Source organism: Ictalurus furcatus, chromosome 20, assembly GCF_023375685.1.
Source record: "Ictalurus furcatus strain D&B chromosome 20, Billie_1.0, whole genome shotgun sequence".
NCBI lineage: Eukaryota > Metazoa > Chordata > Actinopteri > Siluriformes > Ictaluridae > Ictalurus > Ictalurus furcatus.
In genome coordinates this window covers 15,166,635-15,238,723 of record NC_071274.1, presented here as the reverse complement: position 1 = coordinate 15,238,723, position 72,089 = coordinate 15,166,635, and the positions used below count along the sequence as shown (strand labels likewise).

Below are 72,089 nucleotides of genomic sequence, written 5' to 3'. Positions count from 1 at the left end.
GAAAATAGCAAAAGCATTGAAAATGCCCATTTCCACCATCAGGGCAATAATTAATGAGTTCCAGTTAACTGGAAATGTTATGAATCAACCTGGAATTGGACATGTCTATTGTCTGAATGCACTGTGAAGAGGATGGTTTGAGTGGGCGAAAAATCTCCAAGGACCACAGCTGGAGAATTGCAGAAATTAGTTGTGTCTTGGGGTGAGAAAGTCTCCAAAACTACAATCTGAATTAACCTACATCACCACAAGTTGTTTGGAAGGGTTTCAAGAAAAAAGCCTCTACTCTCATCCAAAAACAAACTCAAGCATCTTCAGTTTGCCAGACACTACTGGAACTTCAAATGGGATCGGGTTCTATGGTCAGATGAAACCAAAATAGAGCTTTTTGGCAATAAACACCAGAGGTGGTTTTGGCACACAGAGAAGTAGCCATATGGAAAAGTACCTCATGCATGGGGACATTTTGTTAGGATACATGGCATCATGGACTCCATCAAATATCAACAGATATTAAATGAAAACCTGACTGCCTCTGCCAGAAAGCTTCAAATGGGCTGTGGTTGGATCTTCTAGCAGGACAATGATCCAAAACATACATCAAAATCAACATAAAAATGGTTTCTGACCACAAAATTAAGGTCCTGCCATGGCCATCCCAGTCTCCTGACTTAAAACCCATAGAAAACCTGTGGGGTGAACTGAAGTTGACCTCGAAATTTGAAGGATCTGGAGAGATTGTGTATGGAGGAATGGTCTCAGATCCCTTGCCATGTATTCTCCAACCTCATCAGGCATTATAGGAGAAGACTCAGAGCTGTTATCTTGGCAAAGGGAGGTAGCACAAAGTATTGACTAAAAGCGTGCCAGTAACTGTGGCACACATAATTAACAAAGATTCATGAGAGAAAAGCATTTTTTTAAACAAAAAATCAAAAGATTAAACAATAAAGACAAATTTTCACAGCCAACTTTCCTCACATTTACCAAGGGTGCCAATATTAGTGGAGGGCAGTGCAGTTAACACCTTTCTAAAAATGCAAATTATAAGATCAGTCTTGAGATTAGACTTGTGCTATAATGGCTAACAACTAAAGCGGTCTCAAGTCACATATTTGAATACAAGTCTAGATCAATTTGGAGTTAATATCCCGAAACTGCCAGATAAAGGGCCTCATTTACCAAACTGGGTATGAAAGAATTTATTCGTAAATTATTATCAGGAGTATTTACTCAAGAATTGTAGGAGTGATTCAATCCAGTTTGTTTGCTCATATCCTATGAAAGCTCCTGAGTTTGTGAAACTTTGTTTCGGTTTGGTCTGCGAAAACATTTACATTTACTGATTTACTAAAAGATCGATAAAGAAGGCCCATTATCTAGACATTTCATCACTGAGAAACACAAACAAATGTAGTATAGTAGAAAAACATGCCTTCTGTCTTGGTCTCAAAACTTGTTAATAAACTGTATATTAAAATGACAATAAAATGTCGGATAGCGCTGGACACAATCGTGCAGTATTGCTCCTATGAGATGCATTTATAATGTCATTCTCCTTATGCACCTATGGTTAGTTTAACTTGCATATGCAAACATACTTCAGAGAACGAAATGTTCTAGATTAGCAAACATTAAATACCTTTATGTATTTGGTCATAGTCATGTGGTTTGTGTCACAGAGGATTTTACTAACCACTCACAGTAGCAATGTGCTCCAACCATCTACTGACTTCCCTTTGTGACTCAAACGTTTGCATCAACTTACCACTTGCAGAAAAAAAGTATAACAAATAGTGTTTTTTTTTCATATGATATGTCAAAGCAATATCCTTGGATCTCATTGTCTTGCTACTACACTAGTGTACTAACTGATTAGCTAACTAGAAAAATCTAATTAAAAAAACAAGTTTGTGAAAGAATGAAAGCAAGTTCTCTGGTGATTTCAATAGTTTTTTTTTTTTAATATCCTGTATTTTATTGGTTCTGTTTATATTAATAAACAGCTTTATCCACAATTTATGCTGTTTTGAAAAGTAAATGACCACAGACTACGATGCCATCTGGACAAATTCTGGTTAACTCAATCCCTCAGACTGTAAAAAGGCCAACAAGGCCCTTATGATGGCGACGGAAATTCCTCCCATTTGGAGTTTGGGAGGGCAAGTCAATAAGGGCACAGATTTTGCAACAGATTTTTCATTATTTATAATTTGGATAAACTACCCATTTTAGTACCTTTCTCAGTGGTGCGTTGGCGTTATCTGGTGGGTTATGTGGTGGTATTTTGGGGTCTACATTGTAAAAATGTATAATAAAATATCAAAAATAATGTAATAAAAATAAAACCATTGTTCACAGACATCAGGCACTCACGTGCCTAGACACACAATAAAGAGGTCGTAGCATGTCATAAGGCCAATCTTATTCGCCATATTATTCAGTGCAGTGACCGGCCTTTCCTATTGCTACAAATTTAAATAAACAAACGACAAATACCCATATAACTAAATCATAGAGTTAAATCTACAGTAAATGAGTCCATCCCACTGCTTCATCCTTGTATGTAAGACACTACTGATGCACTTCTGTGGCTTTGAAAAGTCTAATTCAGTGGTGTTTAGTGCAGACGAGACATTCATGAAGGAAAGTAATGTAAAACGACAACATCAGCCTGGACTCAAGAAGCTTTTTAACACAGGAATGCTGAGCTGGGACCAGATTGTGGCTGCTCCACATGACTAATACATTTTTCCTGTGTCTAAGAAGATAAATGGATCCAGGAACAGCACTCCTATGCTGCGATTTGGGAACACGGCCCAGTGACATTCACTTTGAGATACCCAGCGATGATTTTGTGTACTCGTACACTACATAGCTGATGCTGACGGCTGGAATGACCTTCATGAAGTTGGGTAGGATCCCCCGATAGAGACCGAAAAAGCCTTCCTTCGCCACAATGCTCTTAATCAGTGACCGCATAGAGGGCTGCTCCGAGTTTTCGAGTGACGCTGAAACCACAACACAGATTATGCAATTATTACCACATTATTTTATAATGTTGTATTGAATTGAATTGGATTTACTAAAAGCACTTTGCAAAAAAATGTGCTTGGTTCTCGTGGTTTCTATACACGAATGTGAACACAGTCCTACACGAGGCTTAATTATTTCTAACCCTTAAGCCATCAAGGACTTTTGTAACCAATGTGCCCCTTTGCTTACTGGCAAGTACCAGCTCTCTAAATGCCTCCTAAAATGCCAGCCATCTCTGTATTCTCTTCAGCTCTCCCTTACGCACAAACAGCATGGTGACACATCTGTCGTCCATCAAGCATTCAAGAGTGGCTCTCTGAGCTCTTTGGGGCTTTTAAATGCACACAGTACCTACCTTGTGCCTGCATACGAGTGCGTACCAGGGCCAGAGGGTAGCTGGCCAGCTGCCCACATGTGCTGGAGACAGTACCACAGCCAAGCAGGATCAGAACACCGGGGTTGGCTGTGTCTCTGGCATAATGTGCAAGCCAGGCATTCTTTAGGCTCTAGAAGTGACAGAACGCAAGAACATTATAAATATATGTAAATTAAAAAAAACTTAAAGCTACAGGATGCATGATTTTGGAATTTCCTAAGCCACATAATAAGTAGTAATGTAGTAATCAATAGTGTTATAACATACTATCTAGAACAATAGTATGCAGTTTGGGATGCTGCCCAAGTGTTTGTGACTCTGAGGATATAATTAAATGCTGCCATTTCAGAATTATAGAAGCATTATTAAAATAAAAACAAAATAGATCACAGTTAGTGAGTACCAGGTTAAAGAGTAAAACCTCTTCGTAATCTCACAGTGCACTGCTGTGCTAGCTCGTGTCTATCTGCAACAAAGATGGCTCCGTGTGTGACATGACCGATGGAATCGTGATGATGCATCTGCAAGACTGACTAGCCTACTAACTCTTGACAGCTAGATTAAATACCATGAATGTAATAATCTGAGGATTTGTGTAAAACGTATTTCATATTTTAAACGAATGTGTAAATAGGCTATCACGGTCATTTGCCTGTAACTGACGTACTTCTCTACATTGACATCATTTGCAAATTAAAGTTAGATTTACCCTAGATTATAAGCAAGGTTTGTCACATTTCAATGGAATGGAGGCTACTAAAGACCAAGTATCATATCATAGCAGATTCAGTAATGTCATCCAATAATGATTCGATGGCTTATAAATTGAAATTGTATTATATCATATTATAGCAGCTTCAGTGGTACTGTCAAATATCGAATTGCCTTAAGAATCGAAAACGTATCATATCATGTGGAAGCCTGAGGTTTGTACACCTATTAAATGCACTGCAGAGTTCAAACCTATAACTTCTGTTCACTTGTGTGTCTTTTCTCTGTATTTTACTATACAATCTCTGTATTTTGTTCTCCAGTCTGTCAAAAATAGTAGTCATGTTTTCCATACCTCAAGTATGGGAATGAGGTTGTGTATGTCTGTTTCCCAGAATATTGGTTAGTATATCATATCAGGAGTTTAAAATATGGTATGTTGGACATCATGACATAAATTTGTACCATTGTACTGCTATAGAATTAAAAGAGGTGGCCTTGGTCAATGGGACATACATACTAATTGTCGTGTGTACAGTATCTGGAGCTTGCCTACACTTCCCAGTAGTCATTGTGGACCACCAGAGGACGTCTTCTGGTTCATCAGCACTAATATTTAACTTACGTTTTGCACCGCTCATGCTTGTCTTGCTTTTGTCATGCTTTGCTTTCGTTTCGTTGTCTTGTTTATGTTTTTCTCTATGCTTCATATTTATAGCTCATGTGTTTGGTATTTCTGGTGTTTGTTTCTTTTTATTAAAGTTTATCTGCACTTGCTTCCATGTCCTCATACTTGACCTGACACTAAGTAGTGAACGTAATAGGATGTGTGTAACACACACCCACGACATTACACATCCATGCCAGCAGAGGTCCCTCTCCCCTAAGGACTCTTCTTCCACACTCACAACTTCCTGCAAGCTTCCAAGTCTAGCTCTTTGTGAATTCTTGCCAACTACCTAGTTCTTAGACTTGTTATTTTTTTTGACTGCTTTACTGTGCCCTTGACCTTTGCCTTTGTATTTAGATTATTATTTGGATTACAGTTTTAACCTTGTTGCATTGAATGAAGGTTTGTCTTGGACTCTTGACTGTTTTTTGACTTTGGATTGCATTTTGGAATTTTTAATAAACCTCATGGACTTGGATCATCAGCATGCTCCCAAGTCCTGTCAATTACAATATGGCATTCTTGAAATTTATTTTCAAAAAGTTATGAAAACAAACAGTGCAAAGAATATTTTTTTTTTTTACAATCTGAATCACATCTGGAGTGAAGCATTTGCAAAAAAAAGTCAATTAAAAGATACTTGTATTTTAATTGTTATTACTACAAACCTTTAATTTAGCGATTTTGTCAACATGAAATTGAATATGTTACAGGCAAGATTAGACCTTACAGGGTTCTGTGACACTCTGCTTTATCCATCCATCCATCCATCTTCTATACCGCTTATCCTTCCTTCAGGGTCACGGGGAAACCTGGAGCCTATCCCAGGGAGCATCGGGCACAAGGCGGGGTACACCCTGGACAGGGTGCCAATCCATCGCAGGGCACACTCACATACACATTCACACACCCATTCATACACTACGGACACTTTGGACATGCCAATCAGCCTACCATGCATGTCTTTGGACTGGGGGAGGAAACCGGAGTACGCGGAGGAAACCCCCACAGCACATGGAGAACATGCAAACTCCGCACACACAGGGCCACGGTGGGAATCGAACCCCCGACCCTGGAGGTGTGAGGCGACACTCTGCTTCAGTGCATATAATTGAAATGATAAACAAACAGCACAAGTACAGGACACAACATCCTGAAATCGATTATCAGAGTGTTCCAAGGATAAAATAACAATCCTACTGTATTCAAAGTTAATACACTCTAAAATGGCAATCAGTGTGTGGCTGTAACGGCTTGTACCTCATAAACAGCGAGGTCGATGCCAGCGTAAGGGATGATGCCCAGCATGTTGGGGACATAACCTTTATAGAAAGCCTTAATGCCCTCTCTTTTCAGAATTGACCTGGCACAGTCGATCATCCCGGAATACTGTCCGGTACTCCTCAGGGTCAATCTAGTCTTCACTACCTGGTGAAAAAGAAAATAGTATATATTTCTATATTTCTACATACTAATTTGTGATGACTGTGCAGAAATTATGCGAACAATAGTGAATATAGTTCAGGAAGGCCCGAGTCCAATGTGATCTTTTAGGAAACTACTAACTAAACTATGGTATAGTTCAACGTTATTGCTCAAGAAACTAAAAATAAATTAACTGACGAGGTCATCAACGTCATTACATCCTGAGATGTATGCCTCAAAGTGGAAAAAGTACAGAAGATCAATAAATATTTGAAATGCTCACCTCCATAGGGTAAATGGAAGTCTGTGCTGTGGCACCAGCTAAAGAACCAGCCATAAATCTCTGTGCTGTCTCTATTTTATCACCATCAGATGACAGATACTTCTTATACTGAAAGGAAAATTTATTGTCAATGAGCACGGATGGGTACACAGAATATACAAGTGGTTGCTGTAAAAGTTCAATTGCACAGTGAATAAAGATATTCCACGATCCTGGCTCATAGTCTTTCAGTCATGTAATCATGGAAAATACAAAACCTTCAATACAGCAATATAACATAAACCGTGTCTACATATGGCAAAGCTTTTCATATAAAAATACGGCTACTGTTATAATTATACAACATTTTACTTAATTGATAGAGTGTTAATCATAACTTACTCCACGTTCACAATTCTTAGTTTGAAATTCATGCTGGACAGGATTTTAGTTTGTTTGAAAGGAATAAGACTTTGTGTTTTATATTTCTTCATTCTGCCACCTAAGAGCATGACAACCTTTTATGGCTTATTTAACGGGCTTGCTTATTTAAAATATGGTGCATAGCACAGTTATACTTCCTTTTGTTCTGGACAGAGTGGTTCCTTCTGAACTGGTATCGCCGTTTGCTCATTTCCGTGCTGAATACCAATAGAAAAGGCTTCACCTTGTACCCATGACTCCAGTTGAGTAGCCTATAAAAGGTCCCTACTACATCACATTCATCCTCTTTTGCGTTCGCATTTAGTCGAGGAAGTGGATTAAAGATGCTGACTATAGCACTCTAAAAGTGTGAATTTTTGTTAATCTTACCATGGGAGAAGGTTGTGCTAATATTACGATTTTCACCATTATCGACTGTATTGCTGAACACAATGGGCTATTGTTTCAGTCAGCATGTAATAGCTTGGGCACTTCTTGTGAAGCTCTTTTGTATGTCAGAGCAAGATGGTGAGTTGTTTGTTCTGCCAGACCCAGAGGGAATTGGATTTGATCAATGCCTAATTTGTTTGGGATCTGAACATGTAGAATATGAAGTGCAACAAGCACTTACAGAGCCCTGCCCAAACTGCAGCATAATGCTGTTAGTGACGCAGGAAGCAAGCCTCCCAGGTTATGGGAATACTGCCTCACTTACTGCTGTGCACAGCAGTGAAGAGAACAGCAGATTAACTACAGAGCCTCTTGCATTCACTGAACTGACTCAAAAAAAACAAAAACCAAGTTGTTAGCAAATATCTAGCCATCCCACTACTATGCATATCAGATGTAATGTGAGTGGTGAACAAACATGATTATTTGCGACTATTGATATGAAAAGTCCACATTTCCACATTTCAGTTGCTGTGGCATACAGGAAATTTCTCCACTTCACACAGGCGAACGTTTAGCTATGTCACCCACTGTGTTCAAGTGTATGTGAGCTAGACAAAACTGTCTCAACAGCATGTGTTCAGCCAGACAAATGTCCTCGCATGTGGATGCACTAGTACTAAGAATCAGTCACCAAGTGTCACTTAAATCCTTCTCAATCTGCTCAGTGGCATGAAGCTAGACTCATCTCATATGCAAGCCTTCTTGACAGAGGATAGAGGTGTCTCGGTTATTGATGTAGTCATGAAATTGAAGGGCCATACATCACCCATATGCAGATGTTCTTTGTCCAACTGGGATGCTATTACTGGCAATTCCAGTATTGAAACTGGGTATGTTGTGGATGAAAACTGAATGGAAAAACTTGAAGATGAAAGAAAGGTGTAAAAAAAACGAGTCTCAATGTCAGCATATTAACCTCCTCAAAATGAAATCTATGTTCCTTTCAGAAACCCCTAACTGGGTCACATATACTAGTACTACATGTTTTACATCAACCACCAAGGGAACAGAAAATCACAAGTGATGGTGAGGTTGGGCAAGCAAGCTCAGGAAGTAGACAAATGAACACTTGTCTTAAGAGCTGCCTGCCTATTAGGCCAATTCAATCAGATATTGAACATGCTCTATTACAGCATTCTGTGCCAAGGAGATTGGCATTTTACATGGCAATTTACTCTCTAAAGTGGCTCACAGGTAAGGAACTCACAAAAGCTTTAGGTCAAGGTGCATCTACAGCTGCATGAATTTCAAATGCTACCACTCCTGTGTATGACGCTGCAGAGCATTTCACACACTATATAACGAGTGTGTTGATAGCCTCATTCTGCCAGAACAGACCATTATTCTGTCTGTTGTTAATGTTACTGATGGGACCTCCCTACTCACCAGACCAGACATGCCATCTGAGATAAATTGCTCAATGTGGCACAACAGAAAGCAGAGTAGACTAGTTGTATCTCTTCCTGGATCTACCCAAAAGTGTACATTCAATTCAATTCAACTCAATTTTATTTGTATAGTGCTTTTTACAATGGACATTGTCTCAAAGCAGCTTTACAGAAACATATAAACACAGGATACAGACTTGAAGTGTGTGGATTAATCCATATTGAGCAAGCCGGTGGTGACGGTGGCAAGGGAAAACTCCCTAAGATGGCACATAGAAGCACCGATGGCTTGCCACTGGGAGTGCAGAAAGTAGTCAAAATTTCCCCAAGAGGTGCACAATATCTCTGATGTTCATGCAAAACTATGACCCCACGGTGGGAACTGGCCTTGGTGCAAATCAGTTTGTGCAGCTTGATCTGGCAGAAGATAATATATCCAAGGCAGCCTTCTGTCAAATGAGGGCTCAAGTCAAAGTTATAACAGTGTCCTGACTTGAAACCCATAGAAAACCTGTGGGATGAACTGAAGAGGAGAGACCACCAGCATGGACCTCGAAATTTGAAATATCTGGAGAGATTCTGTATGGAGGAATGGATTCGGATCCCTTGCCATCTACTCTCCAACCTCATCAGGCATTATAGGAGAAGACTCAGAGCTGTTATCCTAGCAAAGGGAGGTTGCACAAAGTATTGACTAAAAGGGTGCCAATAATTGTTGCACACCTATATTTAACAAAGATTTTTTTTTTGATAAACCTGTGTTTTGTTTGCAATTGCTTGATATCCATGAGAGCAGAGTGTTTTTGTGATTTTTTTGTCTGGGGACATGCGCCATCAGGATGTGTTATGAACCTCACAACGACTATGATTCCTGACTTTCACAGAAAGAAGAGTTGATGAGAATGGGCAGAGGCAAGTTGTGGGGACCATTTATAGTCTACCCACATAAAGTCACGAAGGTAAACCTCATGATCCTGAGATGACGATTTATTGCTACTGGTATTCAGCATGGAAACAAGTGAATGGGAAAACACCACTAGTTTGGAAGTACCTGCCCTGGCAGCTTCCACTCAGTCATAGAACCAAAACTGTTATGATGTCTAGATGGCATATTCAGTCTATACAATGCAGCACTGGTATGTTTTTACTTCATATACTGAATTAAAACATGAACACACACCTGATGCAAACATTGTTATTTGCAAATGGTAGTTAGCATAATTTTAAAAACATTGAAGTAATGGTGTGAGCCTCTGGCCACTGAAAGAAGAGAAAGTAAGGCCACTAAAACAAAGAAAGTTGAATTGGACGACAATGTAATACAAAGTACCAATAGGCATTATTATATAAACTGTTAAATTCACAAAGTTTTTTTTTTCCATTCCCAGATAATTAATCTCATTAAGAACTATGTAATTTGCTAAGGAGTTTAATTGGGTAGTGTAGTGCTTGGGAAATACAGGGTCAAAGACAGCCAACCTGTTCATAGGCCATGAATTTGATAGCGGTCTCAGGGGCGATTTTTAACACATTGAGGCCATTTCCCCGCCATAGAGATGCCACTCCTCCTTCATTAAGCATCCGTTTGAACCCTCCCACCAGACTGATCTGGTTTGACATGGATGCATGAACCTAAAACAAGAAACACCAAGACATGACTCATAGCAATATATTGGTATCTACCGTACTCTTCTAGAATGAACTCCTACAGTGTTAATTTTTTGACTACTCTGTACATTATAAGTGGTAAAATAAAAAAAGTAATATTAAAATGTTCAATCTTGCTAATTTTCTATACAGAAAGTACATGTTCAGGAAATACTGAAAATCCATTATCATTTAGTTTGATTTGATACATTAAAACTGCATAACGTAAACTACATATGAAAAAATTGAACTGTGCATACCTGCATAAAAACCTTTATTCTATCCAAAGGTGCAGTGCCTGTTCGAGAAACTGCCCCTGCTGTTGCCCCGGCAACTAGCTGTCTCCACCAAACACCGGAGATCTTCTCCTCATTGGTGAACTCATAGGAATTGACGTGATTATCACCAATGTCCAGCTGCTAACTTGAAGAGGCATAGAGTATAATGCTAATAATATGATAACTGGCATTTGGGTTACCTTTTTAGGGAAAAGGGGAGGCGCTGGTGGAGACTATTTAAGGATTGGATGCCTGAACTTAAAAGACTAGTAAGATTTAGTGCATGGTAGTATTGTGAATCAAGTTTTTAAAACCTTTAGCTGTCATATACTCAATGCTCGAAATCCTGTGGGAGTAAAATGTGGCATATGGGACAACACAACAGAGTCATAGTTATACAATCATGGAAAATTAAAAGAAAGGAGGATCCCATGATATTGCTATTCGTGCTATTCTTTTACTATTTGCAGGATCTACTGTATGGTACGACAAAAATGGTCCATATTGTAAAACTATATACTATGAATATATCAGGAAAGGTCATTTGATTAGCACTTCTTTTCATGCTCCATTTGAAAATGTATGCTATAAATGAATTTATGGTGCCAAGTAACTAAATAATTCTGAAAAAAGGTGATAACTTAAATAAAAAAAAAAGACTTCTAATTAAAGATGTGGCACACAGCACCATAAAACCAAGCAAGAAATTGATATTGCCTAGAGAAATGGTCTATGTAAAATCTAGCAGTATTGCTGAGTGGGCTATTTCTGCTGCTGATACACCAGCTTCAGCTCATACTATTAACTTAACGATAACAATCTCTACAGAAAGAAAAAAAAAACATTTTAAATGAAGATAAATCACTTGAAAGCAATTCAGTTACTTTTAACTTTCACTTACAACCGAACAACTTTCCTCTGGTCCCTATTAAAATTGTTTCAGTGTATTTTAACACTACAACAGCACAGAAAGTGAATTTGCACTAGAACAATATCTGACCGAGGAGTGCTTCCAGTATCTAATTATTTCTTCCAGGTCAGTTGTAGGCTTGAACATGAAGTGCTCCTTCCACTCGTTCCAGTCCACGGTCATGGTGCCGTCAATGTCAATGCTGCAGAACATATCCAAATCGTGTAAGGATCATATTCTGAAATATTTACTATATAAAAAACAAAGAAAGAGCCTGGATCCAGAACGTGATTCGCAATACACGTGATTCGTGAAGACTGCTTTGTGCAGTTTTAGTATTTTCACTGTTCTAAGACACCTAAATAATCAAAAGCTAGTGTAATAGTACACTGGAGATCTTTAGTGTATCAGATACTTGATTAATGAAGAGATAGAAAGTTAGACATATAGACCATTAACTGATTACCTGCATCCACCCATCTAATGGATGTTATATACAGATGCCATGTACTGTATTGTTTCACCTTTATTTAAATAATCAGTCTGTACAGGATTTCACAGAGTTTCTTTGTGATTGTTGCTGCCAAAAATGCTTGATTTTGCAGAATTTTTTTAAATGTGCAATGCAAAGTGCAGAGTTGTTTGTGCTTTTTTTTTTTTGCAGGATTAGTGAAATTGCAATTGCATGAAATTGTTTTGTCTTTCACAGTGATACTTGTTGGTAAATGAGGCCTTTTAGTAGTACTCATGTTCAGCGCACGTGAATCGAAGATTCATCTTTGGCTGAACGCGCGTTGTGACGACGTCACATGACACGTCTTGGCCAAAATCTGTGGAAAATCTACTGTAATTTCTGCAATCGCAAAATCACAAAATCCTGGAGGGACTGAATAATAAGCATTGTGTATTTGGCGTGTGTGTATAGGGCAACTATTTGATGGGCAAGATATCAGCGTTATGCATGGCCATTTTTAGATTTGCAGTGTTAAACATACTAGTCAATTAAGATACCTATGCAATTATGGAGGTACAATATAACAACACAGCAGTAACTTGTAATCTACACACATAATTATAATGTAGTTATAATGGGTTGCGTGATATGATGATAATATTGATATTGTGATAAACTGCACCAGATTTACTTTGCAGAGTATTGTGGTAACAAAAGTACTTTAATAAATTCATTGTTACTTACTGACTAATTGGATGTTAAATCAAATTTTGCACTGAATGGTTCTTTGTAACTTCTTTTTCATGTTAAATATCATGTAACTCTGTTTTCTTAGCTTCATCTCAAATTCAGCATCACAGTTTGTGGCATTTTGTTAAACATGCCTAGAAAAAAAATGTAATCTAGAATCATTAAAAGTGTATTGTTTTGTACACAAATACATGCACTATGTATAACCCTACCAAATAGTGCTTCCATTTCAGAGGGGAGGTCAAGTAAACTCTTTTAGATAACAAAGAATGCTCTAAACTATCCGAAGAACCCTTGAGGAAACCTTTTTATTACGAGGGAATGTTGCTTCAAGTAACATCATGCCATTTTTACCATCTTGCACCCCTATAGTTATGTGATGAAAGCAAATCAATATGGCATAAAGTGTGCCTTCTATATAATATAGATATACAATGCACTTTACTATGATAAACATCATTTACTGGCAAAAATAGAAAGGCTTTGTTTATTATACGTTTAAAACACTATACAGCCAGGGTTTTCATTTTGTTCTCATTTTGCAGAGAAAAAACCGACCACTAAATGTGTTCCCAGAGAACACACGTAACATCTTCACGTATTTATTACAATACTAGAGAGCTTGAATATCTGACCTCTGTAGGATTTTCAGTGCTGCCTCTGTGGATATGTCCATTCCCAGTTCAGCCAGAGACTGTTTGATCTCACAGGCATCCAGACGACCTTACGGCAGATAAAGAGAATTACACCAGCTCCAAACCCTTCAGTAATGCACTCTAATTAAGAGTTGCAGGGCCTAATGCAATAAAACACTGTAGAGCAATAAACACATGGGCCTAATCCAACTATGACTTCATCTATCTGTTATATTATTGTTTGTAAACACAGATACTGTGTGGTTGCAGTCTGATGTCATTTGTACTGTACCAAGTTTCTGTGTATTTTATTTCCAATTCACTGGTCAGTAAATAGGCAACAATGAGCATATATAATATAATTTGATTTGTGTCATTCCAATGACACCAAGGTGCTGCATTAACTCTCTATTATGACCATGCATTATTTAGCATTACTGTAAGCATGAGCAATGTCAAACCTATTACCATCATTATTCTTGTCCAAGCTCTTGAACGTGAGCCACAGTTTCTTCTCATGCTCTTTGAGATATCTGGCAAACTCTGGGAAGTCAAGCACACCGTCCCTGTTCTTGTCACCGGTGGCCACTATTTTCTGTCAAGACATGCAGATGGTTAAAGCCACACACTGGGTGAAGGACAGTTGTCAAGCATGGGACATAAAATCATAACTGGCCTTATATGCCACTGGAAACACTTTAAAACAGCCATGATCGATTAAACATGGTTCTAAAATGCCTAGATATTGTTAGACACTAAACAGAATATCTTGTATAGCCTAGCAAACAGCAGGCTAAGAGCTGAAACAAGATTTTTCCAACAGGCAGTGCAGGGAGCAAGGCCAGTACCAATAGGCCCTACTAGCCCTACTGCAAAGGCATTAGTGAGAGAAGCCACGTAACGCCAAGGGTAACTCTGAAGAAAGATCCACATCTCAGATGGGAGAAGCTGTTCATAGGACAACCACAATCCAGACAGTCCACAAAGCTGGGCTATATGGAAGAGTGCAAGCCATATGGGATCTTTTTTAGACATGTTGGAGACAAACATGGTTAAAAAAAAAAAAAAAAATTACAGAAGCTTTGTTGCTCTGAATACACCAAAATGGAACTTTTTTTGGCCTTGGTGAAAAGCAATACCCAATGTATTGGGTAAAATTGGGTGTAAATCCAACATCACCCTGAAAACAACATTCCCACAGTGAAGCTTGATGGTGGTAGTAGCGGGTAGAGAGTTACTCTTGGCCTATTGGTTGCTTCTGAGTAATCCCCTCTTTACATAATTACTGAGTTTGATAGACAGTCTTCTCTAGGCAAAGTTTGGTTGTGTTATATGTTTTCCTTTTTTTTGAAAAAAAATGGATTGAATTGTGTTCTGCTGGATGTTCACAAATTGGGATAATTATTTTATAACCAAACCATGATGGAAAGTTTTAGAACTTAGTTCCAGACTGTTTTGATAGATCCTTGGTCTTCATGATGCTGTTTGTTTATGTATGTTCTCCAACCTCCAGGAACAGGAGTATTTATAGTGACATCACGTGCACACAGGTGGACTCCATTCAGTTAATTATGAGTTGAGGCTGACCTGCCTGTGACTAATTATTTGAATAATTTAGGGGTTTCACACCAACAGTGTGAATACTTATGCAATCACATTTTTTTTAAATTGATTTTTTTTTTTTTTACAGCCAATATTATGGGCTATGTGCTCTTTTGTGTAGATTCATGACATATAATCCCAATTCAGTAAACTGCAGTTGCAGGTTCTAAAGGCGTAAAATGTGGAATAGTTCATGGGTTGTGAATACTTATGCAAGCCAATGTATGCTTGTGCTCTTAAATATGTTTACTGCATTGATTATTAACTATGAGAATGTAAAACATTCACTTATCTGTGCATACATTACACAAAGTTACCAATGATCAATAAACAAAAATTCTCACTATTAATTATTACATTCAAGTGCACTAAGGTATGAAATTATGGTTTCTACACCCTACACAGTTTACTATATGTCAAGAATGCAGCCTTTTGGGATTAATCTATCATTAACAGCTATGGCTTGAATGAGGTTTTAAAAATGTACCCTGCATAAAATGAAGTAAAATCGATTTTATAATAATAATTAATATATAACTTATATTTTTAATATGAACAAAGTAAAACATAGTGTTTGTTTTATTAAAAAATACTAATAAAAATATCTTTGCACACCAAAATATTGATCAAAACCTTGACTGACAGTTTTATGTCCTACTGGTGGGAGGGGGGAATATCTGACCACGCCCACCCGCATCCGCAACCGCATACTACATACTAAGCCAAAATGGTTTCTATATACAGTGGGCATTTTATGGAGATGGAAAGACTGGAATCCATTAAACCACCCATCAAACGGTAGCAGGCTCTGCGGACGATGGTAGACTCATGCGGTTTGCAGCAGATTTAAGAAAAAAATGAGAATATGATCATCTAGGTTACACGAAGCGTAAAATCATGGTGCCTTCACGATTCCAAAGCTGCACAAACGTTCCCGACCTTTGATATATTAGTCGTTTTAAATGTGAATAGTACGCAGTTCTTTTTTTCCCTATTATAAAACACTGAATGATAGGCAGATACCGTGATATTATATATGTGTGTGTATATATATATATATATATATATATATATATATGTATGTATATATATATATATATATATATATATATATATATATATATATATATATATATATTAGCTATGCACTTCAACGGACCTGCGTACATCCGAGGAGCACGTGAAGGCAGCATCACACTATATTCTAGCGGGAGGTTGGTTATCACAGCTAGGATTACAGCGGCTCAGGCGGTAATGCATTCTGGGTGTTTTTTTTTTTTTTTATCTACCTGAGCTTCTCCAGTACGCAAGGCTATCCCCATCGCTATGAGACCTGCCCGAAGCTCCGCCACGTCAACTTTCCCATCATTATTGGCGTCTAGTTTTTCAAACAGCTCCTCGTAGTTTTTGCTGCTGGCCGCATCCCAGCACCGGCAGTCCTTCATGACACATCCTCGCAGAAGCGCAAGCATCCCTGCTGTCTGCTCGACAGTTTCTGCAAAGCCTGGTCAGGTTTAAGGAGGGTATGGACATGTATTTACAAAAGTAATGTGCACAGCGCCGTTTCTAAAATACAACGAGCAATAAAACGGTTAGCAATACAACCGTTTGATGCTAGGGACGTAAATACGAAGGCAGAGTGGGACCACTATGCGTAGGGGCGGGGCGACGAGTTAACCACGCCCACTTCATGCATGCCAATATAGAGTAGTGATGGGAAGTTCGGTTCATTATTCTGATTCGGTTCTTTGAATCTCGTTCAGCAAAATGAACGAATCTTTTTACGAGATTCATTTCGTTCATTTCAGCAGAATATAATTACATTTTTACATGTTAAATTCCCCCACACATATAGTACTTACCCAAAAACTAAGCCATAGGCTAATGCAGCCAAGCGCAAATGAACAGAAATGATTAATTAATAGCTTAGCTGGGTCTTCAGGTTTTGCAGTCTGTTAGTTCATCTCACATCCCGATCCGAGTCGTTTTTGTCACGTCACATTTGTCACGTCTGTTCCCCTGAAGCAGAAATAATTTTTTGCGTTCGAGTCATTCGTTCATTCCGTGACCGCCCCATAGACTGCATGCAGTGTGGCTGTAACGTGATGAACGAACGACTCGCACCCGAACACTCGAGAGATGAACTAATCATTTCTGTTTCCGGTACTGCATGGTGCATTGTCTATGGGGCGGTTACCGGAAGAACGAACAACTCGAACCTGAAGACTTGAGAGATGAACTAATCATTTCTGTTTCCGGTGCTGCATGGTGCATTGCCTATGGGGCGGTCACCGGAAGAACGAACAACTCGAACCCGAACCCTCAAGAGATTAACTAATCGTTTCTGTTTCCAGTATTGCATGGTGCACTGTCTATGGAGCGGTGCACGGTCAAAAATGAACGAACTCGTTCAAAAATGAGACAACTTGTTGATTCTGTGTCATATTAAAGATTTGTTCAAAATTATCGAATTGTTTATAAATGGCACATCACTAATATAGATGGAACCACGTTGCCGCGTTTATGGACAACACCGAATTTCATGGGGGGAAAAAATCTCTTTTTCTTATTTTGATAATTTCTGGCTAAATAATAAAGTAATGTCCCGTAACTAGTGTATTTTACAAAAAAGTTGGCGGTTGGAAAAATTTCTTTGATCAGACTATGATTTAAATATGTTTATTATGTAATCCATCAGGTCCAGTCAGAAGTTGAAATAATCAAAGTGATAAGAAATGTTTTAACCCATCAAAGGCCTAATAATGACTTTGAAATGTATTTCAATCATAAAGAGTGAGTGACTTGATGTTAAATCAGCATTTAAACATGATTATGTTGTAATAGTACATGGATTATTTTATGAATGAGAAAATAATAGGTGAATATTAATGTAGGTGAAAGTAGGACAGACTGGTGGGACTCCAGCTTGTGGGAAATCACTGAGCACATCTGTTTTGCTCTGTTTTCCGTGTTGTCCTTTTGTGTTAAGGATATCGGTCTCGTGGTGCTTGATACTGCTGAAGTGTGGTGCACAGTGCGCTGGAGTTCTTTCAGTTGTGTGATTGGGAGCGTGTAGGTTAAGTGTCCTTGCTTGACTGGTTCCACTTGGCAGGGAGCGACTTATCTGGAGCCTAACATAGGGATTCTTTAGTGTTTAGCTCCCTACATAACGAGAGAAAGTGTGAATGATGAGCTCCAAAAATTAGTTTTGGAGACAGTATAAATGTGAATGAGCTCCATACATAAGGAGACGAAGTGTGATTGATGAGCTCTAAAAAATTAGTTTTGGAGACACTGTAAATGTTGCATGAGCAAGTGTGTGTGTGTGTCCTTATCTGTGCCTGTGTGTGTGTGTGTGTGTGTGGAATGGAGAGAGAGAGATGCTGATGTGTGTGTGTGTGTGTGTGTGTGTGTGTGTGTGAGTATATGAATGTGCCTGTGTGTGACCTTGAGTCTGTGATAAGAAGAGAAAGAGAGAGAGAGACGCTGGTGTGAGCATGTGTGCATGCTCCTGTGTGTGTCTGTGTGCATCTTGATGAGTGCATGTGAGTGTGTGTGTATATGCGAATGAGGGATTAAAGTTTGAATGCGTTTTAGATAAAAGTGAAAATGATTTATGGAAAGCTGGAAAAGTGTTATTCCTGTGAGTAATACTAGAACAGATTGTTTGGTCATTCTCCTGGTTGTCGTCGTTGTGATCCAGGAAGGGAGACTAAGCCTTTGTTGAGAAATTAATGAACCAGGCTTTCAGAGCGTTGAAAAGGGAGTCCATTGGACCTTTCACCTATATCCCATAAATTAAGTGATAATAAAGAGGTTTTTCTTTTCATGCCTCGTAAGCACAGAGATAAAAAGAAACAAAACCTAGATCAACTAAAGAAGAGCAGTTAACATCTTTGTTTAATATTTTTCATACAAGGAGCCCAGATTATAGAATATATGGTCATTTGACCTCATATAGAGAATTTACACATCCTTTTGGTGTAGTGGTAATTAGAGCTAAAGTTCGTGCGGTAGTAAAATAATGAAGTAATAAGCCCAGTACATCAGTTTGTGTTGATGCTCCCAAAAGGGACACGCTCTTAGAGGAGCTTGACTTAATTTACTTTATATGAAATTATATGTAGTATATAAGGGAGGAGATCCATTTAAACCTATTTTTATCCTACCAATAGTAGGAGAAGTTTCGTATAGCATGCCTTATATTGAACATTGGGCTGAAGGTCTGATAAGGGAAACATTAAAAAAACACACTGAGTGTGCAGCAGAGTGCATTAGCTGACTCAGAAGAGCAGATAACTGCACTCAAAAATAACTCATTGGATGAACACAATTTAATTGAGGGCAGGATTTCCATCCAATAAATATGTATTGCCCCAACTTATAAAAAACTGATACATGCAATGAAACATAATTGAGTTGGTAATTGGTTTAATGCTTGTAGTAAATGGCGCTCCCCAAATTAAACTAACTTGAAATAAATCTCATAGATAGTACATTTTATATTAGACTAGTTAAATATACATATGTATTACTCCTAATTAGATTATACAGGTGCATCTCAAAAAATTAGAATATCGTGGAAAAGTTATAATATAAAGTATATTCTGGGGTTAAGGTTAGGGTTAGATAATGATTATCATCATGATGATTACGGCTTACAGCTCATGGAAATCAAAAATACAGTATCTCAAAATATAAGAATAAAGAATTTATAATACAGAAATGTTGACCTGATATGAGTTCTAATGAGCTAATTAACTCAAAACACATGCAAAGATTTCCTGAGCCTTTAATCTCTCAGTTTGGTTCAGTACACACAACCACAATCACGGGGAAGATGAAAGTAAATTTTGCATTTTATTTGGAAATCAAGGTCCCAGAGTCTGGAGGAAGAGTGGAGAGGCACAGAATCCAAGCTGCTTGAAGTCCAGTGTGAAATTTCCACAGTCAGTGATGATTTGGGGTGCCATGTCATCTGCTGGTGTTGGTCCACTGTGTTTTCTAAAGTCGAGAGTCAATGCAGCGTCTACCAGGAGATTTTAGAGCTGACAAGTTTTATACTGACTTCCTTTTCCAGCAGGACTTGGCACCTGTCCACAGTGCCAAAACTACTAGTAACTGGTTTGCTGAGCATGGTATTACTGTACTTGATTGGCCAGCCAACTCGCCTGACCTGAACCCCATAGAGAATCTATGAGAGACACCAGACCCAACAATAAAGCTGAGCTGAAGGCCGCTATCAAAGCAACCTGGGCTTCCATAACACCTCAGCAGTGCCACAGGCTGATTGCCTCCATGCCACGCCACATTGATGCAGTAATTAGTGCAAAAGGATTAAAGCCCCAACCAAGTACTGAGCACATAAATTAACATACTTTTCAGATGGTCCACATTTCTGTATTATAAATTCTTTATTCTAATATTTTGAGATACTGAATTTTTTATTTCCATGAGCTGTAAGCCGTAATCATCAAGATTAAAACAAAAAAAGGCTTTAAATATTTCACTTTATGTGTAATAAATGTAGAATATATGAAAGTTCCACTTTTTGAATTAAATTACAGAAAAAAAAAAACTTTTCCACAATATTCTAATTTTTTGAGAGGCGTCTGTATTTAAAGAAAGTGAACAAAATTTAAATGGGTCATATCTATGAAGGCCCTGAGTAATTTTTTTGAGTGTGGTACAGGTGGCTAAGAGTAACACAATATATGTTAATAAGGGAAAAAGGGTGGAAAAGAGTGAGTCGTATGCACTTCTACCATTTAAACTAAACAGTATTGTTGTACACAGTAAAAAAAACATAAATTCAATAGATTGTTTTGAATAAAAGTTAGTTAAATAAGACTAAATCTCAACCTCATATACTCTATTTTTTAGTTCTGTATTATTGGAATTATCAATCGTTAGCACAGATGGGATTTGAACATATTAGGTTAGTGTACACCACAAATAGCCCTAGAGTTGCTAGAGTGATACTGAAATGGAAAAGTTGTTAAATGACACCAAAGGACAAAAAGTCCTTTTGGTGTCACAGCATATAGCCAGTTGATAACTGTGATTTCATTGACAAATGGTTTCAGGTCCCAAATCCAGTTCCGCATGTAACCCTTTATGTGAACAATGGATGGGAGTCAAAAGACTAAGAACAAATGATGAAAAAAGCAGAAAAAGGTGAGTGGAAGGCCACAGAGCATCCTTTAATTTTCCATTCAGCAGACAAATTGTACATTAAGATTATAGTAAAGCCGGCTGACATGTTTCCCCTGGTGCATGAAGGGCAACCACATGACTGTATAGCAAACTCATTAGCTGTTACCAGACTTCGACCAGACTTAGAGTACACACCTATTGCAGATGCAGATGTTGACTACTTTGTAGATGGATCATGTTTTAGAGATCACTTAAGTAATCAAGCAAGGTACTCAGTAGTAAAAAGACAGAAGGAGGATTTTTTTTACTGTACTTTCACAGCATTGTAAACAACCATGCTCTGCTCAATTAGCTGAATTAAAAGTTCTCACCACAGTGTGTCAGTTAGCTAAGGATCAGACTGCAAACTTATGTACTGTCTCTGCTTATGCCCATGAAGTGTGCCACCTGTTTGGGGCTGTCTGGAAACAAAGAGACTTTAGAAAAAGTGATGATCCAACATGCTGAAAAAAAAACAACTGTTCGGTTGATTTCTGCTATGATGCATCCTAGGCACCTAGCAATTATTAAATGTCAGGCACACAAAAAGGGCAATGAATTTGTCATTAAGGGCAATAATTCTGCAGATAAGAACTTATAAGATATTGTCCGTGTCCAGGATCAGGCAGTTCCCTATGAACAAACAGTGTGGCTACAGAGAGGTGCCACTAGAGATGAAAATGGCATTTAGCATTCACATGAAGGACATATGTTTGCACCTACCACCCGTCTCAATATTCTTATCTTGGATGCGCATGGTTTTGACCATTGCGCAAGGGGGGTGGTGATAAGAAAAATAAAACAACGAGGATACTGGTCTCTGTATTTGCAAGTGTGAAGTTTGTGCTCAAAATGATGCCAAGACAGGGCATATAGGACACAAGCAGCAATAGGACACATACCGTTACCAGAAGGACCATTCAAATTATGTGGACATGGTGAAAAGTGTGGGAGGAAAAAGATAAGCTAATGATAATAGACTAATTCAGTAGATGGGTTGAAGCAGTACCAACAAAAGATCAGGCTGCAGGAAGAGTGATTAAATTTTTGACGAGAGAGGTAATTCCTAGATTTGGTATACCAACAGAAATCAGTTCTCATAATGCCTCAGCATTTGTTCAGAAAACAGTAAAACAAGTACCACAACAACTAAGAATAAAACATACTAGGGGGTTTTTTATCACCCTCAATTGCAAGGGATGCTGGAAAGGGTGAATAGTCTTTTTAAGTCTAAGCTTAATAAGATTTGTTCTGACACTAAACTTAACTGGGTTGATGCCTCACCTCTTGCACTAATGAGCTATCGCAGGCAGACTAAAAGAACTATGCATCTAACACTGCATGAAATGCTTACGGGTCGACCCATGCATGTGCCATATTGGAGTGGCCCCTACGAAGGACCGTCTCAAGAATAATTGCAAATGGAACTTAAGACTTATATGCAACAACTAACTGTTATACATGAAGCTATCTGTTTACAGGAAAAGAGTAAGGAAACACGCGAGGAATCAGAAGCACCCTGACTAGTTTTTGCTGGAGATGAAACAAGATGTGCCAAAAGAGGACCTAAATGACATTTGGCTCAATTTGGCTGCTGAGTCATCAGAGGAAAAAGATACAAGCTCCTCAAGCGAGGATGAAGAAGAAGAGCAATGAGCCATGCCCTGGGTGTACGTGCTGGCCTAACCTCTCCCCAAGGGTGATCCTCTATGATACGCAGAGTATCTTGGTTGAAGATTAACATCATTGTGAGAGAAAGAGACTTTATGTTACTACTTTTAAGTTTTATTATATTCTGCTTTGACATAATCACTGTTGTATTTGATTTTGATTGATATGTTTTAAGTTAATCATTGGTGTACATAACCACAGGCAAGCGCTGAACTAAATGCACGCTCATGCTTATGACATGTTTTATTCTTCTGAGTGTAGGGATTAGGGAGACAGGATCTTTTACTCCTTCCTAGTCAAGCATGGAAGGAGATGTTTGGTCCTATACTCCATAGTAGAACAGTTTCAGGATTTGGTTGCTGGTAAAAGGTTAGAGTGATCTGGAATTGATCACTATTTTGTGCTAATTGAAAGGACTGAATGAAAGGACTGAAAGACCGCTGTCTTGAGGTTGGTGGGACTTAGTGAGTCCCAAAGGAGGGAAATATATAGAGGAATTTCTTTAATCAGACTATGATTTAAATATGTTTATTATGTAATCCATCAGGTCCAATCAGAAGTTAAAATAGTCAAAATGATTAAAAAAAATGTTTTAAGGCCTAATAATGACTTTGAAATGTATTTCAATCATGAAGAGAGAGTGACTTAATGTTAAATCAGCATTTAAACATGATTATGTTGCAATAGTACATGGTATATTTTATTAATCAGAAAATAATAAGTGAATATTCATGTAGGTGAAATTAGGACAAATTGATGTAACTCCATCAATACTTGTACAAGTTAGAAAAACATAGGATATGCACACACTGATAAGGCCACCTGTATTAGAGAAGATGCACCAATGTTCAAAGACGTGTGGGAGTTAGTTTGCAAAAAGACCTCCTTTATACTATTATCAAAACAGATGGATGGGCTGTAGAGAGTCTTGGTTTTGGTGGGGTTTAAAATAGTGTGTCGAGATGGGGGCAGGGAGTTACTTTGCAAACCAACTGGGCTCTTGTTACTATTGAAATAAAAGTCTAATTTCTTTTTGCCATTAAAAACCTCGAGCCTCAGAAGTCTTTATTTTTACTGAAGAAGATTCCACGACATCACCGGCTTGTCTAAGGAGCATGGCTTATTCATTCCCATGCTGTCAAAACACGCCTTTACTGCTCTACAAGGTACAAAAAAGCTGATCAACTACACATTGGTGAGAAATCACCAAAATCAGGTCTCATGAATGTACATAAATTTTAGGTGGTAGTGAGAGGTTTATCGGTACATTATAAATGAGAACCCTGAGAAAATTGTGGGTTTAAATCCCATTTACGCCATCCATCCATCCGTTTTCTGTTCATTATCCTACACAGGGTCGTGGGGAAGCCTGGAGCCTATCCTGGGGAACTCGGGGCACAAGGTGGGGGACACCCTGGAGGGGGTACCAACCTATTGCAGGGCACAACTGCACACACATTCACACACTACAGACAATTTGGAAATGCCAATCAGCCTACAACGTAGGTCTTTGGACTGGGGAGGAAACCCCCTAAGCAAAGGGAGAACATAAAACCTCTGGGCACACAGGACAGAGGCAGGATTCAAACTCCCAACCCTGCGAGGCAAACGTGCTAACCACTAAGCCACCATGCCCCCCACCCGTTTATACTAGTGTAATAAACAAAAATCCTACAACTGATGCATTTATCTTAAAATATAACTTGGTCTAGCAGCAGGTAGTGTTGCTGCCTCATGTCTTCAGGGTCCCCAGTTTGATCCTCAGCTCAGATTACTGTATAAGCATGTTCTCCCTGTATCCACATAGGTTTCCTCTGGGTTCTTTGGTTTCCTCCCACTTCCCAAATACATGGAGCCATAATTTAAATATTGTGCAGCTCAAGTGATTCAGTTCACATTGCCCATGACTCATTCACTCCATTCACACTGGCTTGTACACCATTCGTTCAATGGATTTTAAACTGAGCGTTTAGTAAATTACACCAATTACCATGCTTTAGTAAGCTTTTAACCTTTGACTTCTCTTCAGCGCACCATCGCCTCTCATTTAAATCCATGCAGAGAGAAAACAAAGATGTGATAGACAGCACAGCCTGTGTTATAAAGAACAACCAAAGACTTTCAGCTGTTAAGTTTGTCAATGGCACAAACTCAGCGGACTTTATATAAGATCATGATCAGCTCAGAAATGTACGGACTCACTCATTTTGTGCTTTGAAAATGACATCTCCATCTTCAAATATACCTCCTCTATATATACAGACTACATATACATACTATATATATATATATATATATATATATATATACAGTATCCACAAAAGTGAGTACACCCCTCACATTTTTGTAAACATTTGATTATATCTTTTCATGTGACAACACTGAAGAAATGACACTTTGCTACAGTGTAAAGTAGTGAGTGTACAGCTTGTATAACAGTGTAAATTTGCTGTCCCCTCAAAATAACCCAACACACAGCCATTACTGTCTAAACCACTGGCAACAAAAGTGAGTAAACCCCTAAGTGAAAATGTCCAAATTGGGTCCAAAGTGTCAATATTTTGTGTGGCCACCATTATTTTCCAGCACTGCCTTAACCCTCTTGGGCATGGCGTTCACCAGAGCTTCAAGGTTGCCACTGGAGTCCTCTTCCACTCCTCCATGACGACATCATGGAGCTGGTGGATGTTAGAGACCTTGTGCTCGTCCACCTTCCGTTTGAGGGTGCCCCACAGATGCTCAATAGGGTTTAGGTCTGGAGACATGCTTGGCCAGTCCATCACCTTCACCCTCAGCTTCTTTAGCAAGGCAGTGGTCGTCTTGCAGGTGTGTTTGGGGTCGTTATCATGCTGGAATACTGCCCTGGGGATCATGCTCTGCTTCAGTATGTCACACTACATGTTGGCATTCATGGTTCCCTCAGTGAACTGTAGCTTCCCAGTGCCGGCAGCATTCATGCAGCCCGAGACCATGACACTCCCACCACCATGCTTGACTGTAGGCAAGACACACTTGTGTTTGTACTCCTCACCTGGTTGCCACCACACACCACAGGACATGGTTCCAGTAATCCATGTCCTTAGTCTGCTTGTCTTCAGCAAACTGTTTGTGGGCTTTCTTGTGCATCATCTTTAGAAGAGGCTTCCTTCTGGGACGACAGCCATGCAGACCAATTTGATGCAGTGTGCGGCGTATGGTCTGAGCACTGACAGGCTGACCCCCCACCCCTTCAACCTCTGCAGCAATGCTGGCAGCACTCATACGTCTATTTCCCAAAGACAACCTCTGGATATGATGCTGAGCATGTGCACTCAACTTCTTTGGTCGACCATGGCGAGGCCTATTCTGAGTGGAACCTGTCCTGTTAAACCACTGTATGGTCTTGGCCACCGTGCTGCAGCTCAGTGTCAATGTCTTGGCAATCTTCTTATTGCCTAGGCCATCTTTATGTAGAGCAACAATTCTTTTTTTCAGATCCTCGGAGAGTTCTTTGCCATGAGGTGCCATGTTGAACTTCCATTGACCAGTATGAGGGAGTGTGAGAGCAATAACACCAAATTTAACACACCTGCTCCTGATTCACACCTGAGACCTTGTAACACTAACAAGTCACATGACACCGGGGAGGGAAAATGGCTAATTGGGCCATTTTGGACATTTTCACTTAGGGGTGTACTAAGTTTTGTTGCCAGTGGTTTAGACATTAATGGCTGTGTGTTGAGTTATTTTGAGGGGACAGCAAATTTACACTGTTACACAAGCTGTACACTCACTACTTTACATTGTAGCAAAGTGTCATTTCTTCAGTGTTGTCACATGAAAAGATATAATCAAATATTTACAAAAATGTGAGGGGTGTACTCACTTTTGTGAGATACTGTATACACACACACACACACACACACACACACACACACATTATATATATATATATATATATATATATATATATATATATATATATACTGTATATATATATGTATATATATATATATAATATACTCTATATATATATATATATATATATATATATATATATATATATATATACTGTATATACAGTCCTCTCTGAAAGTATTGAAATGACAAGGCCAATTCTATATTTTTTTCTCTATACATAGAGGACATTTGGATTTGAGATCAAACGATGAATATGAGAGGACAGGTCAGAATTTCAGCTTTCATTTCCTCATATTTACATCTTAGATGTGTTAAACAACTTACAACATGGCACCTTTTGACTGACAGGTGTTTCTTGCTGCCCAGGTGCACCATGTTAAATTGATTGTTTAAAGAATTAATAGCTCTGAATGTCTACTCTTGGTCGAGCCCGTGGTTTCACCTGTGAAGACTGCATTTGTTGTTTAAAAAAAAAGAGAAAGAAACCACTGGTGTACTAACAACCAGACATGGAACGGGTCTGCCAAGGAAAACAACAGCAGCTGATGGCAGAAACATTGAGAGAGCTGTGAAGAAAAACCCAAAAACAACACTTAGTGACATCACCAACAAGGTGAAGGTATCACTATCCACCATTCAAAGAAGACTTCAAGTGCAGAAATCTAGAGAAATATAGAGGCCATACCACATGACGCAAACCACTCATCAGCAGTAAGAATCAGAAGGCCATTGGAAGATTGGAATTCCCAAAGAAATACAAAGATGAGCCAGAAAGGTTCTGGAACCAATATTAACCTTTACCAAAGTGATGGAAAAGCCAAAGTGTGGAGAAAGAATGGATCTGCTCATGATCCAAAACATAGAAGCTCATCAGTCAAGCATGGGGGAAGTAGTGTCATGGCTTGGGCTTGCATGGCTGCTTCTGGAATGGGCTAATCTTTATTGATGATGTAACTCGTGGTGGTAGCAGCAGAATGTATTCAGAAGTCTACAGAAACAATCTGTCTTTCACTTCACAGACAAATACATCCAATGTAATTGGGAGGAACACCATTATGCAGCAAGACAATGACCAAAAAAAGCGCTGCCAACACAACTTCACTGAGGGGAAAATTGTACGTTTTTAGACTGTTCAAGTCAATCACCAGACCTTAATCACCAGTTGAGCATGCATTTCACCTCCTGAAGAGGAAAGCACATTACTTTTGCCAGGAGAGGGCAAAATGTTATCCAGAAATAATAATCACCTAATTTAAAATTAAAGTAAAAAAGCAGAGTGGCAAAAACATGAAGGGAGATGGCCAAACAGAAGAGCTAAAGAAAATGAAGATTAAGTTTAAAAAGAAGCTTCAACACTTTTTTTTTGTTGATTAGGTTGACTACCTTGTCACTGCTGTACTGAGTATGATCCACCATGCAAATAATATATCTAGTTAGTGGTGGTCCTTTTCTGTTGATGGACAGTGTATTTGTTTGTGTTTGGTTGTGTGTGTGTGTGTGTGTGTGTGTGTGTGTGTGTGTTTTTGTATATGGAGGGTTAGCTACTATACCAATATGATCTAGTTGGTAGGTTTGCCTCTCTTCTAGCCTAACCAGCTAGAACAAACCTGTAAATTTAATTAGTCATTTAAAACCAGACGATCAAACCAGACCATTCCAACCAGCTAGAACCAGTCTGGCAAGCTAGAACCAGCTTTACCAACCAGGCTAGTCAACACAATCAGTTAGAACCAGGCTGTAATTGTCTAAATCTCATTTAAAAGCATCAAACCAAACCAGTTTGACAGCTAGATTGACTCCAATCAGTTAGAACCAACCTGTAAGCATCCACAAAACAATTATCACTGAAAAAAAACCCAACCTAAAACCATCAAAACATACCAAGTGGACTAGCTAGTACCAGCATGTAAGTGGCCAAAACCCCTTGAAAACCATCAAACCAAACCAAATGGATTAGATAGAACCAGTATGTACATAAGCATAAAACCTCTCTAAACCCATCAAACCAAGCCAGCCTGTATCAGCAAGAACCAGCCTGACTATCTATAACCAGTCTGACCTCCCTGATGAAAAGAAAAACAAAAAACAATAGAAACCCCCATATAATTTGTAATGGATTTAATGGTTATAATGAGAATTGTATTGCTTTTAATGGAAACTGTAATGGTCCTTGTGGGTCTCTACTGGTAATTTGTTTCCTTCTATTGGTGACATGCTGTGTCTAGTGGATACCATTAAGGTGCAATAATGGTAATAGTTTTAATGGTTAGCTGATATTTGTAATGGTATTTGTAGTGGAAACCAATAGAATTTCTGTAATGGCTTTTATTGGTTGTTTTTTCCACAGGGCTACCTTTGGCCAAACCCCTCTAGAACCAGCATACTTAACCAACTTGGCCAGCTGAGACTGGTTACCAGTTAAAACCACCCAACCGTCACCGGCTGCTTTAAGGTGCGAGTCTATCTAAAACGTAGGTAAAGTGTATAGAAGCTAGTCCTACTTGACTGAAATTTATTTGTTGGGTTTTGCTACAATTGGTCAAAATACACAGCAAAAAATGAAGTCAGAATACTGTTACCTACTATCTGAATAAGCTGTTTCATAAATCTCTTTGGGAGGACTTAACTTGTTATTTATCTTCATTTATAAAATATGATTTAAAATTTTAGTTGAAAGATATATTTCTGAATTTTTCTGGCAGTGACCATGTTATTGATCTTGTTGTTAATTTCTTTGTGAAGCATTGTAAATATTTTTTTTATTCACAAAAACAAATTTCTCAGGATTTTGCCTAGACTTGATGTCTTTCTGGCTGAGATTCCCCATATTGTAAAATCTCTTAAATTCATTGATAACAATAAAAATAAGACGTTTCTGAAGAATTATGATCACATTGAGGAGCAATCGTTTTCTTTTTCTTTTTACCCTCTTCCTTATTCTTTTATGTTATTGTATTTCAATGCAGTGCTGTTTTCTTTTCTTGCAATAAAAAAAAAACCCATATCCAAGCTGAATAAATAAATAAATAATAATAAAAAAATAGAAGCTGTTTCAACCAGTAATCAATAATAATAGATGGTTACTCTGGTAGCTAAACCGGATAGAGTTTAATTTGTAAAACACTAGGTGCGTCCCAATTCGCCTACTTATGCACTATTCTATACCGTTTTGTAGTATAAAATTCCAAATAAGAAAAGTACACTTTGGACACTTCATGCACTCAGCTGTCGCAGCTTTAATTACGTAGCGGAGGGGGAGGGGCTACCAGACTCCGATGTTGAATGAAAAAATAGCCTTATAAAATTCATACACGGTTGAGTACATAGTGTATAAGTGCATAGTGTATAAGTGCGTCATTTAGGACACAACTACTGCCTCCCTCCTGCTTCGCTTCTGTTCTGTTCCTCGCGCGTCGCCGCTGATCATCACCTGCGCAGATGCTCGCGCTGCTCAGTCGTGCTCGAGCCTTTCAGATGTTCGCCGGCGTGTACAGATCCGCCTCCATTTTAACAGCGTACCGGCGAAAACACACGGATTAAGAAAATTCGTCTGGCTTCCGAGATTAGATTCAATTCGCGTCGTTTTCCCCCCTTTCCCCTCGTTGGACAAGCAAGACGCTTTTGTTTCCTGGAGGACAAACCGGCAGCAACATCCGCGATATAACTGCTGTATACCACCCCCAACAAAAAATGTCTACGCTTAGGCTCTTCAAATGACAAAATGTAATGAAAAATTCAAAACATAATTCAAATCCAAACGTCATTCGGGTACAGCGTAATATCCTGGCGAAGTTAGCGACTGCAGGAAGCCTGCGAGCAGGTAAGGATTAAGATGTGTCTTCTCTAAAGGAGGTCTGGGTTGTCATTGTTTCGTTTTTCTGACTAGATTCAGGAGAAAACAACTCTGTTGTGAGATAGGTACATGAGATATAATCATGTTTGGAGGCTGAGCTGGCCTTTTGTTTGTGATGTGTTGATTGCGTGTGCTCACAGGTGACAGGTTTCCTGCCTGCACCACTGCTCTTTCAGATAAACCGACGAATTATTGCGTCATTACGTGCGTATCTGCATATTATTACGTCATTACGTTTTAAAAGCCAGTAACAAAGAATCGCTGTTACACATAGGTAATAATCTGATGTTTATCACCTGTTCTTGCTATGTGTGAAAGGATTCCATTTGTTTGCTTTAGCAGAAAAATCCACCCTGAACAATGTGCATATTTATCTTTATAATTAACAAGCTTAAAAAAATTATAACAATTTAATGTTAAGTGTCGCACTCATTCCCATGTGTTTAATGATGACCAAGATTTATTTTGTGATGAAATTCTGAGTTGACTAGGTTAATTGAAACTTCTTACACTGGAATGTTGTTCGATTTGATTAATGGTTCTGCTTATAGTAACCTGCAGATAGTGGCAAATTAGCTCTCACATAATCTCTACAATCCTTTAGTCGGTCCAGCTCTTTCGCCTCCCCATCTGTATTCCCTGCCTCAAACAGATCGGGTTTCATTGCTTCAACTTTCATGCTGGCAGTGAGAACTGCTCCTTATCTCTTAAAGATTATGTGAAGTGGACTAGAAACGTGACTTCAGCACAGCGGACAACTGCTAAGTTGGTAAGTGTTGTGTCGTTGCCAGTTTTTTGTACTGGTTGCACAGGAAGTATACGCTCATGCACAGATTATTTCCTGATGACTGAATGCAGGTATGCTCAATAAAGAGTCCAAAACCAGGACTGAACTAAACTACAGCTGTAAGGTATTAATCAACAAGCAGTGTTAACATTGATTTGTGATTTGGTGCTGAGCAGAAAAAGAAGTGATCAAATGGGTGGAAAGCCGAGTCTAAGCCTAGAAAATTTTAACAAGGAGAAATTGCAGTTAGAGTATATGGCAGTCAGAGGAGTGAAGAAATGAAGAGAGAGCAGGTCATGAAGGACAAATAGATTGCTGGGAGAAAGACTATAAGTGAGGACAGCAATTTTGTCAGAAAGAGCAAGCTCCTCAGATTAAAGCAGAAATGACATTTGAGAATGTCGTGCAAAGACGTTTGAGAGAGGCTGGGATGATCCGTTGCATAAAAACAAGCTTACAAAATTCAACACAAAAAAAAAGCAAGAAAAAAGATTTTGACTTTGCTGGAGCGTCGAAGGTGATGTTGAGTGATGCGTCCAGGTTTCTTCTCCAGAGAAGTGATAGACGATTCTGTGTGAGGAAGATGCTTGGAGAAGTGTTTAAAGCAGCTGTTGGGCCATGAAGTATTTCAGTGCACCAGGCCTGAAAAAAATGCTTTTAAAAAATGTTTTTAAAAATGGCCATAGTTCAGCAAATCTAAACATAAATCAGTGTAATGTCTGCATCAGGCCAGAGACTTCACATTTATTGTTTATAATCATAAAATAATACTTACTGGTTAAGCATTAAAATGTAACTGTTATCAGCATTCAATGATGGTAGTTGCTTATCCCGGCCAAAGGCTAAAAAATGGAATGTTAGTTGAATACTCCTAGTTTAAACATATGTGCACTTAGCTAACTGTAAAGCATGGTCATGTTGGGATTATGCTTTGGGGATGCATCATAGCAAGGTGATGGATTAAAAAAAAAATATATATATATATATTTTTTTATACAAAAGTGGATACTTGAATGGTGATGTTTGCATGGACTTACTGGTGGACTCTCTGATCCCAGCTGTGTGCCGTAATTCAATGACTACAGTGATTGATCCAACAAGACAGTGCAAGGTGCCAAAGTGGGAATGGTTTGCGGAGGTGAACATTTAGTTCAAGTTCAAAGTTCATTTAGGTATTGAAATGGCCAGGTCAGTCCCCTGACTTAAATCCTACTGGGAATTTGTGGGCTTACATTATTCAGAAGCAAATTCAAACACTATGGTTAGTCTGTTGAGAGTAGTGCAGATTGCATGGGAAGCTTTTAGATCGCTTAAAAAAACCCCCAATGTATTAGTCATTGTGACAGAAATGTGTTGCACCATTCTTTTTGACTGCCAGTGTATATTAAACCGCTTTTTATAAATTAAACATGATGATGCAAATAAATTTGAAAAATAGGCAAAATGCTTTCTCCCTCTTCTTACACACACTTCCATATTTTTTAGTTTTTTTCACAGACCTATGTGTTAGACAATTACCCTGATGGCAATTATACACATACTATATATGTGTGTGTATATTACACACACTCTCTCAGCAAAAAAAAAGAAATGCCCCTTTTTCAGGAGACTGTATTTTAAAGATAATTTTGTAAAATCCAAATAAGCTTTACAGATCTTTATCAGAAAGGGTTTAAACAATGTTTTTCCTGCTTATTCAATGACCCATATACAATTATTGCACATGCACCTGTGGAACAGTCCTTAAGACACTAACAGTTTACAGGTGGTAGGCAATTAAGGTCACAGTTACTATAGCTAAGGACACTAAAGAGACCTTTCTACTGACTCTGAAAAACAGCAGAAGAAATATGCCTAGGGTTCCTGCTCACCTGTGTGAACATGCCATAGGCCTGCTGCAGGGAGGCATGAGGACTGCAGATGTGGCCAGAGCAATAAACTGCAATGTCTGTAATGTAAGACGCCTAAGACAGTGCTACAGGGAGACAGGAAGGATAGTCCTTGCAGTGGAAAATTACATGTAACCATGTGTCCCCCCAGACATAATCGAGAACTTGAAAATGCCTTGGTGGAAGAGTGGAGAAACATCTCACAGCAAGAACTGACAAATCTGGTGCAGTCCATGAGGATGAGATGCACTGTAGTACTTAAAGCAGCTGGTGGCCACCAGATACTGACTGTTACTTTTGATCTCAACCTTTGTTCAGGGAGTCATTATTCCATTTCTGTTCATCAAATGTCTGTGAAACTTGTTCAGTTTATATCTCAGTTGTTGAATCTTTTTATGTTAATACAAATATTTACACATTTGCTGGAAATAAAAGCAGTTGAATGTGAGAGGACATTTCTTTTTTTGCTGAGTGTATGTTTGTGTGTGTGTATATATAAGATAGATAGATAGATAGATAGATAGATAGATAGATAGATATTATATTACACATTATACTTTTGGTTCCCATAAAGAGGTACAAACATGCTTCCACCGCACACATATAGCCCAAAGGCCATTTCTTTTATGTATGTGTGTGTGTAACATTGCAGTTTGTCCCGAAATGTCAGTGTGTATTTGCATCCTTGTGTGAATTTGACATTCTCGCCTCTCAGAGGGCCACATTTAGAGAGCACATGACCCTTTCTGCTCATAAACATGCACACACACGCGTACAGACACACACATACACTCACACAATTACCAGAATTGTCTAACCCTGATACTTTAATTGGAGCAGGTCTAATTTGGCCCATTTAAAAATATTCCACATTCAGAATCTCTCAGTGATGAGATTTGTGTGTGTGTGTGTGTGTGTGTGTGTGTGTGTGTGTGTGTGTGGGCACACACATGCATATGTTCATCAGTTGATGACCCAAAATTAGAAAAAGCCAGAGGGGAGTTTGCATTCTCATCCCAACGTCTGCAGCCTCTGCTTATTATTTTTCTCCAACCTGGCATTTGAACACACCCTGTACGCTGATGATCTCTGTGTATACAAAGGTCTATTTATCTGTACATAGACGAGACGACGTGAAATATATCAATTATGAGACGCAATTACTCAAGCTAAACCATCTGCACTAAATATAGAGCCATGCTGGAGTTTTGATTTGGTTTCATATAGCCAACACATTCACACAGAGAGTCTGAGTAAGAGAGACTTGGGGCTAGGTTATGCTTGACCATGCTACAGGATAACCACACAGACACTTGGTGCAAGACACACAGAATGTTTTGATACTATAAGGATTATTGTACTGTTTGAGGAATAATCAATATTAACATCATAGTGCCATCTCAGAGAAGATCTGGTGAGTGGGAGCATATGAAAGAAGTAGCAAGAGGCTGCTTCTGGCTCTTCTTCCTTGTTGAATGAAGATCATGGTCTTAATTTGGCTTACAGAAAAGTGGATGAGAAGAGGCATAGTGTGTGTACACATGTACAGTGGTGCTTGAAAGTTTGTGAACCATTTAGAATTTTCTATATTTCTGCATAAAATGACCTAAAACATCATAAACTTTCACACAAGTCCTAAAAGTAGTTCAATAGAGCCCAATAAAACAAATAAGACAGAAATACTACACGGTCATTTATTTATTGAAGAAAATGATCCAGTATTACATATCTGTGAGTGGCAAAAGTATGTGAAACTTTGCTTTCAGTATCTGGTGTGACGCCCTTGTGCAGCAAATAACTGCAACTAAACATTTCCGGTAACTGTTCATCAGTCCTGCACATCAGCTTGAGCCCATTCCTCAGTACAGAACAACTTCAACTCTTGGCTGTCGGTGGTTTTTCTCACGTGAGCTGCTTGCTTCGGGTCTTTACACAACATTTCTATTGGATTAAGGTCAGGAGTTTGACTTGGTCATTCCAGAACATTAACTTTATTCTTCTTTAACCATTGTTTGGTAGAACGACTTGTGTGCTTAGGGTTGTTCACAATTCATTGTTCCATCAATGATGGCAAGTCGTCCTGGCCCGGATGAAGCAAAACAGGCCCAAACCATGATACGACCACTAGAATATTTCAAAGATGGTGTTCAAATTCATGTTCAAAAGTAATTATCATACATCTGTCATGAAGCTCCTACTCTGGTTAACCCAAAATTAAGATCATATGTGTATGTGGGATTTTCTTGACATCTTGTGTGTATTAACATAAAATCTCCCACTATAAATACAAATTAGTATTGCAACTGTTATTATTATTATTATTATTATTATTATTATTATTACACTTGTACACAAAACGTTGTACTTTGTGCTTGTTATAGTGCCCACTCAAGCAGAAACATTAACGTGGTGTGTGATGTGACACTACTGCAGGTGGTGTGGTTGTCATGGCCACCGTCATAGCCCTACTATCTATATCCCAATGTTAACGATATTGTTTTGTCCTCTAACACTTTTGAAAATATATTGATATATCTCCAAAACTCAATACATCTCCCAGTCCTATCAACAATAATATAATTCAAGAATTGTTATTGACTGAAAGCAGCAGCAACAATAGTGTATAATGCCTGGATGGCTGTAGTAACTGGGCGAACATCTGGTAATGGAAGATAAAGGAAAAAATTGTTCACCAGCAATATCCAAGCCATCTGTGAATGATGCATTGGCCCCAGACAAAGCCTACATTTTTTTAACAATGTGTTGATCAAATTTCACATATCAGTATACCTTCAGAGCCTTGATTCAGCCTGGGCTCAGGACAGCTTCCAAGGTAGTTCACTTTTGACGGCAAGGTTGTAACCAGGACAAGGAGGCATTTCTACTTGTCTGTCAATCATGTTGCCTGTCCATTCACCAAGCCCCCTATCTTGAACTAGCATTCAGGCTGTCTTGCTTAGGCTGTGTATGTGCATGTTAGGCTTTGGAAGGAACTCTGAAGGAAGTGGTAGTTGTGGCCATTTAAATAAAATATACAATTTCAACAATTTGAAAAAACAATGTGTCCAAACAGGAAATGCAGGTATACAGTTGTGCCCAAAAGTTTGTATACCCCTTGCAGAATCTGCTAAATCTTAATACTGTTAACAAAATAAGATTGAGCATAAAACTCCCATGTTGTTATTTATTTAGTCCTGTCCTGAATAAGCTATTTCACATAACAGATGTTTTTATATAGTCCACAAGACAAGACAGTAGCTGAATTTATAAAAAATTACCCCGTTCAAAAGTTTACATACCCTTGATTCTTAATACTGTGTTGTTACCTGGATGATCCACGACTGTTTTTATGGTTTGTGATAGTTGTTCATGAGTCCCTTGTTTGTCCTGAGCAATTAAACTGCCCACTGGTCTTCAGAAAAATCCTCCAGATCCTGCACATTCTTTACTTTTCCAGCATATTCTGCATATTTGACCCCTTTACAATAGTGGCTATATGATGTTGAGATCCATCTTTTCACACTGAGGACAACTGAGGGACATTCACTAACGATTTACACCGATCATCTTGTTCAAAAGTTTACATCCCCCTGGCTCTTAATGTATCGTGTTACCCTCTTGAGCATCAGTGAATGTTTGCACCTTATGCAATAGTTCCTCAGTTGTCCTTAGGTGATTAGGTGTCCTTAACAGATTAGGTGTTGTTATTTAACAAAGAGAAATTTATTATCATTGATATGGTGAAACTTTCTGTATTGTGTGTAATGGTCAATAAGAGCCCTTGGGACAGAGGACTTGCATTTTCCATTTTTTCTGTAACATAACAAGCTGGATGGTTTTTCCTGTAACTTCAAGAGAGAAAAAAACAGAGATTGGTGAGGGAACTGTTTATAGGTGCTATAATGTAAGTGGATATAACAGGACCTAACTTGCCTCATAGATATTTCTCAACGTTAATTGTAACTATAACAGTTAAAAAGCACAACATGTCTTTTATTGATAAATAGAAAAATTTTAATTGTTAGAAGATCACTGTGGACTTCCTGTCGGACCGTGTCATACCTCTATGTTGTGGATTATTTTCTATAACGGCATGCCCTGATGTGTTTTGTTCCTTACTTAAAGGCTGGATACTCCAAAAGAACACAAAGAAAAAACTTTGTGTTATCTTTTGGTAACTGATGGATTAACAACAGGTCTTGGTAGTGGATTCAGGGTTTTGGATCCTACTTTTCTATGGATGACTAGGTAACAAAGCCTATCAGGGCTTTTAGCTGTATTATGAATATCTGGTCTTTTCTAAATTTAAAGACGTGTGCAAACTTTGAACATGAGAGTTCAGTGCTTTGTAGAATCTCTATATCTTACTAATCAGAGCTCTCTTATGTTTCTGTCTTCTATTTCTGTGCAGGAAGCAAGTTGGCACAGATGAGCTACTGCAACTGAGAATAACACATCAAGAAAGATCGTTAACACATTGGGACACACACATAGCCGTCCACCCACTGACACACACACACACGCACACACACGCACACACACACACACACACACGCGCGCACACACACACACACACACACACACTTAAACACAGATGGCACTAGAAAACTCCACATTCTCTTCTCGGCCAGAGTCCCTCTCTCTGCCGGTCACACAGAAAGGGGAAGTGCCTGCTGAGGAGACCAAAGAAGATGCTCCTGCCACTGGAGTATTTAACGTATCGGAGGAACTCGGGCATGTGGTAACCACAGAGACATCATCGCCCCCACAAGTGTCCGGTAATAACAACCTGTCATTCCAGGACAAGATGGCTGCCCGGGAAGCACAAGCCAATCAGCCCCGAAAGAAGCTGCAAGGGGCAGGGCAGGAGTGGGGAAAGTTTGGCTGGGGTAAGAAATTTCACCATCTTTTAAAAATTTTGAAAACAGGTATTCGTACATGTTGAATATTGTTTTATCATTTCTCATCCGTTTATAAAAGTGTGCATGCAGTTACACAGGCAAAAACAGACACAATGTTTTAGATGTTTTCTGTTGAACTGCTTGATGATAATGTGTACATGCATGCATGCATGTGTAAGTGCGTTTGCAAAGAAACATAGTCTTATAACATATTGCATTATGCTTTTCTTCATCCAAATTAGTGTATTTATCCACACAATCTTGGCTCATTGCTCATTTAGTATATCTGTTATTCTGTCTATTCTTTTTATTGTAATTCCAATTTCTCTTACTCTCCTTCTGTCTGTCTGACTTTCTTTTTCTGTCTCACTCATCTCCCTGTTCTGTCTCTATCTTATCCTTTGTCAGTCCTTTCTCTATCTGTCTCACTCACTTGCTTTATTTCTTGTTGTATGTCCATCCATCCTCAATCATTTTTCTTTGTCCCTCTCTGACTTCCTCCCTATCCTCTCTCCAGCAGCACGCAATAAGCGTAGGAGGCAACGATACGTGGAGAAAAATGGCCGCTGTAATGTACAGCATGGTAACATGCGGGAAACATACCGCTACCTGACGGACATCTTTACCACTCTGGTGGATCTGAATTGGCGTTGCTCGCTCTTTGTTTTCGTCATGGCGTATGCAGTCACCTGGCTTTTCTTTGGTGCTATATGGTACCTTATTGCATACTGCAGGTATTTACACCACACACACACACACACACACACACACTCATAGGGATGCATCTGTACGTATACCTGTATCAGATCCCTGGCCAATATTTGCTCATTTACCTGTTCTCATAAAAAAAGCTCTAAATCCAACTGCAAACTGTCTTCTGTGAATCAAAGAGGGGTTACTACAACATTTTCCTACAATACAATTAACCTGATTGCAAGCACAAGGACAGGCACCCTGAGTGAGCAGAGCAGTATCAGAAAGTGTGGTCATTAAAAGTGAGTATATGGTGCCGTGAATTGCGTGCATGCAAAGGTATTTGCCAGCATGGAGCAGTGAAGTGAGCGTGCAAAGAAACTGTCAGGTGTGAGATCTTGCATATGCACATTGAAAACAAGTTATCTTAGAGCACACCGCCATCGCATCTCTAATGTTTCACATAAGCTCATGTCAGTATCAATCCATATCAAGTATTAGCTGATACTGAATTCTCTTTCAAGCATCAGTTTCATTAACTCGCTATGGGATACACTACTCTGCATAGTCCTCAGAAGCCCTTATTTCAATACATGTATTGGTTCGAGGAGGAGTCACTCTTCTCCAGCGTTTAAGGGCCGATGCACCATCACCCTGTCATTCAAATACCCAGTCTCCCTTTACTCACTCACTACTTTACTCAAACAGCAGATTCACTCAGCGTCCAATGACCTCGAGTTAGTGAGCAAGCTAGCAGCAGCTAGCACTTGGCCGTAGTCGCTAGTCTCCAACTACCTAGTGAGTGAAAGTTTAGCAAAAACCTTTCTCTCTATGGTTGATGCAGCTTCATCCCACACCAGGGATATGGAAAAGCCTCCCACTTTAGGGTGTCCATGTGGCCACACTCACACCAGATGAGCATCGTGTCTTGGGCTGTGACATGCCCTGGTGGCATTAACCTTACCAACTTTTGCGAACATTATACACACCTCTCCCTGAAGAGCCTCTGACACAGACTAGCGTGCCAAACTAGTTTGTCAGACCAAGACCCATTGCAGGGGGCCACGCCAGGTCCTTCAGCGATAGGTGAGGATGTTGCAGAGCTTACAACTGATGCAAGCTATGGAGATCAGCTCAACGAAACTGACCCACTAGTGTACACCTGTGACCTGGCCTAATGCACTCACAGAGACCACCATTTCTTGTTATGAAGGGATTGGCTACCCAAAGCCAAACGTGCAGCAGGACAACTTCTGTCTATTTTTCCGCACTACAAAGAGGAAATCACCCGCTTCTGAAACAAACCTGTTTCTGCCATAAACTCCATCCACAGGGGTTCTGTGTTGGATTATGTGGACATGATGGAAAACTTACTTTCTCACCTGCCTCCAGCACAATGGCTCAATGGTGAGCATAGTAGCTCAACCCCTCTAGCCTTTCTCATAAATAGAATGTCCAGCTGCTGGGTGTTTTGGTGGATCCTAAGGGCTTGTTCAGTACCCTCCATGCAACAGCACTGTGAGGAACAGAAAAGAGAGGGTGAAGCTCTGCAGGTATGCCTCTCCAGGAAAACACAGCTGCCCCATCTATGGCCAAAAATAAATTTTGGGTGTTTCTATTGGGAACATTTTTGCAGCGTTGAATTAGGCCTCTCTGCACACTTTTGTAAGATTCTACAGACTGGATATTACTGCACCCATCATGGGTCACATTATGTTAAGTGCAAGGGTGACTGAATGATGTGGCATGCGGACCAGTTTTTGAATCGCCCCTGGACAGAGGTGTGGGCATCCCAGATTGTGATGGCCGATCTTCAGAATGAGTGCCTCTGGCAATACAGGAGTAAGCATATCCTATGGTGAGATACTGAAATGAATGCTTGAAAGAGAACTTTAGGTTATGACTGTTACCTGGTTCTCTTAGAGCAGTGAGGTATCTCATCAGAACACCCTCCTTGTGCAAAGCGAGAGAAGAGGTCTGCTGGTTTGAATGACGAAGTGACGTCAGCCCCTAAAAAATACGAGGGAAGAGCTTCTCCTCCTTGACGCATACGTCATGGCTGCCAGCCAACAAGAGTTAGCTTATTGAAATAAGGGCTTCTGAGGACTATGCAGAAAGGTGTACCCTGCAGTGAGACCCCTCACTCATAAGAACCGGAGTTACGGCCATTACCTAAAGAGTTTTTGATATCAGTATAATTTTTTTAAATAGAAAGATTGTCCATTCTTATGGTGCTAACATACACTAAATACAAAAGCATTTATATTTTAAAGGATTATATTCCTCAGGAACTGTTCCAGTTATAAACCCAAATGTACACAAATACAGGCATATACACATACCCACCTGAGATTAACCTGCAGTCATCTGAGTGGGTGGGTACTAGAGAACATAAAAACAGCAAACTCCTACTTTCTCTCTTTCTCTTGCTCTTAACCTTTCTGACTAAATCTAGAATTTCACCACTGCATTCCAGGATCAAAGTCTCTTACTAAATAAAGTAATTATTTTAGTATTTTATTGTTATTTAAATATAGATTTCAGATTCAAAATAATATCCAACAACCAGTGACATATCAGAGTGTGGGATTAAAATAATTACCCATACATTAATCATTATTTTGTCAGTATTACCAGTAAATTACCAGGAGAATCATTTAATTGCAGTTCTATTTGTCATATTAAATCCACTTTCCCCGCTCTTCTAGCAGTTAACTGTATATATACGTTCATAATTGGATATCCAAATAATAAAATAAGAAAGAAGGCATATCCCTAGTAAAAGTCCCACCCCACTGTCATGGTCACAATGAAGAGCTCCACTTAATGCATACACATACGTCTAATAAGATATTTATTCAAAGCCTTGTTAATTTCCCCTCAAGATTTATTTACGTTAGCTATACCCCTTTCATTGTGGCTTTTTCAATTATAAGCTTAAGCCACTTTGTAAACTGTAGTCTATGTGGGCTTAAATAAAATTCGTCTGCTTGTTGCAATAAATCCTGTAAGAGTTAGTCCAGGCTCTCCTGTCTCTAAGGAGACGCAACTCTCCAAAAGGCAAGTATTATTGTACATTTCCAAATGGCATGTAAAAATATACCTGTTTCTGTTTTACATTTCCAGCATTTATTATCCAATGTTAAACCCAGTAATGGATGGCCATATCAGATCTGAGGGCTAAAATCTAATATCTGTCTATAGCTCGACAATGAAACTATTAGGATTTAACAGTGAGGTTGTATCAAAGGTCTCTGCGATGGCATAATGAGAATGATCTGGAACAAACCATTATACACCCACATAAAGACAGATAGGCAGCTGCAGTCATGATTTCGAATTTTTTGTAAGTGCTTCAAGTCTGCAATGCTCTACTGGCTTTCTTGCCGTGTTTCCTCTGGACACCAAAAGGTTTACCCTGTTTACTACTTAAATTGCTCTTCTGTTATCTGCCCCTTTGTCTATTTTGTACTTTGGACAATGTGTGCATAGTCTAGATACTTTTAGTTTCTCCTCCAAAGGCATTTAAAAGGATAGTTTATAATCCAACTTGTTCACTTTTAGTACACCCATGACTGTATTTCACATGCACCTTCTCAATCACTGTTGATGTGTTACAGATGTATATCAGATTTTAGCATTTACCTGTCAACATGAACAACAACACTAAATATCCTCAGTCCTGTCTATCAAAAGTGTTTATTAACCATGTGTTTAGGTTTAAATGGGATATACAGTACAAATGAGATGCATTTGTTCATATCAATTTCAATTTAACAGAAATTGCCTCATAAATGAACAATTCTAACAAGCGCTGTGTATTTGTTGTCTTGTGATTTGTTGTCGAGCTTCAAAGTTAGGCCCATAGGAAGCCGCAGACACAGGTGCAGGTGTTTGTTTTTATTGCATTCATGTGTGAGACGCTTGACTCACATGTATAGGTTGTACCAAACATAGTAAGCAGAAAAATGGTTAACCTTCTGGTGTTTGGAAACTGGACCTGGTAAAGTTAAATCCAAAACTACTCACATCTAACCGATTTAAACATCTGTTTCAAATTAGATGTTGCTTACAAGTCTATCAGTTTTAATTGCGGCGGGGGGGGCTTCATCCAGTGACATGAGCACCTGTTTGGCTTTGGCTGCAAACTCTCCCCTAGCATCAACAGTAAAGGGATCCTTGGCAAACGGCGTCACCTCTGCGGGTATATGGAAGTTATCAAACCTTGCAGCAAGGTTCTCTATCAGTTTGTGAATGAATGAATGAATTACTAAGGTAGTCTGCATTGATGTCAAATTGTTGATTAAGTTGCGCAGTGTGGGGAAGTGCAGCATTTTCGAGGGAGATAGATCGGTAGAAACAAATTTCAGTTTTCTTTAAAATCCATTCAGTTGATCCACAATGGCGTGGACAGTTTTGTTCTTTCCTTGTAATTGCAGATTAAGCCCGATAAAGTGTTGGAAAATGTCATTCAGAAAACACACCTCTTCCATGTACTCCTCATCTTGCATTCGGGATAGAAAAGTAACGGCCTTCTTGTGATTGCAGTCACGAAGAAAAGCAATGATCTTCTGTCTGAGTTCGCAAACCCTTTTCAGTGCATTCCCCATACTAAGCCATCTAACGTTGTTATGAAAGTGCAAGTCACTGTGCTCAGCTGACATATCTGATAAAAGTTTACGAAAGAAGTGATGCTGTAGACTTGATGTAGATCTGATGAAACTGATCATCGACATAATACGGTCCTTCCTGCTTTTTAACTCACTGCTAAGTTTTGCACAATGAACGCTTTGATGAAGCAAGCAGTGCAATGGTTTCATCTGAGGTGGCGGTGCAGCCAAGCAAGCAGAAAGGTCAGTGCATCTGTGATGAGCATATGTCCCTCCAGTGTAATTAGACCCAGCACATCCTTTGCCATCATTAGACACATTCACACTACATCCTCTGCCATTGGTAGACTCATCCACAGCTAGTGTCATTATGTCCACCTTTTTTAAAAAAAATTTGTCCAAAAGAGTGTTGAATAGATCATTTGCTAGAGCTTCTACTCTTCTCATAGCTAAAGTGGCAGACATAGGTATTTTCCAAATAGATGACATTATATTTTGTTTTACCTACACTATTCATTTTCCACTACATCATCTAGAACAGCTACCATGCATTCTTTCACAGTCTCTGAATCTGTAAAAAAAAAATTTTTCCCTGAGAATCCAGGCAATCCAGAGGGAGGCTCTCTCTTGCTCAGAACATGAGTGGACCATGATGGCCCATATCTGTTCATAGTTAATGGTTAGGCTTTGAACCTTGCGTCGGCGGGCATCTGAGCCATCAGGAAAATTAGCGTGGAAGCAGGCACGCTGAGTGAGGAAGTGTCTTCTAAGGTTGTACTTTTTTTGCCACTGCAATTGACTTGGTACAGAGTGGACAAATCACCTTTGTTCCAATATGTGTAAAAATGTATTTTTCAGTCCACTTGCTTTTGAACTGGCAGTTCTCAGTGTCAACTTTTTCGCTTTTTTAAGCTAAAAAAAAATGTAGACATGACATTTTGTTGGTAAGAACACACAGCGAGAGTGATAGCGTGAGAGCATGTAGAGCAGCTGTCCTATTGGAGGAAATTGAATGTGGCACTTTTTTCACTGGAAACATTTTTCTTTGGGCAAATGCATTCTGATTTTTAACATTTGATCTGGACCAAAAAAAGTCGGGCCGCTGTTTGAATAGCTCTGATCTACAGTCTGGGCCAGAAAGAAATCAGCCCCAGCTATGCTCCTTCAATAGTAAATGCTGTGCAAAATATCTTCAATCTTCTATCTCTCCCTCTGTTTTTCTGTCTTTCTGTTTTTAGGGGAGATCTGGACCATTTGGAGGACGAGACGTGGACTCCATGCGTAAATAATGTTAATGGTTTTATCTCCGCTTTCCTTTTCTCCATCGAGACGGAGACCACCATCGGATATGGCCATCGTGTCATCACTGACCAGTGTCCTGTGGGCACCATGCTTCTGCTTTTGCAAGCCATACTGGGTTCAATGGTCAATGCATTTATGGTAGGAACACAATCACATGCTTTTTAAACTTGGACACATATTGATTGCACAAGCATGCCATTTCTGACATATCTGTAGAAACTAAGACATAACAATACATTTAACAGTGCCTAGCAGATGTGACATCTTATCAAAATTCAGCATGTATTACTAATGTCACTTATCTCCCATCACTATAAATCAACTAGTCATGCACTAAGGTCTGTATTTGAGTTAAATTAAGTCCACTGTCATGTTATCAGGGTTGGAGACGGATGCAAGTGCAGTTAAAGCTTTTATTACAGGCAGGCTGACAAATCCAAATTGTGAGGCATTATCAATTCCAAAAACAGGCGTGGGTCAGGTGATCTACAAACGAGCATAAACAGGGCATAGGGGACATAGAGGACAATGAACAAGGCTTGGTATGGCTCTGGCAGCAAAACACAGAAACGCACAATACTTCACGTGGAACAAAGGCACAAGGGGGTTTAAATATACAACGAAATCAAAGGTAAAACATAAACAGCTGTAAATAATGATGACACGTGAGGGGCACAACCAATAACAATACAGGGGTGGAAACATGACATAAAACATAACAAGATGCGTGTCAAAAAGTAAACAGAGTTAGTGACAACCCGGAAGCATGCGCTATCGCGCTTTGGGCAGTTCATGCACGCTGAATGTTCCGGCACTGAACAGGATTGATAGGCCATCTCATTGGCCTCAGGCAGGAACATGGCATCGGAGGCCGTGCTGTCGGCTTCTGGCAGGAACATGGCTTGGAAGGCCGTGCCGTCTGCCTCTGGCAGGAACATGGCTTGGGAGGCCGTCTTGTCGGCTTCTGGCAGGAACATGGTTTGGGCAGTTACCTTGTTGGCCTCAGACATGAATATGACTTGGTAGGCTGTGCCGTCAACTTGGAACTGCACCTGGGAGGTCGCCTCATTGACCTCTATCAGGATCATGGCTGGATAGACCACTTCATCGGTCTCACACTGGAGCTCAGGATATGAGGTTGCCACGTTGAGCTGTGGCTGGACCTCTTCAGGGGAGACCACCTCGTGGGTCTGACGCTGGAGCTCTGGAGATGAGGTCGCTACGTTGACCCCTGGCTGGAGCAACGCATGGGAGACCACCTCATGGATCTGAGGCTGGAGCTCTGGAGAAGTGGATACCACCTTGTCGGCCTGGGGCTGGAGCTGAGCTGTCGAGGCCGCCCTGTTGGCCTGCTTATGGTAAGTGGTGAATGGCGGGACAAAAAAAAGATTTTCCATTCTGGACTCTTGAACATGAGTTAAGTGATGGCAAGGTTTTCTTGGAGTGGTGTCTCCTCTGCTTTTCTGCTGCATCTATGTTGTAGGCGGAGTATTCTGTCATGTTATCAGGGTTTGAGACGGATGCAAGTGCAGTTAAAGCTTTTATTAAAGGCAGGCAGACAAATCCAACTCATGAGGCAATATTTCACAAACAGGCCTGGTTCAGGTGGTCTACAAATGGGCATAAACAGGGCATAGACAAGAAACTCAGAAACAAGGACAATGAACAAGCCTTGGTATGGCTCTGGTGGCAAAACACAGAAACACGCAATACTTCATGCACAACAAAGACACACGGGGGTTTAAATATGCAACAAAATAAAAGGTAAAACATAAACAGTTGGGAATAATGATGAAGTGAGGGAGACCAGCAATAAGGACAGAGACATGACAAAAAACATAACAAAATGTGTCAAAAAGTAAACCAAGTCAATGACAACCCGGAAGCATGGAACTGATTACAAGCTCACCTGTGCCTCATTACAGAGATTATCTAAACCCCGTTTGTTTGCTCACGCGTTGTGATGTCTCATTTGCCTCGTTCATGTCTCCGAACGTTGTTATTTTCTATGTCGTTTTCTCTGTGGTTAACCTGCTGTATGTCTTGGTGGGCTTTGCGGTTTACTGCGTATTGCCCACCCTGATTCTGCCGATACCTCTGCTCATGCCTGACTACTCTGTACTCACCGTTTGCTAATAAAACCGCATATGGATACCAATCAACCTGAGTCAGCACAGATGGTTTCGCCAACTGCCAATTTAGCTGCTATCAGGCACATCTCTAATGAGCTGTCCGCTCAAGCGACTGTGCTGCCATCTCATCACTCACAACTAAGCTGAGTCAATACGCTAACGGAAGAGCTCGTGACATCCATGTGGTCTCCTTCAGCCCGCACCAGAACCCGCACCCATCGCAGCGCCGGCGAGTCAGGTACTTGTTGTACTGCCTCAAAGTACTGTGACGGCCGATCCTCATCAAGCTTTTCCTGAAAAATTTGACTGTACCCCAACCAAATGCAAGGGGTTTCTCATGCAGTGCTCCCATGTTCATAGCACAATAACTCATGCTGTATCCCACCGAGGAAAGCAAGGTTGCCTTCATGTGCTCACTGCTGACAGGGAAGGCACTGGACTTGGCCATGGCCGTCTGGGGCAACTTGAGACCAAACCATACCACATTCTGTGATTTTCATTCAACAGCCCTGAGAGGTATTCGAGCACTCAGAGGGAGGAAGGAGTGCTGGGGAACAGCTGCTTGCACTCCAAAAAGGACGTCACACAGCAGCAGAATTCGCTCTGTCTTTATGGATCCTCACTGTGCAAACTGTGTAGGTGGAGGATGCCCTAAAACTTCTGTTCCACCAAGGATTAAACGCCAACATGCAATCCAAGTTGGCCTGCTGCTACAAAGGCAGGACCCTGGATTAGTTCATAGAGCTGGCGATTCACATTGACCTGCGCCAGTGCCCAGCCCTCTCAACTATTCGCATCAGCCCAGTGATGACGCCGAACCCATGCAAGTTGGATGAACCCAGCTCTCTGTGGAAAAGAGCAAGCACTGCATCAGGAACCAACTATGACTGTACTGTGGCCGAGCAGGGCACTTGAGAGCCGACTGCCCGACCTGACCTCCTTTATCGCACGACCACAGGGTGAGTGTATTGAGTTCCTCCCTGTTAATCACAACATGTATTGTAGTGCCAGCAAAATTAGCAGTTCTGTCTAAATCCATCACAACTAAGGCCTTGGTAGGCTCAGGGGTGGCAGGCAGCTTTACTGATGAAAACCTAGCCTGGCAGCATAAGATCCCAGTAATCCCTTGTGACTCTCCCTAGCACTAGATGGATGCCCCCTGGGGACTGACCACTTACAATACATCACCTCCGATCTCATTCTACAAGTTGGAGCACTACACTTTGAAATAACTCACCTCTTTGTTATCCGCTCACCCCATCACCTAGTCATCCTCGGCTTACCCTGGCTGCAGAACCACAACCCATAGATCTCATGACGGACGGGATAGATCACTCGACTAGCCAGATGGGCATTATTCTTCACTCAATTCAACTTCTCAATCACTTACCACCCAGGCTCTAAGAACACCAAACTGATGCCTTGTCACGTCAATGTGACCCCACACCCCATAATCCTTCGCCAGAACCCATCATCTTATCTTCTCTGATCCTAGCTCCTATCCAGAAGGACATCAAGTCCGAAATCACCCAAGACCACACACAAGACCCGCTGCCTACAGAATGCTTTCCTAATCAAACATTTGTTCCACCAAGCTTAAGAGAAAGAGTAAGTGCACTCCTCCAGAAGTTTGGGCCACCCAGGTGTCGCCGCCATAGTACGACTTCTAAGAAACCAGTTCTGGTGGGAAATCTTAGTCAGACACCACAATCTGTGCCACAGCCAAAATCCCCAGACAACCACCAGTGGGACTACTACAACCATTACCCGTACCACAACGGCCTTGGTCCCACATCGCCATTGACTTCATCACTGACCTACCAGTTTCTCAAGGTAACACCACCATACTGACTGTCATTGATCAGTTCTCTAAGGCATGCCTGCTAATGCCATTATCAAAGCTCCCATCAGCTCTTGAAACTGCAGAACAACTCTTCTGTTACGTGTTTCGCTACTATAACCTACCAGAAGACATCCTCTCAGACCGGGGGCCACAATTCACATCAAAGGTCTGGACAACCTTCTTTTGACTTCTCAATGTTAATATAAACCTCACTTCAGGTTATCATCCCCAATACAATGGCCAGACAGAACGACTGAACCAAGAACTCACCAAATTCCTTCGTATTTACTGCCAACAGAACCAATCGGACTGGAGCCGCTTTCTCCCCTAGGCAGAGTATGCACAAACTCTATACTCACACTTTCCACACAGCTAACACCCTTTCAGTGTGTTCTAGGGTACCAACATCTGTTTCCTTGGTCCAGGGAACTGTCCAAAGTACCTGCTGTGGACGACTGGTTTCGATGCAGTGAGGCAGTTTGGACCCAAGTGCACGTTCACCTGCAACGGCCCATCAACAGGGGTAAAGCCCAAGCTGACCGCCATTGTCATCCCAGGCCAAACTGCGCTCCAGGGCAGTGGTTGTGCTCTCGACCAGGGGCCTTCGTCTTTGCTTACCCTGCAAGAAACTTGGTCCCAGGTATGTGGGTCCCTTTCAAATCCTAAGATGAATAAATCCTATCATGTCACCCCAAATTGCCCGCTAATTAGCATATCTCTCCCACTTTTCATGTCTCACTGCTGAAATCTGCCAGTGGTCCGAGGGAGGAGGTGGAAGGTGATGACTCAGGTCTCCCATCCGTGCTTGTGGATGGCGACGAGGCATATCAAGTGCGAGATCTGCTAGACTTGACGGCAGGGATGCCAGATCCAATACCTGGTAGACTGGGAGGGGTACGGCACGGAGGAAAGTTCCTGGGTCAACGAGGATGACATCCTTGACCCCACCCTCATCGGCGAGTTCCACAGGACCCCCCCCCATCCCCGAGGGAAACCCCGTCGCCGGCAGCATCCCCGTGTCAGATGCTGCTCGCAGAGTTGGGTGCTCCGTCACAAACTCCAGGGAGTCTCACTTACCCGAGTTCTATCATGGCACTACACTACCCAAGAACTACCAGGACTACATTAACCAAGAGGCTGCAACCAAGAGCTGATTACAAGCTCACCTGTGCCTCATTACAGAGACTATCTAAACTCTGTTTGTTTGCTCCCTCGTCGCAAAGTCTCGTTTGCCTCATTCATGTCTCAGAACGCTATTATTTTCTATGTTGTTTTCTCCATGGTTAACCTGCTGTTTGTGGTTTACTGCTTATTGCCTGCCCTGAATCTGCCAATACCTCTACTCACGCCTGACTACTCTGTACCCGCTGTTTTGCTAATAAAACTGCATATGGATCCCAATCAGTCGTCGTCACAGATATATGTAAATCAGAAGTATCAGAAGTAGAATTATCCAAGCATTGTTCTTCACATTTGTTGTGATTCTTCTTCGTTGCCGTTCTTCACACAAGAAGACCTGCTTTACTGTGCTGTACTGACTCTTGTAGGCCAGGAAGGGTAGTGCAAGTTGTTGTAATGTGCATGCGTTGATCGCCTGTGTACTGTACATGTCAAATGGAGTATACTTTGAAAGGTTATGTGTACGACTGTACACATACGCAAGCATATGCATAAAAAAAGCTAAGTATACCAGAGGCTTAAGTCCACCAGCTTATATAGCTGAGGAGATCAGCTCACCCAGGTGTTACACATTTGACTCATTAAATTCTACCAAACCCCACAAAGGACCAGCGAGACTGAAAACCAGAAAACAGTCACATCACACACATGCATAAGTCATTTTTCTGGGTGCCCCATTCGGGATATGCAAGTTAGCTGCTTGTGAGATTGCAAATCGTTACTTCTGAGGTTACCAGATTTTTCTTGTGTATGTGTTTTTCAGTAGCCACTAACCACTAACTAACCACTAACCACTAACTTTAAACATGCACTTGCCTTTAAGCTTGACAAAAAATTAGGGGATAGAAAATATGGATTAAAGAAACAAATAACATTTTTTTTGTCTTTGCTATCAAATGTAATTCTGAGCCTAAAAGCTACAGAAAATGTAATGTATTGAGAGCATTATATTGCTGCTTGAATAGTCCTGGCTGTAATTATCACAATAATTGCTGCAAATTAGGTTTAATTTAACAATATGGCTTCTAGACGTTCCACAAGATCATAATTTTCACACCGTTAAGGCCATATACTGTGACAAGCCTAATGGCTTCCACCCTCATTATTCTGCAGTTTATAAAATAGCACTTGATCCAGCACATCCTATTATTTCGCATGTACATTCATCCATCCACAGTATCTCACAAAAATGAGTACACCCCTCACATTTTTGTAAATATTTGATTATATCTTTTCATGTGACGACACTGAAGAAATGACACTTTGCTACAATGTAAAGTAGTGAGTGTACAGCTTGTATAACAGTGTAAATTTGCTGTCCCCTCAAAATAACAACACACAGCCATTAAGGTCTAAACCGCTGGCAACAGAAGTGAGTACACGCCTACGTGAAAATGTCCAAGTTGGGCCCAAAGTGTCAATATTTTGTGTGGCCACCATTATTTTCCAGCACTGCCTTAAACCTCTTGGGCATGGAGTTCACCAGAGCTTCACAGCTTGCCACTGGAGTCCTCTTCCACTCCTCCATGACGACATCATGGAGCTGGTGGATGTTAGAGACCTTGTGCTCCTCCACCTTCCGTTTGAGGATGCCCCACAGATGCTCAATAGGGTTTAGGTCTGGAGATATGCTTGGCCAGTCCATCACCTTCACCCTCAGCTTTTTTAGCAAGGCAGTGGTTGTCTTGGAGGTGTGTTTGGGGTCGTTATCATGCTGGAATACTGCCCTGGGGATCATGCTCTGCTTCAGTATGTCACAGTACATGTTGCCATTCATGGTTCCCTCAATGAACTGTAGCTCCCCAGTGCCGGCAGCACTCATGCAGCCCCAGACCATGACACTCCCACCACCATGCTTGACTGTAGGCAAGACACACTTGTGTTTGTACTGCTCACCTGGTTGCCGCCACACACGCTTGACACCATCTGGACCAAATAAGTTTATGTTGTCTCATCAGACCACAGGACATGGTTCCAGTAATCCATGTCCTTAGTTTGCTTGTCTTCAGCAAACTGTTTGTGGCTTTCTTGTGCATCATCTTTAGAAGAGGCTTCCTTCTGGGACGACAGCCATGCAGACCAATTTGATGCAGTGTGCGGCGTATGGTCTGAGCACTGACAGGCTGACCCCCCCGCCCCTTCAACCTCTGCAGCAATGCTGGCAGCACTCATACGTTTATTTCCCAAACACAACCTCTGGATATGACGCTGAACACGTGCACTCAACTTTTTTGGTCGACCATGGCGAGGCCTGTTCTGAGTGGAACCTGTCCTGTTAAACCGCTGTATGGTCTTGGCCACCGTACTGCAGCTCAGTGTCAGGGTCTTGGCAATCTTCTTCTAGCCTAGGCCATCTTTATAGAGCAACAATTCTTTTTTTTCAGATCCTCAGAGAGTTCTTTGCCGTAAGGTGTCATGTTGAACTTCCAGTGACCAGTATGAGGGAGTGTGAGAGCGATAACACCAAATTTAAGACACCTGCTCCCCATTCACACCTGAGACCTTGTAACACTAACAAGGCACATGAAACTGGGGAGGGAAAATGGCTAATTGGGCCCAATTTGGACATTTTCACTTAGGGGTGTACTCACTTTTGTTGCCAGCGGTTTAGACATTGATGGCTGTGTGTTGAGTTATTTTGAGGGGACAGCAAATTTACACTGTTATACAAGCTGTATACTCACTACTTTACATTGTAGCAAAGTGTCATTTCTTAAGTGTTGTCACATGAAAAGATATGATCAAATATTTACAAAAATGTGAGGGGTGTACTCACTTTTGTGAGATACTCTATCTGTCTGTCTGTCTGTCTGTCTGTCTGTCTGTCTATCTATCTATTCATCCATCTACCTACCTACCTACCTATCTACATTATATTAGTGTTTTTTAAATCATAATGTGTGCACAGGATGTCTCTGTATGTACCTGTATGTGTTTTGTCAGATTAAAGAATTTGCTAAAAAAAGTTTCAACAGTTTGAGGTAATGTAGACCAGAGAGTAGAAAACTGTATTAGTCTCTTGTCCAATAAGTTGCTTTTAGTTAAATAATATACATAAAATGTTAACATGTATGGATAAGCCAAAACAGGATTTGGTACAAAAGCCAAGATCACGTCACTTAATTTGACATACCCTTGATATAGGTACAATATGCAAATTATTAAAAGATACATAGCCGTATTACCTGGAGTAGAACTGTTGGCTAGTGATATTAATCAGAACAGTGTGACGGTAACGGTCCAAATCTTGTCTCCTGAAAACCTACCTATATGTGAACATTACTTATAAACTACAGTACATTAAAAACACTGAACATGTTTTTAATCATTTACAATTAGTACTCAGGAGTTCTATTAATTTTGACCATTAGCTTTTGACCTCATGGGCCCTGTACTCTTTTTCGTTGCTCTACCTATCTTTCTCTCATGATTTTCCCCAAATTTGAGGTACTTTGCAAATGCTAAATCTTTCGAATGGAATTGGGTTTTGTGAAAATGGATTCATTGCACTCAGTACTTGTTCCTCTGCACCTCCTCCAAAGTAAGTGTGTGTGTGTGTGTGTGTAATTTCCGACAGAGCCAAATGAGTCATGCTTTTTAAAGAGTGGATGTTACTCACTCTTCCTCTCTGTTTTCATCTCACCTGATTTCACTGTCCTTATCTCTTTGTGTTTCATTCCCTCTGTCCTGAGAAGTTAATTTACTTTCTTTCTTCATCACTCAAATTACTTCTCTAAAACTGATTGTATATTTGCACTGTAACAAGATGGTGTTGGTAATGAGTACTTGAGTTTTGTGTGTGCATGTGAGTTCATTTGTCTTGCTCTGAGTGTCCTAATTTGATGTCTCATCCTCAGGCTGTGTTTCACCCAAATATTTTGGGGACACACATTTATGTTCACACACACTCGCACACCCACACACACGTTTGTCTTACTTTTCTTGTGAGGACCTTGCATTGACATAATTATTACCTAAATCTAACCTTAACCTTAGTAGCCAAAAGGAAACATTTAGGCTCTTTTAAATTTTTTTTTTTTTAAATAAAAGCTTTTATAAAAACAATTCCAGAGTGATGATTTGTTTCTATCTATTTAAACCATTATTTTAATACATATTTAAAAAAGAAAAAGAAATACTATTATTTATTTAAGTAATATCTATTAAGATTATATAACAGAAATTGTTTCTCCTGTTGTTTGATTGGAAGATTTTAATTATTGCTTGTAAATTCTTTATTTTGTATAATAATATTTGCTCATTTTTATGAAGGGTGACAGTCATTCTGAAAAGCCTTGTACCTCTGTAATTTCCTGTATTAAAGAGGTTGATTGGTAATTTTTCGGATACTGTGGTGTGCTCTAATCTGAAATACAGTACCAAGATCATTACGATTAATCCAGGACTTGCACTACTTAATTAGTGTGAAATTGTAAGACAGCTTTTGCACTGACACGTAAAAGAAAACCACTTTTATAAAGGAATACATTGATATAAATATCAAAACGTTGATATTTCTGCTGTTTTATATCTGATTTTGCCAGAATTAATTTTCCTGTTTTGGGAATGAATCTCACTGGGCAAATCTGTTTTTGACACAGTTCCATTCAGCTGTTACCCTATAATCTAATTCTAATTTCCAACTTTCTCAGGTTGGCTGTATGTTTGTGAAGATCTCTCAGCCAAACAAGCGGGCAGAGACACTGGTGTTCTCCCGGAACGCGGTCATCTCTCTGCGGGACGATAAGCTGTGCCTGATGTTCCGAGTTGGCGATCTGAGATCCTCACACATCGTGGGAGCCAACATGAGAGCAAAGCTCATCAAATCCAAACAGACCCAAGAGGGTGAGACTCCAGCTGCGGCTTCTCAATTCAAATCTACAATATATGTAAATCAAAGCACTCAACATCAGCAAAGTTGGGGATTAATACAGCGGTGCCATCTGGTGGTGGACAAATGAAAAATCCTGTGTCAAGAGTAATCAAGAGCTGCAGTGGTTAAATTGGCTCTTTGTAAAAGAGCACCACTGCTGTAATTCACATTTGAAATACTGCAAAAATGTTAGAGGGATTTAATGTCAGAAACTCAAATGGTGTTATTAATGGAATACTAATTCTACTAATAAGAACTGTTGCTGTTCTGTTATGAGTTAAATTGAACTAAGTTCATCTTTCCTATTCATAAATTCACTATTTAAAACTCCAGTATGTAAAACAAAAAACAAGCCTTTAAAAGTAAGTTAGAGTTAGAGTCTAAATTGTAAAGTTGGAGTTTATATTTTCTGATCTTCGGCCTGATTGTCACAGATAACAATCATCCATCGTAAAAGAATTCTTCAGTCAGGAGTTGAGATTTGCCGTCATAGAGCAGATAATATGACGTGCTCAACGTCAGGTGGAGGATTTTTGCCACTGTGACCAAAGACAGTCACCAGCAAAGTTTTGGTAGTGACAGGAATTTTTGATCTTTGAAAATCTCAATGCTTGACCACTTGTATAAATGGCACCAACTGAAGATGCCATAGAATTATGGAATTATCTCACAGTACACCTAAACAATATGCTAGTGGCAATGCTGAAACATAAATGAAACATGCTATTACACAAAGGAAAGAACCTTATTACTTCAAGCTAACTTTGAAAAATGTTTCTGTTTATGCTTCCCCATTTTCTGCGTGAACCCAGATCACACAGATTGATGATGTAAGCAGAACATAGTCATTTTGTTTAATCACATATCTATCTTTACAGAATCTTCATTGTATAATCTGACATGGAGAACATATGTTATTGCACAGAATGTTAATCTAGTAATAAACTGAAAATGCACCGTCTAAAATGGTTTTGTTGCTTATCATCTGATATTGGCTTTATTAGTTGCATTTTGCATACTTATATAGTTTTTCATAGCTGACGAAGAAGATGGTAGTGGATTAAAATTTATAATCAAAGCAAGAAAAACAGGAATGAATCAGTCTACAAGAATGTCTAATTTTGTTGCAATTTCTCTGTAGTATTAAGAAGACAATTAAAAAAAATAAAACAAAGAAAATTAAATCTCTGAGGTTAAGCTCTATAAATGTAGTGTTGACATGTAATATGTACTTGCTCTCAATTTAGTAATATGGTGTTTGGTTAACATTAAATATACTATGGTTTATTGTCATTTTTAAATTCTATTTATTGATCTGTTGAAGATCTAAAAAAAAAAAAAAAATTTTTTTTTTTAATTTTATATCACTTAAGAATACCAAATATCCTAATCAAGTGTTATCTTTTCATCTCTTGTCCTTTATTCTCTTTCTAGGTGAATTTATTCCTCTGGATCAGACAGATATCAGTGTGGGCTTTGAGACAGGGGATGACCGTTTGTTCCTGGTGTCTCCATTGGTCATCTCTCATGAGATCGACTCACGCTCGCCATTCTGGGACATGTCCCAAGCACAGCTGGAGAAAGAAGACTTTGAGATTGTTGTTATTCTGGAGGGCATGGTGGAAGCTACAGGTGAGACAGGCACAATCACATCAAAACCATTTGACTGTAATAGTCAAGCAGTACATATGGACTTCCCACTTCAATTCAGATCACAGGTTTTCAGTAGGGTTTAAATACAGGAACTGATGCTCATTGCAAAACACAGATTTTGGAGTTTCTTTAACAATTGGGAACTATATTTGACTAAGCATCTTGTTCTAAGCTCTATTTATGGCTAAATCTGAACCTCATGGCACAGGCAAACAGGTTTGGGACTGATACAAGTCTTCCCAAGAGCCCTTGGTCCACCAGCCCTAAAGTATCAGTGATCCATCACAACATTTTACAGTGGGTATCAGGTCTTTTCCTTGTATGCATTTCCTTTTCCACCAAACATGCTGATGGTGCATGACTAAAAAGTTTAATTTTGATCTATTGATTTGATCACAACACACAATGCCAGTTGTAGAATTAATAACTCTTGGTGAAGTGAATTTTGTGAAATGCTCTCAGTAGGAGCTTCTTTTTCTTGTACTGCTATAAAAGAGCTGCAAAGAGAACTGCTTCAGACATGTACAACGTTTTTGTTATGGCCCTAAATGTACCTATACTTGAAAAAAAAAATTAATTACCTGATTTATGCAAGTCACCAATCATCTGTTTCTTGTGTGTTGAAAGTTATTTGTTTATTCCTATGGTAATGGAACACAAAGGAATTTTACATGTTACAAGACAATCTGCTTGAATTAAACTGGTTGTTTTAACTCTTTTTTTTTTTTTTTTTAAAGAATAGTATACTTAACTATCTGACATCTATCTCTATATGTGATTGACAGGTATGACATGTCAAGCACGGAGCTCCTATTTGGTCGAGGAGGTGCTGTGGGGTCACAGATTCAGCCCGATGATGTCCCTGGCTGAAGGATTCTTTGATGTGGACTATGGAGCATTTCATCATACTTTTGAGGTGCAAAAAGAATACATTAGAAGAACTACTGTACACCTACTTCTTACATAGGGCATATTTTGGCCATGATTAAATGGCTTTTAGACTCTATGTGGTACACAGTATTTACTGTAGTTAGACATTCAGGAAAGGTTAAATGGCTGGTCTCTTTTAAGATGCACAGCAGGGATGGGCATTTTGTAGTGCATAGGTACATTATGCTGAAAAAACACAACCAAAAACAGCAAAACAAACATATAGGTAACAAGTAAAACAACATTAAATTTCAAATAGAAATAACATTGCACAATTAGCCAATTACATCTTAGCTGCTGTTTTGGTGAATAATGTGACAGTGTGGCAACAATCATGGCAAAAATCAAAATTAAGTAAAGAATTTACTCATGTGGATAGTCTGTGTTCATGAAGCCTCATCCCATCTTTTGCCCATAGGTGGACACTCCTTCTTGTTCAGCTCGAGAGCTTGCATTAGCTGCTGCTCGTCTGGAAGCGCACCTCTATTGGTCGATCTCCAGCCGGCTAGATGAAGAGAAGTGGGAGGGGCCTAACCTGACCAAGCAGTCAAAAAACCCTGTTGATTCTGAATCTGTCAGTGGAAAAGATGGAGGTGGACCAACATTCATTGTGGGTGGAGTTACAGATTCCCAGGAACAGCCAATTGTAGGGGAACAGAATGGCAGTGTGACTACAGACCAATCAGAAACTGAGGCCTAAGAGAAAGAAAGTAAGAATCCAAGTATTTTTAGGGTTAGAAAGTTAATATTATATTAGATTTGATTGTGAAACAATCCATGCCTCTTTCTTCAAATATTAATCATTTAGCCGCTAATGTATAGCATAGAATACCTTTCCCCAACGGGGAAATCTTAGTCACTTAGTTTATCAGTTTTAAAAGCAGACATCTGAAACTGTGCTGCTTTAAAACTGGCATGGTGTTTTCACGGCTGATATTAGGTTTCCTGAGACCATTCATTACCCAGAATTCACAAAAATTACACAGGGTATGTTCGCTTTCACTATACATTTCACTAAAATGTATCCATTGTGAGGCATGGCTGGCTGGAAAGATTGTTTGTATATTGAAGATACGCTAGCTATACTACACTTGATGGAAGTGCCATGTAACTACTTGCTTCATTATAATACCTGGGGTTCTCTTCGTCAACATTTTAACAGGATTTTTTCTGCCAGGAATTTATTGGTATTTCTATCTGTTTTTCAGTCTCTCAAATACAGGAAATGGATCTAATGGGCATGTGAAATGCCCCCTTTGTTTAAAATCATAAATCGTACAGTATTTGTGTCTTTTTATTTTAAAGTCACAGTCGGCCTTACAAACATATCTTGCACAGAGTTGGCATTTTTTTTTTATGTAACAGGGGTTTGTTACTTAACTATTCTGTAAAACACTTCTTAAATACTGTACATATGTTCCAGGGATGATGCATCTTAAACATTTCAGAGGAAGTGCTAAACTAGTGTCAAAGATTCAAGACTTAAAAGAATAGTCTAATCAAAAAATGGTAGCAGAGCTCTACGGAAAGCTAGTAGGCATCAATTGGCACTATGCCACACGCATCATGTTAATTAATGGCTACTGGCTTTCATTTATACTAAGCCATGTCAGCATTTTTGCTCCTACTATTCATTTCATGGCTGCGCTCTTGTCTTCAGAGCTGCCAATAAATTTATGATGAATTACGTTGGTGAGTGCAGGCTACTCTGATGGAACATATTCCACTAATATTCTAGTCCATTCTATTCTTGGAAGCTGCCCAGAACCAAAGCATGTCTAATGCACAGTTTAATTATTCCTGTAATGTCCTATGGGAGGGAAACCTGCTGGTGCCTTTTCTGATGTTTCTGGACCTTAGAAGGAATTGGATCTCTGTGCAATAATATTATATAGCCATAAAATATAGCAATCGTGATGCAACAGCATCAACACGGTCACAGAACACAGGGTTGGGGATGTATGGGTGGATTTATGAAGAAAAATAAATATGACAATGCAATCATTAGATGAATAAAGGAATTCTATATACATTTATTAATTCTATAATAAATAAATGAATTCTATTACTCAGTAACATATAGATGGAAGGAATTGAATGACCACTTACAGTCAAATAAACTGGTATATAACTAGATTGTCATAGTCAGGCTGGCTTTTTTTTTTTTTTAGTTTCACATCATATTTCGGGTTAAGCACATGTGGTAAGCAGTTCATACCAAAATTGTGTCATTGTTAGACCTCCAAATTATCTACATACTTAAATAGTACTCAGACAGCAGTGACTGCAGTTGACAGGTGGAGTTTGTCAAAGACCAGGATCTTGAAGGTGACATCATCTTAATTGGGGGGAAAACTTTAACTAGCAATTTGATTATTTTGATGAAAATATGAACTGCTACTTAAGAAATAGCAAAGTGAGAGCACAAAAAAAGAAATAGAAATATTCTTGACAATCAGCCTCAATATATTCACTATATAATAGGCTAGTGTTAGATGTTTATTTGAAATGTTGTTCTTGTATATCATCATGTTTGTTTAAACTGTATTTTTATTTTTCTGTTGATATTGTGCTACGTCGTATTATAGTTATTACCTATCTCCTGTCTTTTTCCTGATTAAAGGCAAGTGATTATTTCAAAGGTGATGCTCTAGACCTGTCAGAAAAACTGGCAACCTCAGAGATGCACAGTTAATTTCAGTTATAATATTCAATCTGAATTCACTGCCCAGAAGCTGAACATAAACACATGTTGTGCAAATATTTCATGCATAAATATCAACATATCTTTTGATTTAAGTTGCAATGAAAATCTGAATATGGCCCAAAATTTGGACCAATTATAAATTCTGGTGGATCTTTTACACCTATACTCATATCAGATAGGGTGCTAATATGGGCACATCATATTTCAGTTTCACAACATGACATCCCAGTGTACGATTGATCAATTTCTAAATTTAATCCTTTTGTCAGGAAATATCATACTTCCAGACTATCAAGCACCAGGAAAAAACTTTTCTCTGAGAATGAAATTGTGCTAGATTAAAGTAAGATATAATAGTCCTGAAATACTTAGCAAAGACTTATAGCCTTATTATTAAAATCAAGTCTTAGAGGACCAAAGCTTGGCACTGGATCTAGTCTAAGTTCTACTGAGAAATGAATGTCTGGTAGAATTACGGTTGACAAAGTAGCAGTTGTCAAGAAAAATGGAAAGAACATCATGGAAATTGGTAGAAAAGAGACAGACAATAGTCATGGGACACAAATAGCATCTAGCCGTATGTTACACATACCATAGCAAATCTTATGATTATGTAATTACACAATCATTTGTTATAGTTATAAAGCAGTTCACTGCTTGTAGCCATTTCACAGTGCATTATGGGAAAACGCACAGTCTCTGAGATACTGTGACCATATCGTATAGACAATAGACTGTCACTCTCTGTATATACATATTATATTTATTTATATATACATTGACTTGTATTAACATGCAACAGTAATACCAATTAAGGAGTCTTGTGATTGTATGTGTTCTAGCAATTGGGATGTTTGGTAATGTAGTAAGAACACTAACTAGACAGGGCCACTGTTTAGTGGTTTCCCTGCTCCAATGCACCTGATTTCAGCTCATTAAAAACTGAAAAGATGAGACTCAGAGCATGGAAAATGCTAAGTGGTTCAGAGCTAAAGTTATTTGGGTTTAAGAGTCCTGAAACACAGAGATTTAAAGTAAGTACAATAGGTAGAGAAGGCACATTTAATATTTAGCACATTCATTTTTCTAGCACAAGGTAAATTATGTGTTTTCTACATTTTACTTTGGTTAGAGATGTTCTTGAAACTACTTTGGTAATTCTTGATTATGCATTTAAAGATGCAAGTGCATAATCTCAGCGTATGCTTTATTATGGCAGATCCAACAGTTGTATCCAGTGTCCATACTGGGTGTCAAAACTCATGCAGGCAAAATCTTACAAGGATAATCTATATTCAAAACTGAGGGAAACAAAGTCCAATGAAACAGAGCTCAGATGACAAAGCTTGGACTTAATGACAATAATGCATAATGAGATTTTGCAATATTACAAAGAAACAACAGGATATACAGTACATAGACAAACTAATCAAAGAGTAACACAGAACAGGTGAACACAATCAGGTTACAGACCATTGATAGGGTGGGGGTTGGAACAGGACCAAAACAGAAACTAAAAACTTATCACTATGGAAACCGCAATATGAATGGGATATTTGTGACAATTGTACAGTATGGACACACTTTTAAACATTACGCACTGCACCTTTAATTGCACACTTCAGAACAATACCTTAAATACTAGCACAAAATGATAGCTAGAACAGAAATCTGTGGAAGTGCAGTGCGGCTTTGGAAATTCTTGATTTGATCTTTGAATGAACACTCGAGATAAGATAGGAGTCTAGATTTGTGATTTAATTTAGGTGATGATTAACATTAAATGTTACATTGATTAGGACATATACTAAGTAAATGGAAAATGATGTAATTGCAAAGATGTTTTAGGAGATGTGGAATAATAGAAATAGTAACTGACTGAAGGCAATCTAAGTGTCTTGCTACATAACCAGTGTTTTCAGAGTGATCCTGGTCCCCCTTCAGGTAATGAAGGGCTTCATGAATATGATTTTGTGAGTCTATGTGCAATCTATGTTAAATTCCATGGCAGTGTTTTATTTAAGCAATATCGCACAAGCGTGTGCACAAGAGTGTGATATTGCCTTTAAACAACAGTTCTTTAAACAAGAAATTAATATTGATTAACTGCAATTTCAGACACAATATGGCCAAATGTTCTGTTTATTTTTGTTCCACTAACAAATACAGATCTCGAGATCCCATTAAAGGTGAAATTGGCATCCCTTCTTCCTTTTCATCTTCATCTGATGAGCATTAATTTTTTTAAGTTAGAAGTTATATTCCTGAAAAGTATTACTTGCCATGCCACTGATAATGTCACTAACTCCACTTTTCGAACAGGGAAGTGGAATTTTATTTGGTGAACACACACAAGCAGAGTGATACTAACAATAAAATGTCCCAGTGCAGTAATACTATATATAAGCACTTGTGGAATGCCACTCAACCAATCAAATTAGTGGACCAGAACTAACTGTTGTATAATTAAAAATGACCTCAAAGTATGAGAGGTTGGCCTAAGAGTGATCGTGTACACTGAATAATCAGCACTGTAAAACAGTGCTCAATTAATTAGAATAGCACCAATTAAAAAGTTATGTTCAGCCCCCTAGATGATATTTTTAATCTTTGATCCCTTTCAGGACATATTAAGTTTGAGTAACTTAAATTGACTTTGTAACTACATAATAACATTATATCAGAAAGTTCAGTGGTATTCTTACATTTTAGAAAATTCTCTACACTCTGCAGCAGCATTGGGTAATCTTCCTTTGTGTTACTTATGTTGTCTATAGGCAACATTTTGGGTGACCTGTTTGAAAACTCTGAGCTTTTGTGTTCAATGAACTGTATTAGTTGCAATACATGCCATTTTTAATACAGTCTTTCTATATAGCTTTTTATGTCACGTGCCAATTGGAATTAGGAGATTTTGCCAACTTCTTTACATCCTGTAGACAGACACAGTGATTGATTTTCTCTTTCTTTCTCTCTCTGAAATGTTGCTGTGTAATGTCTTGTAAGCAGTTGGTAGCACACGCAAATATTTCTTGCACAAGTATGAAAAGCACAAACCCTGTGTTCCTGGAACTTTTTCCCCTTCTTGCTTTTGCTGCGCTACATTTTTTTAAATCTATGTTTTTAATCTGTATGATTACCTGTATTAGAAATGACAAAAATAATAAAAAAAACTATATTGAACGCTATCATGTGAAATGCTTTATATGTACAAACAAATACAGACATATTGTGGCATTGATCTTTGGTCTTTTAGTATATGTAGTATTCTTTTCTATCCTATTCAATATATATATATATAAAAAAAGTGATTTTTTTCTCTCCACATTCTGCTTATAATAGATCATTGTTAATTTGTGGGACCTGTGAGCTCACATGATCAAAATCAGAATGTGTGTGTGTGTGTGTGTGTGTGTGTAAATTCATATTCAACATGGCATCCTGCCACGTCAAAGCCAAGGGAGACCTGGAATACTTCATATGCACCAGTGTGTCCTGCTCTGATCCTGTAGGGGGATTATGGGTAAATGTTAAAGTATTGACTGCTCAGTGACCTTCTAACTACCCTGTTTACCAACCTCCTATCTTCAATTACATCATCCTTCTTTCTTTGGAGGCCACGTGTTTGTTAATTTATTTATTTATCCAACTTCGTGGCAGTTTACTTAGTTAAAAGATTGTTGAAGTCATGACAATGTCTTGCTCCACATCCTGGTAGCTCACCCCACTATCCATAAATAGTGCTGATACTGTTCTTTATTGAGGATGGCAATTGCTCAAAGTGCTGATTCTTCTTTTTACTAAGGATGAAAAACATTCAGTTTTGTGATACTGTTCTCTATTGAGGATAAGAATCACTCAAGGCTCTGATACTTTTTCCATTAAGGATAAAATGACTCCAAATCACTCCAAATTGTTATATTGTTCTCTATATGATATTATAGTCTATTGTTATGAGAATCTCACAAACAACACAGACCATATAAGCTGCAATGACGCAGCATCCGTTCTATCTGGTGATGGTAGCTAGTGAGCTTCATGCTGCTGCTTTCCAAATGTCTGAATGTGACATTCCTCTTAGGATGTTTTCACAAGTATTTGAATCGACTTGATACTTTTGGTTTATTTGCTATTTCATCTGCATTGGTTTCACTACAATAAAGTTCAACAATAATCATATTATATACAGTATTATTATATAATTAAACAAATCAACAGAAAAAAATGTGTGTATATATGGCTGAAAACATACTTGTCTGTCATTCCTTGATCAGAAATATGGTAATGGAAATGTAAACAAACCACTGCTAAGTCCAAATGACAAAAATCACCAAGAACAAGCTGTTTGTTTTCTCTATATATTAGTTGATCCAAATAATATCTCATGGCTCAGTTTAATATGTAATAAAAATGCTTCCTGCAGCATTTGTGGTTCACTTCCTGCAGTTGATTCAAATCGCTTTCTCATTGCAATCAAACAGTGCTAGCTTTACTTGGAACTGCACTGAGACCACCTCACTTAGAGGGCCTTTGACTGGTTGGTTAGTGTCTGCAACCAAGTTTGATTGTGACATTTGCACCTGCCAAAACAAACCACACCTAGTGTCAAAACAGACCACGTTTCGGTTAGTCAAAAGGACTAAACACTGTGTATGAAAAAGCACCCTTACGAGATTGAGTTTAAGGGATAAACGTACATGTTTGTCCAGTGTTCAACTATTCATGTGTAATTACCTCCTTTGCCCAGTGGACTAACCTGTCTTGGATAGCAGAGCTCCTTTTTGGTGCTCTCCAAACCACATAAGCAGCTGGTCAAAAAAACACGTTTTGACTAGTTTTGGCACTTTTAGTGGCAAACCATTCACCAGAACCTCATACAGAGACAATGCTGCTACATACTGTATATCTGGGATCATCGAATGGCACCCTGCCAAACTGAAAGATATCTCTGGCAAGAACCCATCCTCCAACATATTGTACAGTCACATTAAACATATGTAGGATCTGTAAAAAGAATAGGGAATACTGTCCAACCATAATGTGAAATACTGTATATGGCACTCTTAATAAAGCACTTTAGGCTTGTGTGGGTGTGTGTCCGCAGGTGACAAAGAAAACATTCACATGTGAAAAGCCAAAAAATCTGCTATTGTTAGTTATTATGCAGCCAACATTCTGGATGTGAACAAAATAATCCAGGTGAAAAAAAAAACCCTGTTCACTTGAATTAAGAGAATTCAGTATGTGTGAAAGGGCTTTCATCTGGTAGCAGCTCAGTTCACATCCACCTCCTCCAATAATCTGTGGCAAGTTCATTAAGATGGAGTGACCAAAACCTGTTTTTGCCTTGTAATTTACTTCAGCATAGACTTACCAGATGATTATCATCAGCCCTGGTGTGTATTACTGGAAGGAAAACAGTGGTTCAGTGAACAGCTAACCTTAGCCATCTAGCTAGTTTGCAGTATGCGAGAAATGAGATATTCTCTTGACCTTGAAGCTTCTTGCGATATCAAAATAGTAATAATAAGCAGTTTCTCCAGGTTGAGACTTTCAGAATAATTTGACCCCAGCCCCTTGCTGGTTTTTGATTGGTCTACACTTCGAAGGTTAGTGGATTCATGGGATTAAATTGAATCTGAAGCAAAGCTGGAGGTGGATGCAAAATTAACTGCTACCATAAGCAAATCCCTTTTATCGCATACTGCTTACTGTTCCATTCAAGTGAATTGGCTTTTAGTCCAGGTGGATTTTTTCATGTCCAGTATGGCCGTTGCTCTAGATGGAAAAAGATAAGAGCTGTTAAAACTATTTTCTACCAGAAGTGACTGTTAAGAAGTAATTTTCATTTTGGATGGTTGAGTGTTTTTACTCACTCCTACCCTCTTAGTTAGAACTGTTAAAAAACGTTCATTTTTAACTGACACCAGAGTGCACAATGCTGCTGTGGCTGAAATATAGCATATGTGCTGTTTATGTACATTAGGGGAATACACTATATGATATAGCAGGAATGTCATATTATATAATGTTTCTAGCTACATGTGCACAAACAGATGTATTTTTACTGCATTCCATTCATTTCTGTGGATAAATATGACATGGTGTGCTCTATACACAGTGCAATATGCAGCAATAGATAGATGGCTGGGTGGATAGATAAAATTATGAAAGTTTATGGGTATGTGTGAGAGTTTTATGTTAAAGTGTGTGAGGTTTTTAGTTTGTGGGGCTTTAAGGGGGCTGTATGGATGACATCTGGCTCGTACAGTAATTTCTCTGAGAGAATTTGGCCTCATGCCAAATCTAATTGATAACCCTTGAAATACATCTTTAGGGTAGAACAAAAAAAAGAGATGCTACTCACTGACACTGCAAAAACAACATTGTTTATGACGTGCAGTATTTTAGCATAGTGAACAAACTTTCCACTTATTTGCATAAAATCTGCATAAATGGGGCACTTATAAGAGTGTCTGACTACTTGCAAACATGTCATAATTACAGGGTGTGTGCTACATTGGCTTGTAAATCTGGGTTAGCTTTAGCAGGTCTGGTCTGATGAGTAGTGAGTATGGAGACTATGAGTTTAGTCTTAATCAGTTTGAGCTGTCAAAGTACACCATGTACTAGCGGCAGCTGGCGAAAAGTGTCTCTACCGAGCTCCAGTGATGGTAGAGAAAACTTGCCTTCTCATATGCGTTAACAAACCCAGTATCCAGTGATCTACCTCACTCCATTGCTGAGTCTCTCATTACTTGGAATGCTGCTTGTAGGTTTTCTGTACTCATTGCTCCTGCACTTACAGGCATCTCGTTAATGGCCAGGAACCACTGTCCCACTGTGTTTGAAATCCAAAGCCACATTTGCCATAGCATCCCTTAATGCCCTTAATACTAAGGTCACAATTTGGCTCAAACATAGTAAAGATACTCACTCTTCCCCTTCTAGGGGCTGAGAAGCTGAGCCTTCTGACCTATTTCTTTTCCTGCTGCAACAATGCAGCAAAGGAACTTACCTTTGCATTGTAGAGGGCTGAGCAGCTGTGTCTGCTGTTTGATTCACAAACACATCAGAGGAAGGTAATAAATAGTCATTAGTCTTCACATTGCCTGCAAGCTTTACACATCACTATCAGCATTATACTGCAGTTAGAGCAAAGTTCTCTGAGTGCTTATCCAATATGTGCTGGTTCCAAACAATTTGGGTATTGATCGTTGTCCATCATTCAACTCTACTGGGGTGTAGAAGAATAAGCAGCTTGCTATCCTGTCCTGGAATGAAAGAGGGTGCAAAAGTGTAACAACAAATTGATGGCAAATCATAAGTATTTCTATGTGCACAGTGACCATCATGCTCCACATTGACACCAACAATAACCCACCTGTTTGTTCTAATGGCACAGTCAACCATGGCAAAATTAGTAATTAGGAAAATTCTAGAATTACCATCACCCAATGATGGTGCAGATTTAATAATTATAATTATTAGCAACAACAACAGCAAAATGGTCCCTGGTTTAAATCCTGGTTTGCTTGAGTTTGTGAGGCGTTTTCTCTTTAAAAAGGACCTTGCCACATCATCCTTTGTTCAGTTTCCCATTGCCATCTTTCCATGGAATAAGGCTTTAAATAATTCATTCATGTTCAATAGCTGCTTTATCCTGATCAGTTGTGGTGTCTCTGGAGCCTGTTACAGAAACAGTATGCACGAGCCACCTCCCAAAAATGCTGCTTGGTGGATTGCCTAATCTAAATTGCCCCTAGGTGTGAATGAGTGTGCGAATAAGTGTGTGCATAGTACCCTGCAACGGTTTCCCTGTAACATGACACACTCTTTTTGGGTTTATTAACTTCAATAGAAAGGGGGAAAAAAGAGGCTGATGAGGGAATAACTGCTTATAGTTGCTATACTATATAAGGTAAAGGTTGCTCAACAGTTAAGGCTCTCCGTTACTGATCAGAAGGTCAAGCTGCCACTGTTGGGCCCTTGAGCAAGGCCCTAAACCCTTTCTGCTCCAGGGATGCCGTATATTGGCTGACCCTGCGCTCTGACCCCAACTTCCTAACAAGCTGGGATATGTGATGAAAAGTAATGTAATGTATATGTGACAAATAAAGGCTTCTTCTATATTTGTCCTGGAGATGTTACAGATTAATTGTAAAGATTAAATGTAATGTGAACAGTTAAACTCATGACATAATTGTAATCTATGGCAATTTACTGTGGTATAAGAGGAATCATACATTTCAGGTGAGCTGTTGTTGGAAAATAATAAATTTTTCTGCTTCATTTACCCTCATTCTCCATTTTCCCTTTACCCCTTTCTGGTTCATACATCCCATTCATCTATCTTATTATCATATCTATCTCTTCTGTCCTTTGAACATGTTTATTATGCGTCAACCTTTCATTATTTTTTTCCCTTCTGTAAATGTTACATCCTGAATGACATGGCATCAAGTTCAATATAAGGCAAGGTATGACAGAAGACAATTGTGTTGTAACAGAAAATGTGCTGTGTACGGTGTAGGATATAAATGAATACAATATTTATGGTCTTCTATTTTATATTTAAATTGCGATGTTGCTTTTTTAATGACAGCCAGGTTATTTTTAAGTGCCTAGATAGATTAGGTCTTTTGTTATTGTGTGTGCAAGATGGATAAACTGTATGGCTCCTGGAAGCTATAGTTTCACTGATACAGCACTGATATAGTAATACTGTAGTAAGCCACTAGAGGACAGTGTTTTCTGGCTTAGTCACTGCTTGCCTGTTTTACCTAGTAACAGATACAGGTCATAGGGCTCTGCAGGTCCACTCATCAGCAGAGTATCTCTCAACTTAAAGGAACAAGATCTCATGCATTTCACAAAATCCTGGTGAAATGTACAGAAAGATGGCACTGTGTAGAAGGAAGGATGTATGGTGTGTTAGATGGCAAAGACAAATGAAGCTGAATAGTGGTCTGTGAGCTCAGGAAAAAGGCTTGTCTTTTCCAAGCCTTGTCATTCTATGTGTTTGTTCAATAAGAGTGATCAAGTCAAGTGCACTCAGTGGACACAGATACTACATTGATGCATGCATCCATGCATTGCACCATTGAACAGATTAGTATTTCTGAATGTAATTTCATTTTCGGTAACATGTGTAGCTAGGTGTATAAGAAGAGCTCATTATTAATATCTCTCTCTCTCTCTCTCTCTCTCTCTCTCTCTCTCTCTCTCTCTCTCTCTCTCTCTCCGCTCTCTCTCTCTCTTTCTCTCTGGTGTATCTCTAAAGAATGGCACAGCAGATAAGACTCGTGCAATTGTGATCTGGGAGTACCATGAATTCTGGGTCACTACGGTGAGGTGTGTGTTTGTGCACGTATCTTGCATGTACCTGTGTGTATGTATGGGATGTTTCTTTTAATGGTAGAATCATTTGCATGAACTGTGATTGTTTTTGACTGATATGAGAGTTGGGATTGGGTGGATGTGTAATTGCATGTGTTTTCTGATCACAATCTTTTTTTCAAATAAGGCTTGCACACTCAAAACACTCTAAATTGAGGGGCGTGGCCATCCTCAGAATAAACCTTGCCACCCCAGTTCTGGCCTCAAATCATTTCTCTAAGCGGTTCATGACTTCATCATATCTTGCTCATTTCTATTGTAAATCATTATTGTAGTATTGTGGTTCTTTAGACAAATCCCATTGGAAATTAGGAACCATATATCAGCAATACATTAATGCCACACGGCCTTTCATTTCCCACCAAGGAACAAATATTCTGCAGATGCAATTTTGTCCTATACAGAATTAAGTAGCTGTCATTGTCTAAAGTTTATGATTGTGAATCAAGCAGCTGGAACAGAATCTCAGCACTCTGATATGGTTTTTGAGAGATACCACCAATTTTCTACACAAGCAGCATTGTTTAGTCTAATCAATAACCCTAAACATTCCACTAATATAAGCCTACATTCTACACATATTGCCCCATACATTCTATGGAAAAATGCATGTACATTTAGATGCATCAGTGTGCAGTGATTTTAGCTGCGTAGGCAACACCTATATAGTATAAATTATGTAACAGTGTGCTCTGACTTTCCTCCCTGTATTTTTTTCAGTTACACCCTAGCAGGAATCATTAGCAGAGAATCACCCACAGTAGATTCAGTGGTGTCAGCGATTCTGATTAGCCCAGTCCCATGCTAGCCATGCTTACTTCAACTGCACTAATTATCACTAAAGGACAAACTTTTGACTTGGCATAACGTGCATGAGAGGAATGTGAGAAGCCTGAGTGATAGCCGATGCCAAAGTGAGTATATCAACTTTTTTTTTTTCACGCACTTTGGAAGAAACCATTTTGCAATTCCTCGTTTCTCGCTATCTCTCTCTCGCTCTCTCTCTCTCTCTCTGTGTGTGTGTGTTTTCTACTGTGAGGAGCGCAGTAAGGAGAGCCCCGCTCGTCGGGCGCGCCGCTCCCCGGCCAGTTTGTAAGAAATGTGGACTCAGATCCGTCTCAGAAGATGGGCGACGGAACAACCGCACCAGGTAGGCGTTTTCAAAATGAATAAATAAATAAAGAAATGATAACATAATGCTACCAGGCCGCTGTTTCAGAAAGCTCAAACGAACTACACCGATTCCGCACCCGGCCTGCTGCTGTGTGTGCTTTTTTTTTTTGCCTAGGGAGCGGTAGTGCATTTTCAGCTCTTTTCGATAAACACGCACACGCACGCACGCACGCACGCCGCGCTCACGTACCTCCGGCAGCAGCGAGAGGCGCATCTGCAAAAAAAAAAAAAAAAAGGTCCGAACGGCGCCTTTAACTCGCGGCCACCGGTGAGGAAAAGAGGGAGGAAAGATTCGGTTCGGTGCCGTGCATGTGCCGTGCGTTCGAGACGCGCGCTTAGGCCGAGCGCGTGTTTGTGTTCGCCTGGAACAGGGGCAATATGCGCGAATGCAGCGGGAAATCGGGACTGACCGGCGGAGAGATCGAGCGACCGTTTGCCGGATTTTGCGCGAGCATGCGGATTTGCTTGCACCTGCAGCGTGGTGTATAGCGCTATTTGGTACGTGCGACTCCCCCCTCCTCCCTTTATAGTTCGTCAGGAGCGGCCTATTTTATGTAGACCACAGCATACTGCGGTACGGCTGGCAGCTCAGCGCGCTCCTTCGTGCTACTGTAGGTCACATGCGCACCTTTGCAGCGCGCTATTGCCGGAAAAAGGCGCCGCGTGTTTTCGTGGCTCTGCGGATCGGCTTTTGGGCAAGGAAGGAGCGGAAGGTGTGATTTGGCGGATTTTAAGGCGATACCGTGTGGGAGGCAATACCAGCGAAGCATGTGCTTCATGCTCTTTAATAACAGAGCTCCACACTCCATAGGGGGAGCGGCGAATCCGTTTTGGGTGTTTCTCGCGCCGCAAAGTTGCTCGCTGATGCTGCCATGGCGACACGCGGCAGCCCATTTTTTTGCGCGCGGCTGTCCGTCGGTCCGGAGTGACGCCGTTTTCTCACCTGCCTGAGTTTTTTCAAGCTACCTGTCCAGGGCTGCTGAGAGGAGGTTGTGTATTCGGCCGGCGTGCATGTGTGTGTGTGTGCATATGTGTACATGTCTGCGTGTTTCAAAATGACTGCCTGGGCAGCTGTTGCCATGTTGCCAAGTGGGCACAGGGTATACAATTTTGCATAATAAACCTGTCTAGTCTGTAGAACCAAAGGTGAATATGGCTTTGCATGTAGTTAAAGTTTTACATAATCATATGACATGTTTTGTCCCACTGCCACACCTTTAAAGTTACCATGATGCACGGTTAATTGGATATTACATAGCCTTGATTAAAAGTTTTTACAGGGGACAAAAAAATTAAGTATACAAATATGTACTGAATGTTCCACATAGGGACAGATGACTGGCTGGTTATATAATAATATGATAATATGCATTTGACAG

The 72,089-nt window shown here is 39.5% G+C and overlaps 3 protein-coding genes across 5 annotated transcripts in view; 2 read left to right on the top strand and 1 right to left on the bottom strand.

The window, feature by feature from the left end:
• Positions 1 to 1,980: 1,980 nt before the first annotated feature.
• On the bottom strand, positions 1,981 to 16,911 carry LOC128624375 (calcium-binding mitochondrial carrier protein SCaMC-1-like). The gene is made up of 10 exons (XM_053651981.1): positions 16,310 to 16,911; positions 13,887 to 14,013; positions 13,419 to 13,506; positions 11,670 to 11,781; positions 10,652 to 10,810; positions 10,224 to 10,376; positions 6,502 to 6,609; positions 6,054 to 6,221; positions 3,392 to 3,542; positions 1,981 to 3,011 (listed from the first exon to the last, which is right to left on the bottom strand). The coding sequence occupies exons 1-10, from the start codon at positions 16,490 to 16,492 to the stop codon at positions 2,830 to 2,832; spliced, it is 1,431 nt and encodes a 476-aa protein (XP_053507956.1). The 5' UTR covers positions 16,493 to 16,911; the 3' UTR covers positions 1,981 to 2,829.
• Positions 16,912 to 29,861: 12,950 nt separating this feature from the next.
• Positions 29,862 to 63,326, top strand: kcnj9 (potassium inwardly rectifying channel subfamily J member 9). Of its 3 annotated transcripts, XM_053651523.1 has the most exons (9): positions 29,862 to 30,606; positions 37,441 to 37,563; positions 37,727 to 38,204; positions 38,734 to 38,950; positions 44,758 to 44,959; positions 54,628 to 54,820; positions 56,283 to 56,480; positions 57,287 to 57,417; positions 57,850 to 63,326. In XM_053651523.1, the coding sequence occupies exons 3-9, from the start codon at positions 37,910 to 37,912 to the stop codon at positions 58,129 to 58,131; spliced, it is 1,518 nt and encodes a 505-aa protein (XP_053507498.1). In that variant the 5' UTR covers positions 29,862 to 30,606; positions 37,441 to 37,563; positions 37,727 to 37,909; the 3' UTR covers positions 58,132 to 63,326. The 3 variants fall into 3 exon arrangements, with proteins under 3 accessions (XP_053507498.1, XP_053507497.1, XP_053507499.1); XM_053651522.1 differs by lacking the exon at positions 37,441 to 37,563 and having other exon boundaries at positions 29,864 to 30,606; XM_053651524.1 differs by lacking the exon at positions 37,441 to 37,563 and having other exon boundaries at positions 29,866 to 30,606; positions 38,737 to 38,950.
• Positions 63,327 to 71,361: 8,035 nt separating this feature from the next.
• The window catches only part of LOC128623812 (junctional cadherin 5-associated protein), a 16,570-nt gene continuing 15,842 nt past the window's right edge, over positions 71,362 to 72,089 (top strand). Inside the window, exon 1 of the mRNA XM_053650917.1 lies at positions 71,362 to 71,699. The gene's annotated coding sequence lies outside the window, so the exon portion shown is untranslated. The remainder of the gene's footprint in view (positions 71,700 to 72,089) is intronic.

Excerpts from the sequence above, each read along its gene's own strand:
- kcnj9 (XM_053651523.1), top strand. The coding sequence starts at position 37,910 with ATGGCACTAGAAAACTCCACATTCTCTTCTCGGCCAGAGTCCCTCTCT. Across the intron at positions 38,951-44,757 it reads TACCTTATTGCATACTGCAG|GGGAGATCTGGACCATTTGG; the intron begins GTATTTACACCA and ends TTCTGTTTTTAG. Across the intron at positions 54,821-56,282 it reads ATCCAAACAGACCCAAGAGG|GTGAATTTATTCCTCTGGAT; the intron begins GTGAGACTCCAG and ends TTCTCTTTCTAG.
- LOC128624375 (XM_053651981.1), bottom strand. The coding sequence starts at position 16,492 with ATGCTTGCGCTTCTGCGAGGATGTGTCATGAAGGACTGCCGGTGCTGG. Across the intron at positions 14,014-16,309 it reads TGCGTACTGGAGAAGCTCAG|AAAATAGTGGCCACCGGTGA; the intron begins GTAGATAAAAAA and ends ATGTCTTGACAG. Across the intron at positions 11,782-13,418 it reads GCACTGAAAATCCTACAGAG|CATTGACATTGACGGCACCA; the intron begins GTCAGATATTCA and ends TATGTTCTGCAG.